Below are 72,089 nucleotides of genomic sequence, written 5' to 3'. Positions count from 1 at the left end.
CCACTTTTATGGCGATATCTCGAAAAGACGTCCACGTATAGAACTAAGGCCCACTCCCTTTTAAAATACTCATTGTAACCTTTAGTTTGATACCCATATTGTACCAACGCATTCTAGAGTCAACCCTGGTCCACCTTTATAACGATATCCCGAAAAGGCATCCACCTATAGAACTAAGGCCCAATTCCTTTTAAAATTCTCATTAACACCTTTCATTTCATACCCATATGGTACAAACAAATTCTAGAGTCACCCCTGGTCCACCTTTATGGCGATATCTCGAAAAGGCGTCCACCTATAGAACTAAGGCCCACTCCCTTTTAAAATACTCATTAACACCTTTCCTTTGATACCCATATTGTACAAACGCATTCTATAGTCACCCCTGGTCCACCTTAATGGCGATATCTCGAAAAGGCATCCACCCATAGAACTAAGGCCCGCTCCCTTTTACAATACTCATTAACAGCTTTCGTTTGATACCCATATTGTACAAACGCATTCTAGAGTCACCCCTGATCCACCTTTATGGCGATATCTCGAAAAGGCGTCCACCTATAGAACTAAGGCCCCCTCCCTTTTGAAATACTCATTGTAACCTTTAGTTTGATACCCATATTGTACCAACGCATTCTAGAGTCAACCCTGGTCCACCTTTATAACGATATCCCGAAAAGGCATCCACCTATAGAACTAAGGCCCACTCCCTTTTAAAATTCTCATTAACACCTTTCATTTGATACCCATATCGTACAAACAAATTCTAGAGTCACCCCTGGTCCACCTTTATGGCAATATCTCGAAAAGGCGTCCGCCTATAGAACTAAGGCCCACTCCCTTTTAAAATACTCATTAACACCTTTCATTTGATACCCATATTGTACAAACGCATTCTATAGTCACCCCTGGTCCACCGTAATGGCGATATCTCGAAAAGGCGTCCACCCATAGAACTAAGGCCCGCTCCATTTTACAATACTCATTAACACCTTTCGTTTGATACCCAAATTGTACAAGCGCATTCTAGAGTAACCACTGGTCCACCTTTATGGCGATATCTCGAAAAGGCGTCCACCTATAGAACTAAAGCCCACTCACTTTTAAAATACTCATTAACACCTTTCATTTGATACCCATATCGTACAAACAAATTCTAGAGTCAGCCCTGGTCCACCTTTATGGCGATATCCCTAAATGGCGTCTACCTATAGAACCGTGGCCCTCTTGAAATACTCTTTAATACCATCCATTTGATACACATGTCATACAAACACATTCCAGGGTTACCCTAGGTAAATTTTCCTACATGGTGATTTTCCCTTACTTTGTCTCCATAGCTCTCAACTGAGTATGTAATGTTCGATTACACCCGAACTTAGCCTTCCTTACTTGTTTTGTTTAATTTTTAAACAAATCTTGATACAACTACCATAAAATATAATATTTTTTTAGTATTAATAATTTTTCAGAAGTTTCAATTGGCTGACTGGTGTCCTGTTCAAATTTACCACACTATACCTATGCTCTAAAAACTTTGTCGGAAAAAGTTATAGTTTTTCTATATTTAATTAGCGAGACATACTCATATTGCTTTATGCAATTGTTTTTTGTTTTTGATATTAAAGAAAAATTATAATTAGAGTTTTTCTTTAGTTAAGGTTTAAAAATAAAAAAATAAAATGCTCCAGTAGCAATTTTTGTGAAGAGCGGGTGGAACATTATTACCTTCGCTGGGTACTTCAACGCTGCCTCTGTTTAAAGGGCTCCGGCGACTAACAACTAGATTGACTGAATTTTGTGTGTTAGTGCAGTCGGGTGGCTTCGTGACACACATATTTGTTGTCGGCTACGCGTTGATGAAAATCAAAAATTTTTTATTTTTTCATTTGACGCTTGCTTATTTGATCGTCGCGGGGTGTGATTGGCAAAACAGCAGTGTTGTATTTAGTTTGTGTTGACATTCAAAATTAACAAATGCGCGGAAAAACAGCAATTCATAAAAAAATTTAATTAAACTCAGTTCACGTAATTATCTGAACTCACTTTGTATTGGTATAAAAAATGGCGGAAATCCGACTATGACCACGCCCACTTTTTCGATATCGAAAATTACGAAAAATGAAAAAAAAATGCCATAATTCTATACCAAATACGAAAAAAGGGATAAAACATGGTAATTGGATTGGTTTATTGACGCAAAATACAACTTAAGAAAAAAGCTTTGTAAAATGGGTGTGGCACCTTCCATATTAAGTAAAATAAAATGAAAAGTTCTGCAGGGCGAGATCAAAGGCCCTTGGGATCTTGGCAGGAATACTGTTCGTGGTATTACATATATAAATAAATTAGCGGTACCCGACAGATGATGGTCTGGGTCACCCTGGTCCACATTTTCGTCGATATCTCGAAAACGCCTTCACATATACAACTACCACCACTCCCTTTTAAAACCCTCATTAATACCTTTAATTTGATACCCATTGGTACCCATATCGTACAAACACATTATAGAGTCACCCCGGGTCCACCTTTAAAACGATATCCCGAAAAGGCATCCACCTATAGAACTAAGGCCCACTCCCTTTTAAAATTCTCATTGACAACTTTCATTTGATACCCATATCGTACAAACAAATTCCAGAGTCACCCCTGGTCCACCTTTATGGCGATATCTCGAAAAGGCGTCCACGTATAGAACTAAGGCCCCCTCCCTTTTAAAATACTCATTAACACCTTTCGTTTGATACCCATATCGTACAAACAAATTCTAGAGTCACCCCTGGTCCACCTTTATGGCGATATTTCGAAAAGGCGTCTACCTATAGAACTAAGGCCCACGCCCTTTTAAAATACTCATTAACACCTTTCATTTGATACCCATATCGTACAAACAAATTCTAGAGTCACCTCTGGTCCACCTTTATGGCGATATCTCGAAAAGGCCAACACCTATAGAACTAAGGGCCACTCACTTTTAAAATACTCATTAGCACCTTTCATTTGATGCCCATATTGTACAAATGCATTCTAGAGTCACCCCTGGTCCACCTTTATGGCGATATCTCGAAAAGGCGTCCATCTATAGAACTAAGGCCCACTCCCTTTTAAAATACTCATTAACACCTTTCATTTGATACCCATATCGTACAAACAAATTCTAGAGTCAGCCCTGGTCCTCCTTTATGGCGATATCCCTAAATGGTGTCCACATACAGAACTATGGCCCTCTTAAAATACTCTTTAATACCATCCATTTGATACACATGTCATACAAACACATTCCAGGGTTACCCTAGGTTAATTTTCCTACATGGTAATTTTCCCTTACTTTGTCTCCATAGCTCTCAACTGAGTATGTAATGTTCGGTTACACCCGAACTTAGCCTTCCTTACTTGTTTTTATATGCGCTTATTGAATAACTTGCAATAAGAGTCAGGTTGATGAGTAACTGTAAATAACATTAAAAGTGCTATAACTTCTTAGTTTATTAACTTAGAGGAATGTTTTAAAAGCAACAATGTCATGAATTTGAAAATACATTCGTCTGGTAAAACAAGACGGATACTTTAGAGGGGATAAGACCATATTAAGTCACCTTATCAAGTGAAAAGGATCTTCATAGCTCGAATGGACATTTGAACCAAATATTTAGATTTTCAAGACAAAAAAATTATGTACATATCAATTTCCAAAATCGGATGTCAAATAGCCAAGCCATAATAAAAAAAAATTCGGCAGTATTTCAAAGGATCAAAAAAAGGATTTAAAAAATTCCGAAACCCTCTCAACATAAGCTTCAAATATAAGGGCGGACTTTAGCGACTTATTTTTGGGATCCGGTCTAGTGAACAGACGATTATATTCCAAGATCATTTAATGCGCAAAATTTGTTCATCAAATTTCAAAAAATTAAAAAGCCAATTTCGAAAGTGATGAAGTTTTTTCCACGGAAATATGTTTCCTTGCAAATGCAGAATACGACGTTTTTTTAATAGAATTTTAAATCCGAAAGAAAACATGTTTTTTTCAGCAAAAGTTTGTGGATAAAGCTGCACAAAGTATAATTTGGATGCAAGATACTCACAATAGATGCCAAATGCGCCACTAACAGGCAGTTATGACTCATGCCATATGTAAATTAGAATATCTTAGAACATGAGACTTGTTTTTAATAGTTTCCGTAGTATTGGCGCTTATTGACAGTAGATTAGAAGAATCTCACAGCAAATTTTTAAGCCAACTGTGATGAGCTCTCTAGTCCACTAACCATAATACACCAGGTTATGTCATCACAAATTGTCCTTTTTTATATATTTACGAGTGTATCTAACCATTCAGCAACACATAGACAACACAAAATTTAATTTCTATAACTCTAGCGGTACCAGATTTACAACTTTTATAATAGCCTTTTTAAAAATGAATGACCATTTGAGGTATGGGCGGTATTTATATAAAATTTTCTTATCTTCATTTCTAATTCACCCTACTGGATAACAAATGAATAAGACGTTTGTGTTGATTGAAGGTAGCAGAATAAGTATCTGAGATACTGGTTTTTTTGCTGTGAATTCTTATCGAAGCACGTGTTTGTATTTATGATTATATGTGTTGAGATTATATATATGCACGACCTACATAGGCATACCAATCCTGGGATTTCTTGCATTTTTATGGCTCAAAATATCGGGATTACAAGCTAAAACAGTAGTCCCGGCACTTGATATTTCCTTCCAATCATGTCAAAAATTCAGACAAAATTATCTTTAACAGCAAATAAGAATACACCCACAAAAAATTCAAGTACTTAAGTACTTTAAGTTTAATACAAAACAAGTAAGGACGGGACTGTCTTCGGCTGTGCCGAAGACTTCATACCTTTCATGAATGGGGCTGAACAATAATCTTATCCCGTTCGTAATCTTCAAATAATCGGATGTATAAGATAAGAAATATATAGTGAACAGATGTACATACCTAAACGATTTTTAAGATAAATATAAAATAAACAAGTAAAGGTGCTTAAGTTCGGTTGAAACCGAACATTATATACTCAGCGTATGTTTCAATTGTACATTTCATTTCAGATAAATTACTTTTCTACATAACACATGGCACCGCCCGTTTAAAATAAATGTCTCCCCATTTCCTCTTACAATAAAATTTGATAAGTGAAATATCATGATTCAAAACTACTTTTTGCTAAGTTATAGCTTATTATTCTAGTCTACGACCCTTTCAAACTTGTATTATATCTAAGTTGCCATGGTCTTTAACCGATCCCGTCCGTTTTTACTAGATATATTTTATGCTATAAGGAAAATATGTGTACACAATTTCATTACGATATGTTAATTTTTCTTCGAGTTATGGCTCCCGAAACATAGAAAATTGCTTAGTCATAAAAGGAGCGGTGCAACACCCATTTTCAAAATTCTTAGTGTTTTCCAATTAAATGTTATAATTCAATTTAGAAAGTAAAATTCTATTGATACAAAGCTCTTTTTCGCTAAGATATAGCTTATTATTTTCGTCTACGACCCTTTTAAAAATCTTTTATATAAAAGTGGGCGTGGTCTTTAACCAATTTCGTCCATTTTTTCCAGAAATATTTCCTGCTATAGGGAAAATTTGTGTACACAATTTTATTACGATCCGTTAATTTTTCTTCGAGTTATGGCTCCCGAAACATAGAAAATTGCTTAATCATAAAAGGGGCGGTGCCACGCCCGTTTTTTTAAATTTGAAGTTTTTCCTATTTATTGTTATAATTTTTTCAAATTTTTATTAAGAGTCTCAATATCAGTCCACGCATCAAATGTCAACATTCGAGGTGTATTATTTATTAAATAATCAGGTTTTTTGTGTTTTCCAAAATGTTATATATATAAAAAGTGGGCGTGGTTATCATCCGATTTTGCTCATTTTCAATACCAATCTATTCTGGGTCCAGGTAAGCTCGTGTACCAAATTTGGTGAATATATCTCAATATTTACTCAAATTATCGTGTTAGCGGACGGACGGACGGACAAGGCTCAATCACATTTTTTTTCGATACTGATGATTTTGATATATGGAAGTCTATATCTATCTCGAATCCTTTATAACTGTACAACCAACCGTTACCCAGTCAAAGTTAACATACTCTGTGTGTCACATTTTATGTGGTCTGCATGTAAAAACTATGACTACGAATCACGTATTTCAACAAAATATGACGTAAACGTAAGTATTTGATGAAATTTGAAGCTTCTAGCCGTAACAAAGTGGCAAAAATTACAGTTTATATGATATATACTATGTATACCACCGATATCTATTATTTTTTCAGACAACAATATATGCTATATACGTAGGCATTTGGTGAAGTTTGAAGCTTCTTGCTGTTAAAATGGGGCTGAAATTAAAAAAAATATATATATACTATATATATATTATATATATATACTATATATGTAGACCCCGCCAAACTTTGGTTTTTTTTGGAGAAAAAAAATTTTTTTGAAACATGGTATCACGTAAATATCTTTTTCATAGGAACATTGAGGGGCGAATTGGAGCTATAGTGCATCGCCATTACTCGTCTTACATAATGCCTCAAAAAGATATAGTCAAAAGATCGAGCAAAATATATATAAATTGAGGTCGCAATGTTAAATATACATTTATTCCAACACTGCTGTACCGATTTTATCGAAATTTTAACAAAATATGGAGATATATGCAGCTGTTAGCTATGTATAATTTTTTTCATACACGAGACCCGGTTTTGTAGTATCGGTAAAAATATAAAACCGAATAACGGCCAAATATTTTTTACTGCAAAGTTTGCAACACATTTATTTTAACACCTTTTTACCTATTCTTTTTGAACTTTAAAAACACATAGATATGTGAACGAAGTAGGTTTAGGTCAAAAAGTTTTAATACCCGAGATCCGGTTTTGGAGATATTGATAAAAATATAAACCCGGAAACCTCAATTTTTTTTACTTATTTAAACACTACTTAACCGATTGTGTCGAAATTTTATCAGGATGTACATATCTATGTGGGGTATATTTAGGTAAAATTTTGTTTATACCCGAAACCCGGTTTTAGAGATATCGGCAAAAATATGAAACCGGGTAACCGTCAAATATTTCATACCCGTTTGTTAATTTTTTCTCTACACCACAGTAGTATACCATCAATTGCCTCATCTGGGAATACTCACGCAAGGAAAGTTATTGATGTTTGTACATGGGGCAAATATACGAAATTTTCGCCAAAAATTGGCAATCGTTAAAAAGTGTAGACATTTTTTTTTTAATTATTGTACCAAATTTGTGTTCCTTTTCATTTACTTTTAAATAAAACCTGGTTAAAAAAAAAAAAATTCAACACTTTTTGACGATTGCCAGTTTTTGGCGAAAATTTCGTATATTTGCCCCATATAGAAACATCAATAACTTTCCTTGCGTGAATATTCCAAGATGAGGCAATTGATGGTATACCACTGTGGTGTAGAGAAAAAATTAACAAAAGGGTATGAAGTGATAAAAGTAAAATTGTAGCTGTGCGCACAAAAAAACATGCTCCTGAAAAAAATTTCGCAACCAAGCGCTTCCACTTTTCTGCCTCTATCTTCAAAACTGAAAGGGGCACATCGAATTTGAAGCCCAGGTATTTTTAGTCCCTGATTAGCTATTATCGTGCATAATCCAAATTTCAATACTCAGTTGCCTCAAAAAGCTATAAGCAAAAAACTGTCAATATTGCAAATGACAAAAAAAAAGTATCGCTAATTTGATTGATGATAGTTTTGAGTATTGGAGGGGCACATTAATTTTGCTCACAGTTCAAATTCCATAGCGTTTCAGCGATGCCTCAAAATTGTATCGAAAAAATTAAAAAAAACAAGGGTATTGCTTGAAAAAGTGTAAAAATCGACGTTTTTTACGTTTCGAAGTTCTGCAAAAACTTACTATCAACTTTCCTGATTTTTAAAATCATCAGATCGGATAGTCAAATGGTCAAACTTAATGTCCTTGTACTTTTTTCTGGCCTTAAGTTTTTTGCCCGTGTGTAAAACCCGAGTATCCAAAAAAGTTAAAGTTTTATATATCACCAATCTCTACGATTTTTTCACAAACAATATATATTATATACGTAAGGAATTGGTGAAATTTGAAGCTTATAGCTGTTAAAATGGGGTAGAAATTGCGAAAAGTTTCTTATCTGAACAACCGGTTGTATGAGATATATACTATATATACAACAACAGATATATACTATACAGACAACAATATATGCTATATACGTAAGCATTTGGTGAAATTTGAAGCTTCTAGCTGTTAAAATGGGGCTGAAATTGCGAAAATATATATATACTATATATACCACCATATATATACTATATATACCACCGACCTTTATGATTTTTTCAGACAACAATATATGCTATATACGTAAGCATTCGTTGAAATTTGAAGCATCTAGCGCTTAAAATAGGGCAGTAATAACGAAAAGTTTCTTATCTGAACAATCGGTTGTGGGGATATATACTATATATACGACCGATCTCTTCCATTTTTTCATACAACAATATGTGCAATATACGAAAGTATATGGTGAAGCTTGAAGCTTCAATCTGATAAATTGAGGATGATATGACAAAGATCCTCTTTTTCTGAAAAACCGGTTGTATGGAGGATATATGCTATAGCGATCCGATCCGGCCGGTTCCGACAAATGTCTAATCGGACACCCAAATACACCCGCTCAACAAATTTTATCAAGATATCGCAAAAATTGAGGGACTAGTTTGCATACAAACAGACAGACGGACAGACGGACGTGGCTAAATCAACTCAGCTCTTCAACCTGATTATTTCGGTATACTTTATGGTGGGTCTATCTATCTTTATTTAAGGACTTACAATTTTGAGATTCTTGCCAAAGTTAATATACCATTTAATTTTCATGAAAGGTATACAAATAGGTAGGTACTTTGTGTGAGGACGCAAAGCTTCACGTTTTTGTGGTCTGCATGTAAAAACCATGACTACGAATCACGTATTTCAATAATATATGACGTAAACGATGGAATTGACGTTTCTAGAATTATAATTTGACGTTCGGCATTTCTCAAGTGAAAACCAAGCGAAAAAAAGAAGTATTTGTTTTGTTTGGTTTTTTTTTTTTCATAAAAACTGCAAAAAAAAATAAATGAACTGGATTTAAGTAAATTCGGTATATGCTGTGCTTCAATTTGGTGAGTAATGTCCCACTAAATTTTTATACTCAGTTGAGCAGAGCTCACAGAGTATATTAACTTTGATTGGATAACGGTTGGTTGTATAGGTATAAAGGAATCGAGATAGATATAGACTTCCACATATCAAAATCATCAGGATCGAAAAAAAATTTGATTGAGCCATGTCCGTCCGTCCGCCCGTCCGTCCGTTAACACGATAACTTGAGTAAATTTTGAGGTATCTGGATGAAATTTGGTGTGTAGATTTCTGAGCACTCATCTCAGATCGCTATTTAAAATGAATGATATCGGACAATAACCACGCCCACTTTTCCGATATCGAAAATTTCGAAAAACCGAAAAAGTGCGATAATTCATTACCAAAGACCGATAAAGCGATGAAGCTTGGTAGGTGAGTTGACCTTATGATGCAGAATAGAAAATTAGTAAAATTTTGGACAATGGGCGTGGCACCGCCCACTTTTAAAAGAAGGTAATTTAAAAGTTTTGCAAGCTGTAATTTGGCAGTCGTTGAAGATATCATGATGAAATTTAGCAGGAACGTTACTCCTATTACTATATGTGTGCTTAATAAAAAGTAACAAAATCGGAGAACGACGACGCCCGCTTTAAAAAAAAATTTTTTTAAGTCAAATTTTAACAAAAAATTTAATATCTTTACAGTATATAAGTAAATTATGTCAAAATTAAACTCCAGTAATGATATGGTGCAACAAAATACAAAATAAAAGAAAATATGAAAATGGGTGTGGCTCCGCCCTTTTTCATTTAATTTGTCTAGGATACTTTTAATGCCATAAGTCGAACAAAAATTTACCAATCCTTGTGAAATTTGGTAGGGGCTTAGATTCTAGGACGATAACTTATTTCTGTGAAAAGGGCGAAATCGGTTGGAGCCACGCCGAGTTTTTATACACAGTCGACCGTCTGTCCTTCCGCTCGGCCGTTAACACGATAACCTGAGGAAAAATCAATATATCTTTACTAAACTCAGTTGATGTACTTATCTGAACTCACTTTGTATTGGTATAAAAAATGGCCGAAATCCGAATATGACCACGCCCACTTTTTCGATATCGAAATTTACGAAAAATAAATAAAATGCCATAATACTATACCAAATACGAAAAAAGGGATAAAACATGGTAATTGGATTGGTTTATTGCGCAAAATATAACTTTGACACCTACCATATTAAGTAGAAGAAAATGAAAAAGTTCTGCAGGGCGAAATAAAAAACCCTTGAAATCTTGGCAGGAATACTGTTCGTGGTATTAAATATATATAAATAAAGTAGCGGTATCCAACAAATGATGTTCTGTGTCACCCTGGTCCACATTTTGGTCGATATCTGGAAAACGCCTTCACATATACAACTACCACCACTCCCTTTTAAAACCCTCATTAATACCTTTAATTTGATACCCATATCGTACGAACACATTCTGGAGTCACCCCTTGTCCACCTTTATCTCGAAAAGGCGTCCACCTATAGAACTAAGCCCCATGCCCTTTTAAAATACTTATTAACACCTTTCGTTTGATACCCATATCGTACAAACACATTCTAGAGTCACCCCTGATCCACCTTTATCTCGAAAAGGCGTCCACCTATAGAACTAAGCCCCACGCCCTTTTAAAATATCAATTAACACCTTTCATTTGATACCCATATCGTACAAACATATTATAGAATCACCCCTGGTCCACCTTTATGGCGATATCTCGAAAAGGCATCCACCTATAGAACTAAGGCCTACTCCATTTTAAAATACTCATTAACCCCTTTCATTTGATACCCATATCGTACAAACAAATTCTAGGGTCACTCCTGGTCCACCTTTATAGTGATATCTCGAAAAGGCGTCCACCTATAGAACTAAGCCCCACGCCCTTTTAAAATACTCATTAACACCTTTCGTTTGATACACATATTGTACAAACACATTCTAGAGTCACCTGTGGTCCACCTTTATGGCGATATCTCGAAAAGGCGTCCACCTATAGAACCAAGGTCCACTCCATTTTAAAATACTCATTAACCCCTTTCTTTTGATACCCATATCGTATAAACAAATTGTAGGGCCACCCCTGGTCCACCTTTATGGCGATATCTCGAAACGACGTCCACCTATGGAGCTAAGGATCACTCCCTTTTAAAATACTCATTAACACCTTTCATTTGATACCCATATCGTACAAACAAATTCTAGAGTCAACCCTGATCCACCTTTATGGCGATATATCGAAAAGGCTTCCACCTATAGAACTAAGCCCACGCCTTTTAAAATTCTCATTAACATCTTTCACTTGATACCCATATCGAACAAGCAAATTCTAGAGTCAAGCCTGGTCCACCTTCATGGCGATATCCCTAAATGGCGTCCACCTATAAAACTATGGCCCACTCCCTCATAAAATGCTCTTTAATACCTTTCATTTGATACACATGTCATACAAACATATTCCAGGGTTACCCTCGGTTCATTTTCCTACATGGCTATTTTCCCTTATGCTGTCACCATAGCACTCAACTGAGTATGTAATGTTCGGTTAAACCCGAACTTAACCTTCCTTACTTGTTTATGTGTGATTTTGTTGTGTCAAAGAAACAACATTGTAATAGAATCGCGTTGCTTTTCTTCAGAAACAACCATGAACACAGTTGAAATAATCTTGGAAATTGCTGACCGACTGCATTCTGATGAAGATGTCATACATTTCGCATCGGCAAATTCATTTTTTGCTGGGATTTTGGCAACAAGAATTCAAGAGTGTCGAGTTCATCGCATTTTTTACGACGAAGCGCTGATGCATTATTTCGGTCAATATTTTAGATTTCTCGAAATTAAAACCCGACATTCCGCAAATTTCAACTGGTTCTTTTCAAATGGTTGCTTCCTTACTGAAAATTTACATTATCTCTTCATTACACAACTGTCCCAACAAACAACGGTTTGGCACAACGTGTTCAATCTTCTACCACGACGAGAAATCACTTATTCGGAAAACGAATATACAGAATCGTTCATTGTTGCCATTCAACTTGAAACTTTACGACTACTAAATCTGATAGCCATAATATTTACATATACAATGTTTCTTCGAAATACGGATCAAGTCAACATTAGAAACATTCGCCCACCTGTTTTCAAATCAATACCGCTACAACTATTTGGTAACCTAACTCATGGATCTCTCAATCATGGATCAACGAATATATTCACCAGCAGCCCGAAAATTGTTGTTCCTACACACTTACTAACTTTTTTACTCTGATGCCTTAAAATAAAAAGTTTAAAAAAAGTAATGAAGAAATGTATTTAAGATGTCTTGTACTGATTCATCTGCATCTGATCGAGTTTTCTTAAACAATAGTATGAACAATGAACATGGCTGCCTTTTTGGCAATAGGGATTTTTCAGATACAATGGAAAGAGATAAACCACAACACAACATATCTGTCACATCGTACTTTCGGTGTATATTGACATTAGGTCTTTTTGTTATGAACTATAGAGAATCAACACGTGTGTTCAATATTTATGTAGTTTTCGATTAATAATTGAGTATTTCTTCAATTGAATTCATATCAATATTTATAATACATTGGGAATGCGTTCTGTAAGTATGTCGTATCGTTGAACAAAATATTGTGGCGAATATTAGTGACACTAAGTGATACTCCCATCACTAATCTGATACTAAGTAAATAAAGCCACAACAACAATAAAGCAAGCTGCTACACTTGTATGTACGTAAAAAAATTAATCATTATGTCTGCACACATACGTGCGGGGCAACAGAGAGAGATACTCACAAGCGCATGTCATCATCAGCCGCTCACATATACACACGCATATGGATACAAATTGCAAATATACGTGTATATAGCGGGTAAACAAGCATCAGGTTCACGAAATTACTAGACCTTAGGAGAAATGGGTGAACGAGGAAACCGAAGAGTATAAAAGCGGCACAGGCTGAGGCATCAGGAATCAGTTTGAGTTAAGCAAGCTATCAGTAAGCGAAGTATGTTATTGTGAAGTACTTTAATAAAGGCCATTTTGCATTTTTGAAGAGTGGAGTTATTTATTCAACAGTTTAGTGACTCCAACTTAGCAGAAGGTTGCAAATAAGAGGAATTGCAGTAAATTCGTACAATTGGCGTCAGAAGAGGAATTGTTGAATAAATTCCGAAGACTTCGAATACAACTTGGACATGGCAAAGTTGAGTGAATTGACGATCCAGCAACTGAATGAGGAGCTGGAAGCCCCTGGATTGGCTACTTCTGGCGATAAATCCCAGCTAAGTGTAGCTATGGTATTTGAAGGAATCAATGCTGAGGAGTATGTCTTTCATTATGATAGCGACAAAACAACAACAAAAATGGAATAAAAAAACGAAATATCGCAGACAGTTACGAGCACAGACTTGAACAAAATTTTGGCTTCAATATCTACTCAAACATCGACAGTGTCATATCAACTGGAATCACAGGAGAACCGTATAATATCCAAGATGGAATAACAGAAGACACATATTGCAGAAATGTCGTCAGAAATAACATGGAAGACTGAAGCACAAGAAACGCAAATTTAAGAAATGTCGTCACAAATGTCATCTCAACTGGCAGAACAGAAGACAAGTATAGCATCCCAACTGGAATCGCAAGAGACACGTATAACATCCAAGACAGAAGAACAAGAGGAGCGCTTATCATTGCAGGTGGCACAAATGTCTTCGCAGTTAGAAGCACTGGAAGCAAGGGTAACATCAAAGCTGGAAGCGCAGGATGCAAAAATCGCTCAATTTCAGGCAGAAGTCGATGATTTAAAAGGTCGTATGGAGCAGTTGCAACTAAATCGGCCAGCAGTTTCAGCGAGTACTCCAAAGTTAAAAACACCATCCTTTGACGGTTCTGTTCCTTTCCAGGTCTTTAAGCTACAGTTTGCGAAGACCGCAGCAGTAAATAACTGGAATGCTGAAGATAAAGTTGAAGCTTTATTCGTAGCATTGAAGGGGCCAGCAGCCGAAATCCTACAGTCTATTCCCGAAGGAGGAGAGTGGAACAACTATGAAGCATAGATGGCCGCTGTCGAGAGACGTTATGGAAGCGAGCATAGAAAACAGATATACCCAATTGAGTTGCCAAATTGTTACCAAAAAGCTAATGAGACTTTGCAAGAGTTTGCTTCGGATATTGAAAGGTTGGCTCATTTAGCAAACGCGGACGCATCCGTGGAGTACGCCGAAAGGGTAAAAATTCAGAGTTTTATAAATGGCATACGGGACGTAGAAACGAAATGAGCTATATATGCGAATCCAAAGCCAACATTTGCTGAAACGGTATCCCATGCACTGACGCAGGAAACTGGCTTATTTTTGAGTAAGCCAGCATACAAAGCTCGTCGTGTGGAAGTGAAAAGACCAGATTGGGGAGACACAATTTTGAATAAAAAAATGCTGGAGTTATGAAGTGTTTCAAGTGCGGTAACCCAAGTCACATTGCACGTCATTGTAGCACCGGTCATGGTAGTTCCAAATTGGCTGGTCGTAAACGCAAAACTGGAGGAGATAAGCAAGAGCGAGTCAAATGTAAAGATCGAGAACTTGCCCCAGCTATTGAATGTCGTGTGATACCTATCTCGCAAATTGGAAGAAAATCGAGTAGTCTTAACGGCAGAGGAAATGTGAATGGCAAAGAACGTGTACTGACTGTCGATACGGGCGCATCTCATTCTTTGATCCGATCTGATTTGGTCAACAGGAGAGTAAGGCCATTACCTGGAGCAAGATTGCGTACGATTACTGGCGAGTGTAACAAAGTCCAGGGAGAAGTGGTATGTGAAATCTTAATTGGGAAGGCCATGGTTATAAACAAATTCGTTGTAGCAGAGATTATTGATGAAGTCATATTGGGAGTGGACATCTTAGTTGACCATGACATCAGGATCGACATATAGAGAAGGATTATGCGTTATAAGGAGCAGGACATACCACTTAACTTCAGTTTGGCGAAAGGGTTCAGTAGTAATTTAGTACTGGTGGAGAAGACTCGACAAAGACCCCGAAAGACAAAGGCAAAGGTTGATGGATCGAATGGGCCAAATAAAGCAAAATCGAGGGTACCTGCGAGAAAAACACTGACATTGACAAACCCTAATGGACGCACTAAAACGACTGAAAGAATTTTCCAGAAAGAATGCAAGGGTGGTTTAAAGTCAGCGCGCACTACTGTTGTGTAAAGTCAAGACGATATTGGTGATACAAAGTCAATCCGTCAAGATCAAGCTCTGCGAAGTAGTTCTTCATTGGCCAAAGAACAGAGTGTGAGGGAACGGCCCAGGGTAATGAGCACTAAGATGAATTACTGGCACGACAATAACTTCAATTCGGAAGGTTTCTTGGAGGGAGATTTCTTACTGCTATACAACCCTCACCGGTGGAAAGGTGTTCCATCCCAAGCGCATGTCATCATCAGTCGCTCACATATACACACGCATATGGATACAAATTGCAAATATACGTGTATGTAGCGGGTAAACAAGCATCAGGTTCACGAAATTAATAGACCTTAGGAGAAATGGGTGAACGAGGAAACCGAAGAGTATAAAAGCGGCACAGGCTGAGGCATCAGGAATCAGTTTGAGTTAAGTAAGCGAAGTATAAGTGTTATTGTGAAGTACTTTAATAAAGGCCATTTTGCATTATTGAAGAGTGGAGTTATATATTCAACAGTTTGGTGACTTGAACTTAGCAGAAGGTTGCAAATAAGAGAAATTGCAGTAAATTCGTTACAATATAGTAGAAAATTGTGGCAATGATGTATCATGTTTTTCTCTTCAAATTTATTTTTTCAAATGTTCTTTCTTCAATCATTTTACAGAATACGTTTAGTGATTTCAACTGTTTCTAATCGTGCGCACGTGTTTTATTGTGTTTTTCATCAAATTTTTTGCACGGATTGTATTTTCGTTTAGTCTTTTGGACATATGCGTGTGGGTGTATTTCGACCGCGCATTTTTTGTTTGCACATGTGCTTTTCTTAAATTAAATTTCATGCGTTGAACATGGAGTTTTAGTGAATTTTTTCCTTTCTCTTGAAGAAAATGCCTCGAGCCAGGCGTCAAAATATCGGTCGACGTACGCGCAGTGCTAATAGAATGTTACTTTAAAGAAGTGCGCAAAGTATTGATGACCTGTCACAACAAAATGAAATACGACGTAAACGATATGCACGAAATAGATCTGCAGAACCACAGCGGCAAAGAAATCCAGCACGACCAAGACAAATACGACGTCGTGTTCTAGAAAATATGTATCTTGCTGCTTTTAATTATCATCCACAAATTGATTACAGTATGCATGGGTATATTGGATTAATGAGTGCGATATGTCCACATTGTGAAGCAGCTAAGTTTCTGGGTGAAAAGGCTTCCATGTGTTGTGCTAATGCCAAAGTGAAGTTCCCGGCATTTGAAACTCCACCTGATCCATTGCACTCATTGATTTTTGGAGGATCACCAATGTCGAAGCATTTTATGAATCATATACAAGAATACAATTCATCATTTCAAATGACTTCTTTTGGTGCTACAAAAATTATAAGAGACAATTTTATGCCGACATTTAAGGTGATTACTTCATGTGGAATATCTAATTGTTCTGTAGATCTAAGTAACAGTTTCTACAATGTTTTTAAGGATTCTGATCCAACATCAAATTACATTGCATACATATTACAGATTCAAGGTCAGATTTATCATCGATCGGGTGCAATGTTACCATACATTTTTGCAAATATATTTTATCGAAGATGAAAATCGTGAGTTGGATGAACGTTGCATAATTGGCTCAGATACAAAACGAGTGATTATTTGCGATCTCCAAAGATTTTTTCATCAGATCAATGAATTGGTGACATTGTTCAAACCCGCTCTGGATCGTATGCTATCTGATAATAACAAAATCATAATCAGAGCGGATAAAACGCCTTTTGGTGAGCATGCCAGAAAATTTAATATACCGATGATTGATGAAGTGGTAATTGTAATTGTTGGCGATCAGTTTCAATCCCCCGATATTGTACTTCATCGTACAAATGAACAATTACAGCGTGTTTCGGAGCTTCATCGCAGTTACGACGCATTACAATATCCAATTCTACATTGAAAAGGTGATGACGGTTATCGAATTAATATACAATGATAGATCCAAGAACCGGTAAATAATATACTAATTATATTTAATCAGATATTAAATAAAAACTAAAATTTAAAATCGAATGAACATATTTTTTACAGGTCGAGATGTTCGAAAGAAAGTTAGTGCGATGAATTATTGTTCTTATCGATTGATGATTCGTGCACAAGAAAAAAATTACATTCTGAGATATGGTAAACGTGTTACCAATACATTGTAGACACGTATGCAAAAATTGTAACTGAACGTCTCAATTTCATCCGATTCAACCAAGCCAAATTGCGATCTGAAGAGTACATACATTTGCAAGATGCAATAGCGAATGATGCAAATGTGAATGATATCGGACGTCTGACGATATTACCAGCTTCTTATATTGGTAGTCCACGCCACATGCACGAATATGCACAAGATGCTATGTCATATGCTCGAAAATACGGCCGACCACATCTTTTCATCACTTTTACGTGTAATCCCATGTGGAACGATATAAAAAATAATTTGTTCGACTGTCAGTCACCAACAGATCGACACGATGTTACAGCACGTGTACTCCGGCAAAAATTGAAGGCACTGATGGATTTAATTGTGAAATTAGGCGTTTTTGGAAAGCTACAATATTGGATGTACTCGATTGAATGGCAAAAAAGAGGTTTGGTACGTAAAATAACACCGGACGAGAGTGATAGTGTCATACCAGCCGAAATACCAGATCAAACCATCGATCCAGAATTATTTGAAGTGGTAACAAAAAACATGATTCGCGGTCCATGACGTGAAATAAATATGAATTCATCATGTATAATCGATGGGAAATGTTCAAATATCTGAGAGCATTAATTTCCGATACCATAACAGGCAATGACGGATATCTATTGTATCGACGTCGATCATTTGAAAATAATGGTAAAACGGCGATAATAAGAGTGTGCAATCAAGACATCGAAGTTGACAATCGTTGGGTCGTGCCATATTCACCGATACTGTCAAAAGTTTTTCAAGCTCACATAAATGTTGAGTACTGTAACTCAGTAAAGTCTATCAAATACATTTGTAAATATGTGAGTAAAGGAAGTGATATGGCCATATATGTAATACTTCTATATTGCTACAAAAAGCTAAGTACATTCCCCAACATCAGAGTGCCGATATATTGCTGTTTACATGTTTTTGTTTTTGTATTCAATAATCGAATGTACCAAATTTATGTTTTTCTTGTCAAACTTATGCTGCTACAATCACAAAAATTGTATAGGCTGTCTTGCTTTGATTTCGCATCCAAAACACATTGCGAGCATTTTCTATTAGCAATATAGGAGTATTACATAGGGATATGGCTGTTTTTAGAGTAGATGGTGAAAATAGAAATAATGAAATCACTCAATATAAAATGGGACAATACATAGGCAGTAACGAAGCAGTTTGACGTATCTGTTCGTTTCCTTTGCACGAAAGAGATCCTGTTGTTGTCCATTTGGCAGTTGATCTGGAGAATGGTCAACGAGTTTATTTCAGTACTGAGAATGTACAGCAGAGATCAGCAACTACTTTAACTGCTTTTTTCAATTGTGTTCCATCGACCCATTTGCCAGAAATTTGATATATGTTGATATACCGCAATATTACACCTGGAATGCATCATCGAAAAAATTTCAACAGCGTAAACAAGGAACACCAGTTGATGGTCATCCAGGTATTTTCCAACCAGATGCCTTGGAGAGGATGTATACGCTACGTACCAACAATGCTGAATGTTTCTATTTGCGAATGTTGTTGGTAAACATTCGAGGACCAAAATCATTTCAGGATTTAAGAACAGTTCACTTTCATTTTTGTCAGACATATCGCGAAGCATGTCAGCTCTTGCATTTGTTAGAAGATGACACTCATTGGGACGCAACACTTCAAGATGCATCGATTTCATCTCATCCACAGCAAATACGAATGCTATTTTCGATTATAATATCAACATGCATGCCATCGAATCCAATTGAATTGTGGAATAAATATAAAAATTGCATGACTGAAGATATTTTAATTCGGATGCGTCGTAGAGCAATGGATCTTGATTTGCTGATTACATTGAAAATGTACAATGAGGCTTTGATAATAATTGAAGATATGTGTCTTGCGATTGCCAATAAAGCATTGGAGCAGTTAGCTTTGATTTCATCAAATCGTCCAATGCATGATTTATTTGGTCGAGAGTTTCAGCGTGAACAACAATTCGATTGTGACGATATACGTACATTTGTTCAATCCAACATCACCAAATTGAACAATCAACAAAGCAAATATCTGACAAAATCATGCAAGCTGTTTCTGATAACACTGATGGGTTATATTTTTTGGATGCACCTGGCGGCACCGGAAAAACATTTGTGATTCCACTGATTTTAGCATCTATTCGATCGCAACAGGTAATTGCTTTGGCGCTCGCTTCTTCTGGAATTGCTGCAACTTTATTGGATGGCGGACGAACAGCTCATTCAGCTTTAAAATTGCCATTGAATATACAGGTGATTAAACTCCAACCATCTGTCATTGAGGATGTAGAAGAACTCTGCTAACTTGGCAGCCAAATTACTAAAGATGCGGCGCAGAATCGGATGTATCTGCAAGGATCTGTAAGGCACGAACTGCATTCCAAAAGTTAGGCCGAGTACGACGCTCTCGCATATTGTCGATGAAAACAAAACTGAGGATTTTTAACACCAGCGTGAAATCAGTTCTGTTATACGGATCCGAAACCTGGCTTGTCTCTGACCGCATTAACCGACGACTGCAAACGTTTATAAACAAGTGTCTGAGAATAGTCTGCCGTATCTTCTGGCCAAGAATAATAAGCAACGCCGATCTACTGTCACTCACGAACAACCCCCCAATCTACACTGAAATTAAAAACGTAAGTGGGGTTGGATCGGTCACACTCTCCGCAGAGACGATGACAACGTTGCCAAAATGGCCTTCCAAGGAACCCACAAGGAAGCCGCTGCAGGGGACGTCCTCGACAAACTTGGATGCGTGCGGTTTTCAATGAGAGCTCTTCCACCGCCACCTGGAATGAAATAAGACGTTTAGCGACTGATATAAGTCGCTGGAGAGCGTTCGTCTCCGCCCTATGCTCCGACTAGGAACGATAAGTTGTGCTTCTGGATGGCTCTGGTATTAGTTTTAACTTTTGCGATTGTCAACTAGATGTTCAATTCTATCTAGGAATATAACTAACTAAACTCCAACCTGTAGCATATCCGAAAATTCAGCTTTGGCAAAAGTTTTGCAACAAGCAGCGGTCATTCTATGGGATGAGTGTACAATGGCAAACAAAAAATCATTGGAAACATTAAATCGAACGATCCAAGATTTACGTGGAAACCGAAGGCCTTTTGGTGGTGCTTTAATTTTATTGTCAGGTAACTTTCGACAAGCATTGCCCGTTATTCCACGATCAACACCTGCATAAGAGATCAATGCATGTTTGAAGTCTTCCCTTTTGTGGCGATACGTGAAAAAATTAACATTACACGTAAACGTGTGTGTTCAGTTGCACAATGATCAGTCTGCAGAGCAGTTTTCGAAGCAATTGTTAGAGATCGGAAATGGCAAAATTCCAATCGACAAAACAAATGGTTTGGTTACATTGCCAAACAATTTTTGTATAATTATCCAATCAAAAGAAGAATTAATTGAACGAGTGTTTCCAAATATTGTTCAAAATTACATGAGTCACGATTGGTTGAGAGAACGCGCAATACTGGCATCAAAAAATGTACATGTCAATGAAATCAATCATCACATTCAGAAAAAATTTCCAGGTGTGGTGACAACATACAACGCAATGGATGATAGCGCAATGAATCAAGATGACGCACTGAATTATACAGTTGAATTTTTGAATTCATTGGAACCGTCTGTTATGCCAACGCGTTGTTTACATTCGAAGGTCGGCTCATCAGTTATTTTATTACGGAATTTAAATGGACCAAAATTGTATAATGGAACAAGACTGAATTAAAAAAGTTGATCACGAATTTAATTGAATCAACAATACTGACCGGCAAAGCGAAAGGTGAAATTGTGCTTATACCGCGAATCCCACTGATACCAACAGACATGCCATCTGAATTCAAGCGTTTGCAATTTCCAGTGCGCCTGTCAATTGCTAGGCCAGTCAACAAGGCGCACCTGTGCAAATAAACAACGACAGCACCGTTACCTCGCATTTTTTTCTCATTGTTTGCATTCCCACTGTATTTGCATGCATTTTCTTTGTTATAATTTTGTTTTTTTTTTTCTTTCCAAAAACAAGGGCACCGTTTGGTGCTAAAAAAAAAAAACAAGAATGCTTGACGAAAACAACGATTATCCAGCCATACAATGGCAAAGCGTACCATTGGGTAAAAAACGACCACATGGAGGTTCACCTCTAAATTGGAAAAGACCAGCATTACTCGATACACCTGGAACATCTAATATTGCCAACCGCTTTGACCTGCTAAGAGATGACCACAATCTTGACAACGAAAATCATAAAAATGCAGCTGCAATGGAAGCTTCTAGTGCTGTTTTTAATGATAATGCCTATAACATTGAAGGTGAAATCATTGTTAAGCCGCCGCCAATATTTCTTTCTGATGTCAATGATATTAGTGGCATGATATCATATATTTGTAAGTGTATCCAAAAACACAGTTTCAGCTATAAATCTCAAAGAGATGGACACGTCAGGGTTCTAGTTAAGTCTGTGAATACCTATAGACAATTAGTAGATTGCTTAAGAAAATATAGCATTAAATTTCACACTTATCAGTTAAAGCAAGACAGGGAATTTAGAGTATTTGTTAAAAACTTGCACTACTCTACTCCAACTGAATTCATCAAGCAAAAAATTGAAAATCTAGGTTACCAGGTGAGAAGAGTTAATATAATTAAGAGTCGTATCACCAAGGAGCCTTTAAATATTTTCTTCATTGATCTTGAGCCAAACAACAAAAACTCTGATATATATCGAATCAAATATATTGGCAATGCTGTTGTCAAGGTGGAACAGCCAAGAAAAATGAAGGACATAGTCCAATGCTTTCGATGCCAGGAATTTGGGCACACCAAGTCCTATTGCACAAAAAGCTACAAATGTGTGAAATGCTCTTTAGACCATCCTACAAATGACTGCCCTAAAAGTAAAGAGTTACCTGCAAAGTGTGCTAATTGTTTTGAAAGTCATGCTGCTAGTTATAAAGGTTGCAGGGTGTATCAAGAACTGGTAGTACGTAAAGTAACCCGTTACGTAATAATACACAGCAAAGAAATACAAATTCTATCGAACCAACAAAGTTTCAAAACACAAACCAACATGAGAGCCAGCCCACATACGCACAAGCGCTTCAAGGCAAACATGGAGCCAAGGACGACAATCCATTAGAAAGAATTGAAACCTTACTTGCCAAGCAATTTGAATTAACAAACAATCTCTTAAATATGATAACTCTTTTAATTAACCAATTATGCAAATAGATTTACGTATTGTAATTAGGAATGCCAGTGGTCTTTCTAACCACAAAGATGTAATACAAGTATTTTTGAAGTCAAACAATATTGATATTATATTGTTACGAATATTGGCAGAACTAAGATAGCAGATCTCTAAGCCGATGCTAAGCAGTGACGTGAATTCACATCCATAGATCAATCATTATGTATCTACATAAACGAAACAATAATTGCGTCTACACATATGTACCATGTACGTATGCGAGCAGCGGAGGGTCAATGCGCAAACACATGCATATATCTGAGATACTCCTATAAGTATGCAATGAGAAAAACTATAAAATTGTGCAATTGTAGTTACAGCTGAGAAGTTTGAGAGCTGCTGGTCTAGTAGATTCTGGAAGCGCCTACAAGATGCGAAGGTTGAAATCAAAGAGTGTAAAAGGCGGCAATTGTAGAGGCGCTGGAATTCAGTTTGATTTGAGTTGTCAAGCAGTTTCGACTAAGACGCCATCTAGCGAGCAAGAACAGTATTATTTTGAATAGTAGAGTTTCATTTGAGCTATCAATCAGTTTGGTTATTAAGCAAGCTATTCGTTGCACAGTTTGAGTGTTATTTTGAAGTACGTTACTAAAGGCCATTTTGCGTTATTACAAATTGGAGTTATTTATTCAACAGTTTAGTGATTCCAAGCAGAGGATTGCAAATAAGAGGATTTGCAAGTAAAATTCGTTACAATTGGTGTCAAAAGAGGAATTGTTGAATAAATTCCGAAGATTGGGAATACAACTTGGACATGGCAAAGTTGAGTGAATTGACGATCCAGCAACTGAAGGAGGAGTAGGAAGTCCGTGAAGCTATGTGTAGCTATGGTATTTGAAGGAATCTACAATACTGAGGAGTATTTCTTTCATTATGATAGCGCCAAACAACAACAAAAATAGAAGAAAAAAACGAAACACCGCAGACAGTGAAGAGCACAATATCTGTACAAACATCGACAATGGCATCTCAGCTGGAGTCACAGGAGGCACGCATTTCAGAAATGGCGTCGCAAATTTCATCTCAATTGGAAGAACAGAACCCATATATGTCATCTTAACTGGAAGCACAAGAGGCACGTATATCCGGAATGTCGACAAAAATTTCGGAACAGGTATCATCGCAGCTCTTTGCGAAACTGGAAGAGCAGGATGCAAAAATTTTACAACTCGAGGACAAAATTGATGCCGAGATAGAAGCGTTGAAAGGTCTTATGCAACAGTTGCAACTATATCGCCCAGCTGTTCCAGCGAGCAATCCGAAGGTAAAAACTCCATCTTTTGACGGCTCTGTTCCTTTCGAGGTTTTCAAACTTCAATTTGAGAAGACGTCAGCAGTGAACAACTGGAATGCTGAAGATAAAGTTGCTGCTCTATTCGTAGCATTGAAGGGGCTAGTAGCCGAAATCCTACAGACGATTCCCGAGGGAGAGCGGAACAACTATGAAGCATTGATTGCCGCTGTCGAGAGACGTTATGGAAGCGAGCATAGAAAACAGATATACCAAATTGAGTTGCAAAACCGTTACCAAAAAGCAAATGAGACGTTACAGGAGTTTGCTTCAGATGTTGAAAGATTGGCTCATCTTGCAAATGCGGACGCACCCGTGGAATACACTGAAAGGGTAAAGATTCAGAGCTTTATTAACGGCATATGGGACGTCGAAACGATGCGAACCACATACGCGAACCCAAAGCCAACATTTGCTGAAACGGTATCCCATGCACTGACTCAGGAAACAGCGTCACTTTTGAGTAAGCCCGCATACAAAGCTCATCAGAAATGTTGCCATTAAAGACAACAATGGAGTTTGGTGCCGGTCAAATGAAGACAAAGTGGAGGGATTTGCACAACATCTCTATACAGTGTTCCAACCCAATCCCGATGGTGATAGAATAGACGAAGAAATTTCAAATTTCTTAGATGCCCCATGCCAAATGAGTCTTCCAATAAGCCGTATTAGCACAATAGAAGTAGATTGGAGATTAAAAACATTAATAGCAAAAAATCACCAGGATATGACAAAATAGATGGAAAACTATAAAAACCCTGCCCCAAAAGTGTATTCAACTATTAACGCGTATATACAACGCAATGCTAAGACTTTACCACTATCCAACGCAGTGGAAATGTGCAGAATTTATCATGATATAGAAGCCCAATAAACCTGAAAACATCACGTCTTCATACCGAACGATAAGTTTCCTGGTAACATTCTCCAAAGTATTTGAAACAATACTTTTGAGAAGAATGTTACCAGTACTGGACAAGAATAATATAATACCGGAACACCAGTTTGGGTTTAGAAGGGGTAATTGAACAGTAGAGCAATGCCACAGAGTTATAAACGATATTACAGAGGCACTGGAAAGCAAAAAGTACTTTACAGCAGTTTTCCTTGACATACAACAGGCTTTTGATCGCGTCTGGCATAAGGGAATTATATACAAAATAAAGAAAATACTACCGGCTCCGTACTATTTGTTACTTAAATCATATTTAACTAACCGCAAATTCTATGTTGTAAATCAAGGCATACCACCGTGGTGTGATGGTAGCGTGCTCCGCCTATCACACCGTATGCCCTGGGTTCGCATCCCGGGCAAAGCAACATCAAAATTTTAGAAATAAGGTTTTCAATTAGAAGAAAATTTTTCTAAGCGGGGTCGCCCCTCGGCGGTGTTTGGCAAGCGCTCCGGGTGCATTTCTGCCATGAAAAGCTCTCAGTGAAAACTCATCTGCCTTCCAGATGCCGTTCGGAGTCGGCATAAAACATGTAGGTCCCGTCCGGCCAATTTGTAGGGAAAATCAAACGGAGCACGACGTAAATTGGAAGAGAAGCTCGGCCTTAGATCTCTTCGGAGGTTATCGCGCCTTACATTTATTTTTTTATTTTATTAAATCAAGGCGTAACAAATCCTAATGTTCTTATACTCCATAAATGCTGGTGTGCCGCAGGGGAGCGTGCTGGGTCCGGTATTGTATACAATGTGTTGGCAGATGTAAACATTGCCACGTATGCTGACGATACAGCTATAATTGTAACATCCCTGACACCAGAAGACGCGTCACTGAGTATACATAAAGAGCTTAATAAAGTAGATAAATGGCTGCACAAATGGAAAACTAGAGTTAACCCCCAAAAATCTACGCATGTAACTTTCACTCTTAGAAGAGGAGACTGTCCTCCTGTTAATCTTTATGGGACTCAAATACCACAAAATACGACAGTGAAATATCTTGGCGTACATCTTGACAGGAGGTTGACCTGGAGACCGCATATAAATGCCAAAGTGAAGCAACTGAACCAAAAAACAAAAAAGATGTATTGGCTTCTTGGAAAAAAATCACAGCTAAGCCCGGAAAATAAAGTAAGAATCTATAAAGCAATCCTTCAACGGGTTTGGACTTATGCATTACAACTCTGGGGAACGGCAAGTAACTCAAACGTGGAAATAGTACAACGTTATCAGTCGAAAACTTTAAGACTCATAACAGGTTCTCCTTGGTTTGTGAAAAATGAGGAAATACACAAACACCTCAATATACCTTACGTTAAAGAAGAAATATTAAAATATAGCAAAAATTATGTTAATCGACTCGACAACCATTGTAATAATTTAGCCATAAATCTCCTAGATAATAGTCAAAGTACACGAAGACTAAAACGAGTCCATATATTAGATTTACCAAATGAATAGTATAAGAGATCCTAAAGTAAAAATGGTGTGTAAAGGTTAGTTTCAGTGGATACTAAACCATTTCTGTTAAGACCTAGGTTAAAATTACAAAATTATACCATTTGCTTATTGTCCCAGATGGAAAAACGAAAAATGTAGTGTATCCAAATGTTTTGGATTAAGAATTGAAATAAAGATTGAAAAAATTCTATGATATTTTATTCTTTTTCCAATATTTCTATTGGTGTAGCGAAGCACACCGGGATACCGCTAGTATACTAAATATACCACCATATATATATTATATAAACCACCGAGCTTTTTGATTTTTTCAGACAACAATATATGCTATATACGTAATCATTCGTTGATATTTGAAGCCTCTAGCTCTTAAAATAGGGCAGTAATTACGAAAAGTTTCTTATCTGAACAATTGGTTGTGGTCATATATACTATATATACGACCTATCTCTTCCATTTTTTTAGACAACAATAAGTGCAATATACGAAAGTATATGGTGAAGTTTGAACCTTCAATCTGATAAACGATATGACAAAATCGGTTGTATGGAGGATATATGCTATAGTGATCCGATCCGGCCGGTTCCGACAAATGTCTAATCGAACACCCAAGTATACCCGCTCACCAAATTTTATCAATATATCTCAAAAATTGAGGGACTAGTTTGCACACAAACAGACAGATGGACAGACGGACATGGCTAAATCAACTGAGCTCTTCATCCTGATTATTTCGGTATACTTAATGGTGAGTCTATCTATTTTTCTTTAAGGACTTACAATTTTGAAATTCGTGCCAAAGTTAATATACCATTTCATTTTCATGAAAAGAATAAAAATCGTGCAGACTAATATATTTATGTTATTAAAAGTTTCCTTGACTTATCTGATCTAAAAATGTATCATAAGATCGGTTTAGTGAAAGTTTTCAAGATGTTGCTTCGTTCTCTAAACAAATCCTAATGTTCTTAAACGTTTTTCGCAGTGAAGTCAATATTCAGCTTACAGCTGGAATAGAGTTGGCGCACAGTGGCATTTTGGCATGATTTAGACGGGAAAAATAATAAATCACTGAAAACTTATATATTTCATTCACACCAAGTATATATGTTTGTATGCCTATCCTCACTGAAGGGGGGAGTGAGGATAGGCGAAGCGGGTGGGAGGTTGGAGCCCCTCCCAAAATTTTGAGTTGACCCCAAACAAAAACTTTCTTATAGCCTTATCTCATGCTTTTGTTCACAACTGAACATACCTATATTTAAATTTCTTATCTGTATAAAATTTTCAAGAAATGTACAGGGGGTCGATTCCGGTTGAGCGTTATAGTGAAGTGAAAAAAAAAATTTATCACTTTGGTTATCACTTACTGTTTTAATTTTTTCACTTCACTGTGTTCGAAAATGCGATTCTTATAACTGCTGTGAAAACTGTTAGCTGGATAACATTTGAATTTACGATGAGTGAAGTTTTCTTTGCTGAATGATAAATTATGACAGATTTCTTTTGTTGGGTGAAACTAAATAAAAATACAAAAAATTAACAAAAAACAATTGTCTGCCGCAGTGTTTCCGCTAAATGCTTCTAGGAGAATACGACAACGGCGAAGGTAAAGATGATAATGATCTAATTTTCACTGTTGAAAATAAATCCGACAAGGACCTACACTTCGCCAGCAACGTAAACAATATTTGACGAGACACCTTTATTTTCTTGCGCCGTTTAAGTTGAAATCTCCGAGATTCAGAAAACCCTTTTACAAAAATAACTGAGGAGCACTTCATTGAAAAGATATATGAGTTGAAGCCACTTCTCAAAGTATCTTCCAGAGTTCACGCCATAACAAGCCACATTTTTTGTGCACCGCGGTTTTTTGCAACTGGTAGCTTCCAGCGTTCGGTGGGCCAAGATAAATTCTCTTCACTGTCGCAAACTTCAGTGAGTAGAAGTGTGTCTGAATTGGCTCACGCATTAAATTAATAGTGGAGAGCGGGATTTCTGGCTCTTGGGAGACAGCGGATATCCGTTACAGGTATGCACTTTTTGTAACAGTTTTCTCCGGATATTTTACCCTGCATATATGTTTTCCTACTAAGCCTTGGCTCATGACTCCAATAGCAGAACCTGCGCCCAACTACGAAGAATCATATAATATAGCGCATAAAAAAAGAGAGAGTTCATTGAAATATGCATTGGGGTACTGAAGAGCAGATTTCGATGCTTGTCGAAAGAGCGCGCACTCTTTTATAGTCCACAAAAATCAGGCATTCTTATATATGCCTTTCACCGATGTAATAGAAGAGTCTATACAATCTACCGACAATGAATCACGTCCAACATCTGACGCAATTTTACATCAAGCAAGAAGAATAAGAGCAAGAATTGCTGAAGCATTTATTTAAAAATATAGATATGAAAATAAATACATAATAAATTAAATAAGGATTCAATACTATCATTAACACTAATATTAGATTTTAATTCTAGTTTATAAAGTTTTCGTGTCACCGTGTTAGTCGTAAAACTCCTCCGAAACTGCTGGGCCGATTCTCCTGAAATTTTGTGAGCTATCGGTTAGGTTTGAGAATCGGTCGACGTCTACTTTTTGTCTCGCTAGGAAACTAGGGTCTTGAGATCAAAACGTGGACTTGAGGATATATTTGTACAATATGGGTATCAAATTAGGGGTTTAGGGGTGCATATATGCCGCCATGGCCGGTGGGAAGAAAGAGGAGCCGCAACAGCCTGCAAGACAGAAAGAAGGGACAGGTATAAACTCCAGCTTTCTCGAAGAAGTCAAAGGCAGGCAACGCTGTGACTCTGGCTTCTCCCGGTGGTAACTAATTAGGTGCTCCTTTTGGACCTCGCTTCCTCTTTTAGCACGATGCTGCAATTTTTTTTCCATTTTCCGATATAAAATTGTTTTTTTTTTTTTTTAGTTCAAACGTTAACACAAAATTTGTAGCGGCGTTAACTTTGTTTTCACTTAACTCTAAATCGAAGTTTTAACGCAAAACGAGAATCAATAATCATGGTGAGGTGATCTTAATTCTTTTCACTTTACGATAACGCACAACCGGAATCGACCCCCAGATTTTACTTGTGTGTAATCTAGAGACAACCTATTAATTTCGCAAAAAGAGAACTAATTTCGTATGAGTTATTGTTTGACTGACTGTGTGTGTGTGACATAGAGTGAGTTTGTTGCGTGAGTCTGAGTTCATGACTGACGAGGAAAACAGGGAGGAAAGAGTACTCGGTGGTTTGGGACTGTTTGCTAGAGACAGGCCGTTTACACGTGCTTTTACGCGTGCCCTTGAAAATCAGGTGGTTGGCTCACTGTTCAACAAAATAGACACAGGGATTGAACACAGGGTAGATTTCCTTCCCACGGACTATTTCAACCGGTGTACAACCAGGATCTTTAGCTCGCTAGAAGAGGAGGCCGGGCGCGAAGTTAGTGTGTCCAGGGTTAGCCGGGTAATAGCGGATCAAGCCGAAGCCAGTCTGAGTTTCTCTCACAAGCTCGACGAAATCCCCGCCGAGATGTCCGCCAACGAACAGCGTGGATCACAGGGGGGGGGGGGGGGCGTTGATCCGTTGAAGCAGCAGGCACCGGGAGCCATGGCAGCTGAGGTTCCGACGGTAGCAGGGGGCACAAAGACCACTGGGACTGACACCGAGCAACTGACACGTCTTATGGCAATGATAGAACAGCAAGGGGAGTTAATGGCCCAGTGAAATAACGAGCTAGGAATTATAAAAACTTGTGTAGTCAACCTCAGCGGCCGTGTCACCGACATGGAAACCTCTGCAGCTCAAGGGTTGGATCATCGATCCAATCAAGCGTCCACTCCGAACAATAGGGGGCCAGGTAGAGATGGAGCAGCGATGCAGGCCAACGGAGGAGATCCACGCAACGAAGGAGGATCCCAAAGCGTACAACAGCCACTACGTTGGAAGAAAATGGACTTAGAGAAATGGCATATAAAGTTTGACGGCACGGACTAGGGGATTTCGGCCGAGAGCTTCCTCTTTAGGATAGAGAAGATGAGGGAACAACATCAAATCTCTCATCATCAACTGCTTACCGATTTCCATTGCCTCGTGTCAGGAGCGGCTTTGAAATGGTACTGGCAGGTGTTGGAGGATCATGCCGAAGATCCGACCTTCGGGTATCTTGATCTGAAGGCAGAACTGCTAGCCAATTTCAAAACCGCAGAGACCGACTATGAGGTGATTCGGCAAATCATGGAGCGTAAACAGTTGGCGAATGAGGGATTTGATGAATTTTATGGGGACGTGCACAATTTGACGTTTAGGCTGAGGAAACGAATACCCGAGAAGGAACTGGTTGGGATAATTAAGGGAAACCTCAAACCATACCTGGCTAACCTGACCTTCTCGTCAAAAATGGACACACTAGCGGAGCTGAAAGCTGAATGTAGGCGAGCTGAAAAGGTCATTAAAGAAAATAAGAGTAGGCCCAAAGGGGGTGTAAGTGAGTTGGTTTACCCCGACGTTACGTTCCCAGAGGAAGGGGATAGTGCCAAGCCACTGGAAGCAATAGGGGCACAGTTTAAAAATAGGTCGAACAGTGGCCAACTTCCTGACAACAGGACACAAAATGTGGCATCACGTAATGCACCTGTCACCGCGCCTGCAGCCGGCTCCAAGCCAACCATCAACTCTTTCTGCCCCTCACCCTTCCACTTGATGTTGTGCTTCTCGTGTGGAATGCCGGTTGACCATTTTGCAAAGAATCCAGCGGAAGTTAGTAAGGACACGCGATGCAAGTCCAGCTTTCATAATATGGTCTACTTTTCGTGTGGGGGGGACAGCTCTTTTTCCATTTATAAGCCACCTAAGGGAAACGGCAACCTGGCGGAGATGACCGGGGCACTCAGTCAGGAGAAGGATCGCCCGGACAACAACCAGTAAAAATTTTAAAAAGGGAAGGAAGTATAAAAGTTGAGTGTGGGGATTTGTCTTTTGATGCAGTACAACATGTGTTGACCCCCGACCAAACAGTAGCCCTAGAGAGGGTAAAGGCACAATTCCCGTCGTTCGCTGTCTTAGGATTAGGTCGAATCGGATTAGAAGAGCATTTAATAGAAGTACGCGATGAGAACCTTCCTGTCAAACAACGCCATTACCCCATCTCACCAGCGATACAAAAACTAGTTTACGCAGAACTAGACCGAATGCTTAGCATGGGTGTAATAGAAGAATCAATAGTAAAAGGAACCAAAAATCGTCTTTGTCTTGATGCGCGTAAGGTTAATGGGCGCACAATCAAGGACGCCTATCCACTCCCTCATATCGACGGAATTCTTAGCCGGCTGCAAAATACGAGGTATATATCAGCCATAGACCTGAAGGACGCCTTCTGGCAGATTCCGTTGGAAAAAAGGTCCAGGGAGAAGACAGCGTTCACTGTGCCAGGGAGACCCCTCTATCAGTTTACAGTAATGCCCTTTGGACTGTGCAACGCGGCACAAAGAATGTGTCGATTAATGGACAAGGTTATACCCGCTGTGTTACGTGAATGTGTATTTGTATATCTTGATGACTTGTTAGTTTGTTCTGAAGATTTTTCGTCCCATATATGTTTGTTAGAAAAGGTCGCTCGGTGTCTGCGCGAGACAAACTTAACGATAAATGTCGAAAAAAGTAAATTCTGCTATAAAGAGGTCCGATACCTCGGATATGTTGTAGGGGATGGCTGTATCCGTACGGATGCCAACAAGGTAGTAGCTGTGAGGGACTTTCCTGAATCAAAAACCCCAAAGCAGTTGCGACGGTTCTTGGGCATGTCAGGATGGTACCGACGCTTCATACAAGATTACGCGACTATTGTAGCTCCGCTGCACGACTGCCTCACTAAGGAAAAGATTAAGAAATTTACAATGACTGACGACGCCAAAATTTCATTTGACAAACTCAAACAAAGTTTGATATCGGCACCAGTGCTTACTCATCCAGACTTTAACAGACGGTTTTATATTCAATGTGATGCATCGACCGATGGAGTGGGCGGGGTTCTTTTCCAACTAGACGAAGACAATAACGAGAGACCAATCGCCTACATGTCAGCAAAACTAAACAAGGCTCAGAGAAATTATAGCGTCACCGAGCTGGAGTGTTACGCAGCGGTTCTAAGCGTAAAAAGATTTCGACCTTACGTGGAGGGCTTGCCCTTCACCATAATAACAGACCATGCAAGTTTAAAATGGCTTATGAATCAAAAGGATCTTGCAGGACGACTCGCTAGATGGAGTTTAAAACTCCAAAGCTTCGACTTTGATATAGAGCATCGAAAAGGCTCGCAGAACGTTGTACCGGATACCCTTTCCCGAATGGATATGGAAGAAATAATACCCAGTGATAGAGTAATGGACGTATGTCTAGACTCGCCATATTTTGACTCCGACGAATACTGCGAATTGCGAAAAACAGTGGCAGATAACAAGGACAAGTTGCCAGACTTATGCGTATCTGACGGATACGTTTATAAACGGACTCAGTTTGACCGGGGAGACGCTCTTCAAGCGGACCATGCCTGGAAGCTTTGGGTTCCGTCGGAACTACGACAGGGGTTGGTCAGCTCACAGCTCTCCTTCAGCAGGACATGGGGGCATACATAAAACTTTGTCGCGGTTACGGGAAAGATATTACTGGCCAGGAATGGTCACAGAAGTATGTAGATATGTAAAGGAATGTGAAGTTTGCGCGGAAAGTAAAACGCAAAATGCTTTTCACAGACCGCTAATGGGAAAGCATCATGTAACCGAGCGGCCTTTTCAACGTTTGTTTGTAGATTTTATGGGTCCTTATCCTCGTACGTCTGATGGTAATGTCTTCGTGTTTGTATGTTTAGATCATTTTACAAAATTTGTGTTTTCGAAACCCTTGCGGAAAGCTACTTCAGCCGAGGTGGTGAAATTTCTGGAACGAGAAGTCTTCCATATATTCGGGGTACCCGAATACATCCATTCGGACAATGGAAGACAATTCGTTTCAGGAACTTTCGCTACACTCCTAGAAAAATATGGTACCACACATATCAAGACAGCGTTTTATTCACCGCAGGGAAACGCCGCAGAAAGAGTGAATCGGTCAGTACTGCAGATCATAAGATCATTTATCGATGAAAACCAAAAGAACTGGGACCGACACATTAGCGATGCGGCATTTGCTCTACGAAGTGCCGTCCACTCCGCAATCAACATGTCACCCTATCAGGCCACTTTCGGTATGCCAATGATGCTGCATGCAGCATCATATGAGCTATGCCGGAAGTTGGGCTCACTGAATGATGTTGACTGCGAAGTGGAGATAAACGGCGATAGGTTGCAATTGATTAGAGAAAAAATTAAGAAAGAGCTGAAGTTAGCACACGAGCGTAGTAGAAAGGTATATGATACAAGAGGTAGAGATGTTAGGTTTCAAATTGGACAAGTGGTATACCGCCGAAATTTTAAGCAGAGTTGTCAGATTGATCATTATAATGCCAAGCTTGCCCCCAAGCAAGTCAAATGTATAGTACTAAGGGCAATTGGAAATTCGATGTATGCGCTGGGTGATTCAAGTGGGAAAAAGATCGGGGTATACCATGCTAAAGACATTTTTGCGAAGTAGAGTAGTAGAGATATGTTAAATGTTATATGTTAAGTGTCGTTGTGTCTGAATAACTTTTGACTAACATTTGTTTATTTATACCTATTTATTAGCATGCCTGACGATGCAATTATTTATTGGCGTACCTGACAAAAATGTTCCTTATTAATTTAGTATTTATATTTTTTTTAGAGCCCAGTGATTTTATTTTATATGGATACACCTACCTGACCATGTAGTGATTATTATTTACGTATTTATACGTAGCCAACTGTGATATTTTTATTTCTTTCTCTGACCTTAACCCTATCTGTGATATTTACCCTAACAAATCTTGACCACTTATTTTTTTTAACACTGTGATATTTTATTAATTAGATGCTTAGGAGCAAAAGTGGATCTGTGATAGAGTAGAAGGTAGACACTTACATTACTTACATTATTTAAACGTTTTTACTTGCCCGGCATTGAGGCGTGGGTCGAGGCTACACATTGAGCTGTTAGAGAAGACAAAACGGAAAGGTGGCGTATGATACTTTTTTACGCACATGCTCCATGGAGCAGGCCCCATCGGCGGATGCGAGCCTGTTACGCCAGCCTTAAGGGCAAAACATCACCAGCAACCAAACCATATGCATTCTATGCAAAAGTATCTTAATCCCGGTAGCTAGACGTGTTGCGCAGTATTAGTGGAAGGATGATGCTATGCGCATGCGGGGGCGTGTTCAAGTTATGCAACGAAAGCGCATGCGTGGGTGTGTGCGTGTGGAAAAACGAAAGCAAAGTACATAGGTGTGTGTGGTGTGTTTGAGTGAAATTTAAGGAATTCCGTTTAGATACGGGTATGTGAAGAGTTAAACGAAACTCAGAAATTCATTAGAAAAGTTGTCTCAATAGTGCGTGGTCGTGCTGCGGAAAAGTCGCGTGTGAAAGTAGTCAAGTCGAAAAAAAAAAAATTTTTAATATATATATTTTTTTTATGTGAAAAAAAAAATACCGATACGGTCGTACCGTTTTAGCGGTTTTTTTAAACACGTTATTAAAGAAACCGCAAACCCAGGAAAGAAAAAAAAAAAACCCTTCAACATCCTGCCACAGGTAAGTGTGATACCGTTTTAAAAATTTTTTTGTTGTTTAAAAGTGTTAAATTTATTTTTGCTTGCTTCCTTTAACAAAAAAAAAAAAAAAAAAAAAAACCCTTCCTTGCATAAATTTCTTCAATCAAGTATAAAAATAAATCGTAAATTTCCTCTTTGGTGTCTTGATTTTTAAATAGTTTGACAATAAATTTAATTTGCACGTAAATTAAACTCACTTTTATATAAACCTTTTTCTTCATCTGTAAATTCCCTTTTTTTTAATAAAGCGGATATTTGTGCATAAAATAATGCATGTTGTAAATGGTGAATCAAAATTAATAAAAAAAAAAGTTGTGATCAAATGGAAATTTAATGAATTTTAATTGCAAATAAAATAAATTTTTGATGAAAAATTACGATTTAATTAAAATAATATATAAAAGCAAAAAAAACCTACGTAAGATAAAAATAAAATTAAATGATAAATAAAATAGAAGTGTTTAAAATAAAAATAAAATAAATAAAAATAGAAAAAAAAACTAAAAATAGCATTAAAAATAAGAAAAGAAAAAAACTCAAAAATAAACCACAAATAAAATTTATTTAAAAAAAAAATGCAAATTAAACTAAAAATAAAATTAATATAAAAAGAAAAAGAAAATTTATATGAAGTTAAATTTAGTGAAAGTAAAATCAAAATTAAATTAAATCAAAGTTATTTAAAATTATCGCAAAAAGAAATTAAATTAAATTTGCCTAAAATAAAATCTAAATTTAAATAAACCTAATGTGTTGAAAATTAAATCAAAAGGTAGCTTAAATTAAATTAGTTGGAAATAAAAGCAGTGGTAACCTAAAGTCCGTTATGTGAAATAAAATTCCAAAATTAAATTAAAATAAATTTATTGAAAATAAAAGAAAAATTAAACCGAATAAAAAGTATCTAAATAAAAAACGAAAAGTAAATGGAAATAAAGTTTCTTAAAATAAGATCCAAAATTAATTAGATTAAATTTATTTAAAGTAAAATCAAAAATTAAATTGAATTAAAATAAAATCAATATTAATTTAAAGTAAACTTGCTAAAAGTGAAATCAAAAGTAAATTACACAACACCGATTATAAAATTCGAAATTGAAATGAATAAAAGCTTTTTTTTTGAAATGAAATTGGAATTAAACTAAATTAAATTAATTTAAAATAAAACTAAAAATTAAGCCTAAATAAACTTATATTTCTAAATTACAAATTAAAGAATATTCAGTTAAAATTAAAAGGAAGAAGGTTTAGCCAATATGAAAGTTAACATTTTTTTTTTGCATTTGATATACATGTGTACATACCGACACATAGACATATAAGCCAAAGTTCGGTATCGAAGATACTCAACCGAACTTGAGAAAATATGGCTATGTGAGGTATATACATATGTACAAAGACACCAGCTGTAAATTTTGATTTTTGTCATTTTGGTTGTTTTTTCGTTTGCAGAATTCTCTGGCGGGACGAAGGAAACGGGCCAGAATACTTACCCGCATACATTACCCAGAGCGACCGCAGGAACGGCGGAATATTGGGACCGCCGATCAGTAGAGCTCGGAGAAGGGAGAGAGAGAGCGCAAGAGAGAGGATCGGCCAAAGTGACCGAAAGTGGCCGGTAGACAGCAGCAGCGACGACAGCGACGCCGCCAGCACCCACGCAGCGTCAAGAAGCGACAACAGCAGCAGCAACACAGCGACGTCACCATCGCCGACGGCATCAACATCGAACGCCCAAGGAGGGCATAAAACGGCATTTGGCACATGTTTCTGTTTATTGGAATTTCTTTTTTTTAATGGATTTTTGCACTATTTTGCCACACCTTACCTTTTTTAGATTGTTATTAGTAATATTAACTTTGGAATTTTCTTGTAATTTTTTATTAATTTTGGCAATAGTTTTTTTTTATATCACATATTCATTTATTTTGTTCACTTCGGCATTTCTTTTTACATTTAGTTGGTAGTAATTTTTCTTAAGTTTTCCTAATTAGGGTTATATTCAAAAATACACTAGCACTAGCATTTAAGTGCCGATTAGGAGCTTCTCGCCTCGATTTGTTTTTTTGTAATTCTCTCTTTCTCGTTTTAAACTTTCTATATTTTTTCGGTTTTTTTTTTATTTCTTTGTCACTTATAGCTTTCGCATTTTCCTCTTGTTTTTTTTTTTTATTTTTTTTATTTTGTTAAAATTGCGTAATTCACCCACTCGCCGCCCGCTATCGCGAGTGAGTGATCGCGGTGAAATTTAAAAACTCCATTGAACCTTTGCTCAGGCAGTAAAAGGTATTTTTTTTATGAGTAGGCAAAGACATATGTATGTAAATTTCCCTTCCTCACAGGTCCCCGCAGCTTGAAGGCGCCTACAATACTGATGTGCTGAGATCAGGTGAGTGAGAAAATTGACAATACTATTTGCGTTCCATTTCTTTACATATATGTCAATGACCGATATATCTAATGCCTTAGCCTAGGTCAGGGATTTACTTTTAATTTTTGCTTAACGTTTGAATTTTTGCCACATATATATGAATTCGTTTTTTTTTTTGTAATTTTAAAGATATCAAAAGACATAGTTAGATACGACAACCATTAGGGTGTGCCTGTTCACGTACACCAGATTATTTTTCTCGTTAACTTCTTTTTGATCAAATATATTTTTCTTGCCTTTTGGTATCAAATACTAAGTTAAAATAATATACGGGTTTTTGCTTGTATATCGGTGGTTAAAGCGATAGCTAACGTTGAATTTTTGATTAGCATATTGTTTTATTCAACTAATTTTCAAATTTTTTTATTTTTCTTTTATTTCCTTTCCTTTTTTTGTATATTTCATATTTTTGGAATTTTTATATTAAGGAATGGTTAGAATGTAAGCTTTTTTATATATTTCCTTTTTTTGTAAGAATATCTGAGGAATCACACTTAGTAGGAGATAGGTCTAACTTTAAATTTTATAAATAAAGATATGCTTATAACGATTTGGAATTTTACGAGTTGAGCTTTTTGTTGATCACTGTAATGGAGGGCTGATTTTAAGATCTTTGGTGTGGGGGTTGCTCTGGGCTTAAGAGGGGACTTAGGGGTGATGGCCTAATAGACTTGTAGACAGACAGACTTGAGACAGGTTTGGGGGCGCCGTAAAAGTAGAGGAGTCAGCACGGCGCCCATGGCTTCGTGTAAGATACGCGAAGAGGGTGGGTAGACTCCACCTGACTAGACAGGCCTCCACCTTTTTTCCCCCTTTTTTTTTTTTTTGATTTCCCCCTCCTTTATCTCTCTGCTCCCCTTACGTCTATTGTATCTCTTTCAGCTTCCCCTTTTCTTTTTAGAACTTGGCATGAACTCTACTTTTTTGTTAGTGTAGTTGTTGGTAAGGCTGGTGCGCAAAACCCACCCCGTCCGACGAGCTAGCAGGGCTTGCCACCATGCCACACGCCACCTCTGTCTTACCACTGAAAGCCAGCTACATAACAAGGCCGCACAACAGTTAACAACTTCTGCAACCTTCGACTTTATGCGGGGTATATAGAAGTTTTTCTCAACGCAATATTTAGTCTTGTTCACAGAGAAATGTCCTTGACGATGTGCCATTTCGATAAGCTCTTTCTCCATCTGCACTGGCATTACAATTAGCTGTCGATCTGAATCTTTGTAAAGAATGCCATTGTAAATGTAAAAATCTTCATATTGGTTCATCTCCAAAATATTACGCGCTGCCTTCGTCCACTCGTCTCTCATCTGTGCCTCTTTAAGTCTATGCCTCAACGAATCTTCTATAACCATACACTGCACTCTACTTAGTGCATCTCCATGCCTCATCTGTGTTCCTCGTCGGTGTTCGATTACGTAGTCATACTCTTGGAGGTACATAGCCCACCGCGCCACTCGCAATGGTCCCTCCGTTTTCTTCAATGTCATTGTAAACGCATTGCAATCGGTGACTAACTTAAAATTTAATCCTAATACATAGACGCGCCACTTTTTAATGCTTGGACTATGGCAAGTACCCCTGATTCGTAAGAGTGATACTTTTGTACGGCGGAGTTTCTGGTCTTGGGAGTTCTTTTGGGGAAGAATGGCTCCGTATCCGTACATAGAGATGTCGGTATGGATTTCGGTCATTGCTTTAGGATTAAATAGTGCGAGAACTGGTGCTTGCATAAGTGCTGTTTCCATCTTTTGAACGATTCCAAAGCTTTGTTGTCCATTCTAAATTCTGCCGTTTTCTTCAGCATATCTGACCGCGGTCTCGCAATCAAGGCATAATTTTCGATGAAACGTCGAAAGTAAGATATCAAGCCTAAGAACCTCTGTAGCCATTTTTTAGTCTGCGGTGGGAAATTTTCTATAGCTTTGGTTTTATCGTTACTTGGTCTAATAGTACCGATCTCGAAAAAGTACTCTAGGAACTATATTCTTTTTTGAAGAAACTGGCACTTTTCCCACTTAACCTTCAGACATTTCTCGCACGCTAGCTTTAATACATTTTTCAGTTTTTCTAGAGCTTCTTCTTCAGTCTTCGCCGAAATCACTAAATCATCTACTAATTAAATTTGTATTGACCACTGTGGGTAACAAATGCTGTATATTTACGGGAACTTTCCTCTACCGGTACATGGAAGAAGCCAATGGCCAAGTCCAAGGTCGTATATATACTCACTTCAATAAGCCTCTCCAGTGCATCATGAATTAGAGTCATGGGAAAGTTATCAGGTATGATCTTCAAATTCAGCTTACGATAATCACAACAGAGTCGCTTTGTGCCATCTTTTTTCGACACAAGCACAACAGGCGAGGCGTAGCTCGAACAGCTTGGGCTTATGATGCCCTCTACCAACCACTGTTCAATATGTTTGTCTATAACATTTTGCTCTTCGTATGAAACCTGTAACGTAGCGTTACAATAGTATGACCGCACTGTAACCCTTTTTCTCCTACGCCTGAGGCCCCCACTCTAACCCTTTTTCACCTACGCCTGAGAGTATACATACATAGTACATTAACAGGTAGCCAAAAGCAGCAGCTCCATACCAATGCATGCGAATAGAATTCGGCGATAACAATAATATGCACACAGTACGCCAACTCACAGTAAATGGCAAACTGAAGTACCCAATTAGCGGTTCATTTCTCACTCGCATCATAGCAGAAGCAGTATAAAAGAGAATGAATTTACTGTTGTCACTTCGTTCCTCGCAGGTTAGTCAGAGGAAGTTGTTGCTTTATTAAGCATCCTAGTCACTCCTCCTGACTAGCTGAGTTGAAGGGGTGCTGCCTTGGTACTGGTCACCCTTTGCTTGCGGGGACAACGGGTTGTCGCCTTTATGGGTTTCTCGCCCGTGTCCCAGCTAAGTAAGGGGGCCCGCCACCTTAGTGCTACCCCGCCCCTTCCGCTCAGCTAAGGCTCCAGCCGACCCGGTGCGGCAGCTGCGTAGCGTGGTGCCTTCTCAGTTTCTCCTCGCAGCCTACAAACCGGCAAGGACAGAGCTGGTGCACCGCCCCCCGGCACCGGGCGCTGTCAGGGTACGGGTCACTCCTGCTTGCGGGGACAACGGGTTGTCGCCTTTATGGTTTTCTCGCCCATGTCCCAGCTAAGGGGGGGGGGGGGGGTCTCGCCGCCTTGTGACCATCCGGCCCATTTCCCCTCCGCGCCGGCTCCGACCGTAGACCGGTCCAGCAGGCTACCGCTGTGTCGTAAGGTGCACTTACCCTCAGCCCACGGATCGGCCTACGGAGTTCCGGCTGGTACAACTCCGCGTCCAGCCCTGCCATCGTGCGGGCATGGAGGCGGTGTTGTCCAGCTGGCGGACCGGCACTAACCACAAGTCTTTTGTTTCCTCGCAGGTCCCTCCACCGCCGCCACTGAGACAGCGTCGTTATCGGCAGCCGCCCGCAACAGCCGCCCGCAACAGCCGCCACTGGAAACCTCCCCCCCCCCCCCCCCCCGAGAAGGTAATCACGTGGAACGGTTGCCCTGACACCTCGCCCTGACCGCACCACTAGTACGAGCTCCGTGGCCCTTTCGTTGTTGTCGCTATCCTACGCCGTTGCGCCGCTGCTACGACAACCTTCAGCCGCCCGCTATCCTACCGCCGTTGCGCCGCTGCTACGACAACCGTCAGCCGCTCGCTATCCTACCGCCGTTGCGCCGCTGCTACGACAACCGTCAGCCGCCCGCTATTCTATCGCCGTTGCGATGCTGCTACGACAACCGTTAGCCGCCCGCTAACCTACCGCCGTTGCGCCGCCGCTGCGACAACCGTCAGCCGCCCGCCATCCTACCGCCGTTGCGCCGCTGCTACCACGCCGCTACCTTATGACCGTCCATCCAGTTCGCTGGCGCCGTCACTGCGTCCATACCGCTACATCCATCCGTCCGCTAATACTGTCCGCCGTCCAGCCGCCGTGCTAATCCCGCCACTGCGCACATACCGCTGTGCCAATCCGTCCGCTAATACTGTCCGCCGTCCAGGCGCCGTGCTACTCCTGCCAATGCGCTCATACCACTGTACCAATCCGTCCGCTAATACTGTCCGCCTTCCGGCCGCCGCGCTGATCCCGCCGCTGCCCCCGGACCACCGTACCATCCGCCCGCTACTGCACCGCCGTTCAACCACCGTACCGACCCCTCCGCTATTACTATGCCTGTTAGCCGCCGCTCGCCACCCTCCCCTTGCCATCTTTGTACGGAAAGCTGCTACCCTCACTACTCTTCAAGCCGTGTGTGTGTATTCGTCATTAACACATAACTACTGTGTCCTTATCAAGTGGGGGTTTGTGGGACCGCTACTTGACCCTGGATTGACTGAGTGCTACCTCAGCCATCGACAAAACCCACTTCATAAATAGCGCCCGAGCAGGGACCCTCCTCCACAGAAGAACGTGGAAAACCAAATACAACAACCACCAACACTACCAGGGCGGGTTCGACGAACACACCATCAGAAACAACAAACCCACCGGTCCCTGAAGGTAGAACGCTGACCACCGACTCGCTCAATTGTATCTACTTGCTGAAAAGAGAGAGGCTGATAGAGGAGTGTAAGGAACACCGAATCCCCGTGGAAGGCCAAACCGTACCCGAGCTGCGCCGCGCACTGAGCATTTACGTACGAGCGAAACGCGCGAGAAAATCAAGTAAATACCTGCTAAAGGAGCTGGAAAGGGAAGTGAATGAAGATGAGGGGAAATCCGTTATGCTACCCCAGCCAACAACAAAGCCGAGCCCTTCGCTCCAGATTCATAGTCCCTAACCGCATGCGCATGACAGAGAATGCGCACCACCGAAGCGAGACGAAATGAGCGACGGTGAGCTAATGAATACCGTTCACCGCTGGGATTTGCATTTTTCGGGTGAAGTGCCGCTGCATAAATTTCTGGAGAGGATAGAGGAGCTTGCCGAATGTTACCGCATCCCCGTCGACCGGCTCCTCCCAACGCTGCCGGAACTTCTACTTGGTAAAGCACTCCAATGGTACCGGATCCGTAAACAACAAATCCACCAATGGAGCGATTTTCGAACGGAGGTGCAAAATTTTTTTCTGCCCAAGCGCCATCTTCGACATTTGGAAGAGGCCATCCGACAACGCAAGCAACACGGCCGTGAAAAAGCCAAAAACTACATCCCCGCATTAGAAACACTGATCCGCCAGCGCCCGACAATGTGTAAGGAAAACCACATCGAACGAATATACGACGGCATACGCGTTGAATACCGCCTCTTCGTCAAGCGGAGCGAGTTTAAGACGATCGATGAGCTCCTGGAAATAACGGAAGAATATGAGCTGCTAAAAATCGAGGAAGCGAAACAGGGACAAGTGGCGATCCACAGCCTGTATCACCTTCAAACGGGGTACGATAGCAAGGAGTGCTGCTGGCGCTACAAGGAACGCGGACACCGCCGCTTCCAATGCAGGGCCCGCTGGAGAATGTTCTGCTCCAAGTGTGGACAAGACAACATCCTCTCCAGGGACTGCCTATGCCCTTCGACCAATCAATCCACCGACAACAATACATCCAGGATGCCGTCAAATTATGTGAGAGGAAGCCGCCAAGCATTATTTGTGCGGCCACAGAAGAATATGGAACCACCAGCATGCAATCCCGCTGCCGAAATGCAAGTAGATGACCGTCTCTACATACCTATAACCATCGAGGGCATGAGCGTGTGCGTGCTAGTAGACACCGGCGCCACCCTCTCATACGTCTACGAGTCAATTCGAAACCACCTGGAGAGGAACAAATTCAAACCACATCTTCACAGGCGGAGCTTCCAATTGGCAGACCAGACGTATGTCTATAGCTCGAATTTGTACCCAGCAAGGATTACGTACCAAGGACGGACGACTAAAACAATGATGTCCGTCATCCCGAACCTGGCAGAACGGATGATCTTAGGAATGGACTTTCTACGGGAAAGGGGAATCACCCTCACGCTAGATGGTCAGCCGTTAGAAGTCTCCTTGACCAGGAGATCAGCCGAGCCAGACACACTATATGCAATGACCAGGCGGGATCACGTGAACAATGGTCAAAAACCGGAGCACCACCAGAAGCGACTGAGTAAAACCCGTAGCCCAATTACCGCAGCCGAACATTCGACCATCCGTAAACATAACCGACCGCTCAAGCAACGCTTCTACCCCCGTTACCTGGCTATACAAACATACAATGTCAATGAAGATTACCGAAAAAGAGCGCCGAACGCGTTATGCAATGCGCTCTCCCGCCGCCCGTTGCAAGACACCGAGCCAGACATATTTTACATGATAAAAAAAAATCGGCAAAGAAGAGCCCGGTGAGATTATTGGCAACCATGCAATATCCGCAGCCACGGCAAATAGTAACCGCCAACTTCGTGCCACTACTACCACCGTCCAATCAAAGAAGCACTTTCCTCCTCGCCATGATCTACAAATTCTACAAGTGTGTGGAGTTAATTCCGGCGCGCCTAGCAACAACGGCAAGCGTGCTCAAAGCGCTACAAGAAAAGGTCTTATACCGACTTGGTTGTCCGAAAACCTTCCCCACCGACAATGGGAAGCAGTTCGGCGGAAAAGCGTTATCACCGTTCCTGAGCAACCACCGTACATGGGAGTAGGAGACTCCACAAATGGCATTTGCAGTAAATGCAGTTAGCAAATAGGGTACAAAAGCATCTTCAGTAGACATAAACTTCGGCGAAATAAAGCGACGTTAGAGCGGGTGCACACGGAGGGAGCAGTACCAGTGGCCAGTCAACCGAGTCAAAATACAAAGGGTACCACATTTTTTCCGGCCCATATATTACCGAATACCGAACGGCCATAATGCAATCACAACACGAGGTAGATGAGAACAACGCAAATATGTCAAGGATGCAAGAAGACGAAGAAGGATTGCAACTTATTTTTAATATTCATGAATTTCGCATTATTTTAAAATTAAATATTCTGTTAGTCTTAAGAACAATGAAATTGTAATTAAACCTGATATGTAAACATATTTTTTTCTGAATCAACTTTGTTAGGTATAAGTGGAATGACTCTGTATATTTTATGGAAAAAATGTTAATAAAACGATGCACGCATACACACCGGCAAAGCCGATATAACGGCACACATACAACCGCTAAGCCGTCAAGGCGCACTTCCCCTCAGCCCACGGATCGACCTACAAAGTTCCGGCTGGTACAACTCCCCGTCCAGCCCTGCCATCGTGCAAGCATGCAGGCGGTGGTGTCCAGCTAACGAGCCAACACTAAAAGCGAATGAGCCAACCACACCACGGAGTGGAAAGGGGCGCTGTCAGGGAACGGGTAACCCCTGCTTGCGCGGACAACGGGTTGTCGCCTTTATGGTTTTCTCGCCCGTGTCCCAGCTAAGTGGGGGGTCTCGCCGCATTATGACCATCCGGCCCTTTTCCCCTCCGCCCCGGCTCCGGCCGTAGACCGGTCCAGCCGCTAAAGGGGCTACCGCTGTGTCGTAAGGTGCACTTCCCCTCAGCCAACGAATCGGCCTACGGAGTTCCGGCTGGTACAACTCCGCGTCCAGCCCTGCTATCGTGCAGGCATGGAGACGGTGGTGTCCAGCTGGCGGACCGGCACTAACCACAATTCTTTTGATTCCTCGCAGGTCCTTCCACCGCCGCCACTGAGCCAGCGTCGTTATCGGAAGCCGCACGCAACAGCCGCCACCGGAAACCCCCCCGCCCCCCCCCCCCCCCCCCCGAGAAGGTAATCACGTGGAACTGTTGCCCTGACACCTCGCCCTGACCGCACCACTGGTACGCGCTCCGTTGCCCTTTTGTTGTTGTCGCTATCCTACGGCCGTTGCGCCGCTGCTACGACGACCGTTAGCCGCCGCTACCTTATCGCCGTCCATCCAGTTCGCTGGTGCCGTCACTGCGTCCATACCGCTACATCCATCCGTCCGCTAATACCGTCCGCCGTCCAGCCGCCGTACTACCCCTGCCACTGCGCTCATACCACTGTACCAATCCGTCCGCTAATACTGTCCGCCGTCCGGCCGCCGCGCTGATCCCGCCGCTGCCCCGGACCACCGTACCATCCTGCCCGCTACTGCACCGCCGTTCAACCACCGTACCGACCCCTCCGCTATTACTACGCCTGTTAGCAGCCGCTCGCCACTCTCCCTTCCATCTTTGTACGGAAAGCTGCTACGCTCACTACCCTTCAAGCCGTGTGTATGTGTGTGTGTGTATCCGTCATTAACACATAACTACTGTGTCCTTATTAAGTGGGGGTTTGTGGGACCTCTACTTAACCCTGGATTGACTGAGTGCTACCTCAGCCTTCGACAAAACCCACCTCATACACCCTACGTGGTGGTTGGTAAAGAGGTATTTCATCAGTGAGGACTATTTTCGTACTCACTGGTGGGCTATTATCTTTCTTTGGTTTGTAATGCTCGATAAACTCTCTCACTGCGCTTGCCGAATCATTATTAAGGTCAGCTAAATCATACTCTGGTTCTTCCTCACACATATCGAAGCATGAATTTGAAAATATATTTACTATCGGATCAATATCCTTCAGTGCAATGGAATCTACGTTTACGTTGTCGTTGTTACTCGATGAATAATTCGATCTTTGAATTTAACCCTACCATCGCGAATCGGCATGTCAAAATGTATAAAAATAGGAGTACCCAGGATAATTTCATGACTAATGTCACCTGCTTCCACTACATGGAATGTCAAGTTAATTGCGCTTTTATGTATTAGCACCTTTGCCTCACAACTACCTATGGTTGATATTCGGGTTGCACCGATGCCAAACAGTTGCTTTTTGGAGCTAGGCTCTATGTATTTGTCAAGCCTGTTAAGTGTGTCACTTCTCATTAAGCATAGACTACAACGTGTATAGATTAAAGCCCATACGTCGATATTACAAACATTAATCTTTTTGAAATTTGAATTAGTCTTAGGCACTTCACCGATTGAATTAACCTGAATTTTTCTGTCTTTGCCATCACAGTCTTCTGCATTTTGTATTCGAATGACTTATGCCCCATTTTTTGGCATTTGAAGCACTTAATCGTAGTATGTTTGCAATCTTTAGCTATATGCGATGATTAACCACATCTATAGCACCTTTTTCCAATTTTTGTTGGCTGCGAAGAACTTGCATTTTCTTGCTTAGGCTTTTTAAATGTTTCCATTTTCTTGGAATTTTCGACCTTCGATTCCTGCCTAATCTTTTCGTAAACCACTATTTGTTTTCTAAGCTCATTTATGGTTTTCGCCTGATAAAGTATCGAGTTACTAAACTTAGAGCCAGGAATACCGTCTATAAAATATTCTAATAAACTCTCTTCGTCCAGTCCGATGGACTTGCCTATTTCCATCAACGCATATAAATATTCGCGGTACGATTCGTCTTGCCTCTTATATCTTTTACCCAATGCCTTATGAACATCAGCTGCTGACAGCTTGTTACCGAACTCTTTATTGACAGCCAATTTTAGAGAACGCCAATAACGCAACCCAGTTTGGCTACACACAAACAGTTTAGCAGCACCACGTAATAATTGTTTTGCATATATAAATTTGTGAATCTCATTCCAGTTTACAATTTCGGAATTCTCTTCTATGTGCTCAATCCACCTATTTATGTCGGACGTGTCAGTGCCATCAAAAGTTGACAAGCTTTCCTGAATATCTTTAAAAGTGAAATGGGCGGTGCTTACCGGTGCAGAAAATGGTCTAGACGCATATGCACTTATGGACAGGTTTGAATGGAATCATCATATTCATCTTCGTCGTCATCTCCGTCATCAATCAGGCCTATATGTTGGAGCAGTCTTTCCCTAAGTTCATATTTACGACCAACTACACCTAACCCTAATCCCCTTAATTTTTCTTCTAAAGCCACTACCGGCATTTTTAGGACTGAGTCTGCGTCAAGGGCATCTGTACTCATGTTTTTAAAACTTATAATATATACGTATAAATTATATATAAACAAATTGCATGTAATGATTAAAAAATATCTCTTATAGACGTATAACAGCAGTTTAATACTATTTAACTCAAAGTAATTTGTACGGTAGTACGAAGGTTGGTTTGAACATTTATATAAAACAATTTAAACAGCAGTGTACAATGTCTTCGCAAAATTTAGGTTTTTATTAAATGGTACATAAATAAACGTATATAAGTATTTCAATTCGACTTAATTTCACAAGCAAGCATTATAGCATCAACAAGTTCTAATCAGAAACTCAATTTTACATTGATTTTTCATTTATGTTTCTAATTGGTATGCATACATGCAAGTGTCTGTTAGCGCATTGCAATAAGATTTTTGCACGCTACGTACGTATTTATAAAATGTTTCACCTAAAAATTTTTCTCGGCACATACACATACATGTATGAATTTCCAATTAGGATTACACCACAATATTTCCGTTCTAGATTCTTTACTTCTTTATTTTGATTCTTTTTATTTATTGCGTAACTTCTATACCTTAACATCGCCTTGTTTTTAATTTGCATCACCTTATTTGTTTCAACTTCACCTTTCTTCTTAATTTGGTTATCTGCTTGCCTCTGCTCTCAGCTTCCGAACTGGTGTACGCTTTGCTGCCGCTGCTAAAGTACTTGTTTGGTGACGTCGTTGCTTCAGTCGTTTTGCCGACTTGCGTATATAAACCTTTGGAGGTTCGCTAGTTCTAAGTTCGTAACAACTTGTTTGACGACGTGTTGCTACAATGATTTCCCAACATATGTATGCGCTCGTTTCGCAACTAAAGTATTCGATTTCTCTATGTTCCTAACAACTTGTTTGATGACGTTGCTGATACGGAGCTGATATGTTATACTTAAGTATGCACTCGTCGTACCAAATTGCAGCTGCGTTCTTTTTCGACGTCGGTAAGTTCTGTTGACGTCGTTGATATATTGGCGTCGCAGTAGGTTTTTTTTCTGCTTATAACTGCACTTGCAATACTCCGTTCATTTGACACATATGAACTTACGTATATTTTCCATGTACATATGTATGTATCTAATGACTTAGATTTTCTGGTGATTAATTCGTGGCACCTTTGGTCACAATTACGTGTTGTTGTTGGCGCAGCAAACGAAAATGTGCAATTTTCTCCACTGTTTTCCAATTTAATTGCGGACGCAATTTCCCCTTCATCAGCTGAACTTTACTTGTGTAGAAGTTTGCTCACTGTTTCTTCCTACGGCTTATCGCGGTTGAGCCCCCAAATGTAGGACTGCATTTACTTGTTGGATTGCTAAAGTCGATTTACAATGTTTAATGACAATTGTATTTTATTTAGTCAAATTAAATGTTCGATATAAGAGTTACAAAATATGTGTGGTCTATTAATGGTTCATGCCAATTAGAGACTGACTTATAAACGCAGTCGTTCTTCTTTTCAAACTTCGTATGTCTTACGTTCGTACTCCTTTTCCAACTTCATATGTCTTACGTTTTATATTTGTCAGCTGGCTAGGTTGCATTTAGTTACGTTAATATATAAAAAAAACTTTTATTTAGATAGTACGCCTAAATGTATACTCTATTTTGTTGAATATTTTCAACAGGGTGAAAATTTTGAATTTGAAAACAATCAATGGGAAAACAATCAATATGTAAAGGGAAAATGGCTAAACTAATTTTAGCACCCATCATTCAATGTGCAATTAATATTGAAAATAATCAATAGGAAAACAGTCAATATGTAAAGGGAAAAATGGCTAAACCAATTTTAGCACCCACAATTCAGTGTAGATGGTGCTTTAGTATTCTACTTTACATACTTCGGCTTTGGTCGGTCGATGTCGCTAAGCTGGTGCTACATAATTTGTGGTGTGTTTTAGTTTTACCACAGGTGGCCTGCCAGCACACGGAACGGTTCGCAACTTGGCTGCTTGGGCAGTTGCATTTCCACCGTTCAACATTAGTTTCGACGTGTATTGCCGATAATGTTGCAATTCGTGGAATTAAGTATTTTAAATCTCGACCAAAATGAATGATTGATAGAGATATGCAGGGCAGTGGAGAGGGGGGGGGGCAGCCAGGGCAATGGCCCTGGGGCCGGTAGGATTTTGGGGGCCCGGCAAGACAAAGCAGTATTGACAGTACTCTAACTAGGATTTCATAGATACATACATATAGAAAGCGAGAGAAAGTCAGTCAAGTATTACACAGTAATAGTGGATGCAACCCCTGATTGGGCGCATATTGAGCAGACTGTTTTTATATTGCGTTCTGTTTTATTAGACAGGGACTCTGGAAAATGGAAAATCCAAGAACGCTTCTTAGAGTTTGTCGATTGTAACGCAAAAACAGGAGAAGCTATCGGTTAGCTAATTCGCAGCACTCTAAAAAAGCACAATATTCCACTGGATGACTGCCGTGGGCAAGGATATAATAATGGCAGTAATATGAGCGGTCATTACAAAGGAGCGCATAGTCATATCCTGAGAGACAACTCCATGGCAATATTTGCACCTTGTGCTTGTCATAGTTTAAATTTATGTGGAGTGCAAGCTACTGAATGTTGTGCAGAAGTCATCACATTTTTCGGTATTATGCAGAAATTGTATAATATTTTTAGCGCAAGCTCTCAGAGATGGGAAATTCTCAAGGAAAAAACTAATTGCTCCTTGCACAGCATGTCACAAACACGATGGTTTGCTCGTGTGGATAGTGTAAAACCTTTCGCAACTCACATTCCCCAAATTTCGAAAGCTATTGATGAAATCAAGCTTTTGAATCTGAGTTCAGAAACAGTAACGGATTTGAAAGGTATTGAAGCATATATGGGGAAATTTGAGTGTATCCTCTTAGCCTCCATTTGGCTCAAAGTGTTGACGGTAATCAACCATCGAAATCTGTTACTGTAAGCTAGAAGTGGCACACTGGACGTGGAAACAGAAAATATACGTAGCCTGATTGATGAGTTGAAGAAGTTCAGCGATCAATGGTCGATCATACTTCAAGAATGTAAGGTTCTGGCAGGGAGTATAGGAGTTGTGAATACCTTCGCAGACAAAAGAAGGAAGATAAGGAAGCGCCAGTTCAATGAATTGCCTGGCGAATCACCTGACAAGACGTTTCGAAGCCGCAAATAACATTGCGATTAAATTTAGTTTTTTGTGGAAGTATAAGGATCTGACGGAAGAAGAGCTCAGAGAAAAGGCAGCGGCATTCTGCTCAATTTATGGCATCGATATTTCTACGAATTTAATAGATGAAATCATTATTCTTAAAGCCATCCACTTAGCAAATTTAGGATGTGATTCGCTGCCACCATTTCAACTTCTGAACAAATTTCATGACTTGAAGATAGATGTATTATTTCCTAACATCTACATAGAATTAAGAATATTTTGCACACTTCCAGTCAGTGTGGCTGAAGGGGAGCGTTCTTTTAGTCTATTGTTTCGCGTGAAAAATTTTTTACGTTCTACTATGAGCCAAAATCGCTTGACAAGCCTTGGAACATTGGCGTTGGAGTCCAGCCTTACTCGCAGCATTAGTTTTGAATCGGTAATTTCCATATTCGCAGACCAAAAAGCACGGAAGGTTTTCCTTGGCAGATTCAGGCTTTTAAAATGTACATATTTAGAAAAAGTTAATGTAAGCAAATCAAACAATGAAATCTAACATTTCATTTATGTAAGAGCTCCAGTAAATCTTATTTTATATGTAATAAAACTGACAATGTGAATTGAAAAATTTATGTATATTATGTTATTTTTTTTTAATGGATTGGGTTTATTTTTAGGGGCGCCCGTAAACGCGAACTGTCCCAGGGGCCCGGCTCGGCTCTCTGCGGCCCTGGAGATATGTAATACGCGACATGCGACATGTATTGTGCAAAATGGTTAGCGCATGAGGCCTAACGTCTGTATTGCAATGCTCGACTGCTTCACTATCAGAACTGAAGTGTAGAAATTTTAACAAATGATACACTTTTCCACTTCCTGAATGGCAAAAAAGTCATTAATGGAAAAGCACGAGGTGGTGAGTGTACTTGTTGGTTTGGTGATAATTTTGTTAATTAATTTCCATTTTTCTTTTCAGGTGGCGTTACAAATATCCAAATTGTGTTACAAACTTTGATTGAAGTCGTTGTGCGGCAATCCGAACTGCGATAGAATTGACCGAAAAAGGGTAGCACGCAGCAGTAAAATTTGTGGTGCTCCAGAAAAATGTAGAATATTTAGTTATTTACTAATATTAACCACTAAAAAAAGAAGTTAAAACAACCAGTATCCAGTACAGGTAATGGTACACCTAAAATTCGAGATAGTAAACATGGATTTCGCACAGCAATTGGAAGCTAATTATACTCAGCAATAATTGGCACAGATACCATAACAGACTTACAAAATCCGAAACAATTTAAAGCTCTACTACAAAATTTATAATATAAAGTGGATATATACCCTCTACTGGTGTATGTACTTTTTATACAGGTGCATATAATCATATATATAGGTAACTATTTTTTTAACACATATAGAAACTTTAGTCGAACGACCACCATCCGCTTTTGATATTATAATGGAATCGCCATTGTGTGCTACAAATGGTACTGAGCGAAAAGGCAATCAGATAAGGCAGTCAACGGAGTTGCAGATATGATAAATTTGTAGATTTCAACATTCAACATTCCAAGCGTAGTAAATCCAAACCGGGCAGCAGTCGCGTACCGAACAAATGGAACTGGTACCACACAGACTTTTTATACGTAACAAAATTATTGTAATTCAACGGCGTAATTTGTGGTGGCTCACGTCTTATTGTAATAACGTATACCAATTGCCTCTGGATCTATTTTTTGCTGCACAAGTCGCTGTTAGCTCAATAACTCCTCCGAAACCAGCCAAAGAAAATTGCTGACATACATATGTTTTGTAATGGTAAATTTAATCCCGAAATGTACATGAACTCAATGTTGTCTGTTCATCTTTTGGTAATTGAGTGGCAAGAATTCGGAATTGATGTTCACATAATATTTTCCATAACGATATTATTTCACAAACATGTTTTACCAATTGATATGCGTTTATTGATTGTTTCTCTTCATTTTGTGCTTTTACTGCAGCATTGCGTGGTTCTTGAATTGTTAACTGATTGTGAGACGGCGCGTACATGATAACACCCATTTGATAAACTTGTTGTATGTGTGGAATAGGCAGTAGCGGGTGTCATACCAGAAAAATCATTTACAATGTAAGCATCAATGAAAAACAACTATTTTTGTTTTATCGGCCTATTGATAAAAGACTCAAGGTTCGAAACGAGCTCAAGGCCAGAACAATATTTTTTTGTTATGATATATGTATATGAATAGTAAGTAGAAAATTTTTCAGACTGTTATATATTTTGTAGTCAAGCAAAGACTGGTTTTATTGAGTTTGAGTAAAGCAAGATTACAAAGGTATTGTAGATAATTCAGGGTTACTTATTTTAGTAAGTAAATAGTAACTACATAGATATGTAAAGAGATTGCTATTATAACACAATATCTTTCCTGTTTTACAAAAATGAGTAATACATATCATATTTGTACATACATCTTAGAAGCAATATTTAATTTAATTCGAAGTTCAATTCTTATACTTTAGTTTATCTGGTGGAATGACTTTTCTCCCCTTTTGGGTTACACATATTTTATTGTTTTCTTCTGCACTTTCCATACCAGTTCCATACCAATTTTGGTCTTTTCAAAATATGTTCTCTATTTCTTCTATATAAGTTTCCATCTATGTCTTGTACCACGTAAGATCTGGGTTCTTTGCAATTTTTGATTACCACACCTTGAAACCACACAGATGTAGGTGATTTCTTGTACATTACTTTTTCGCCTGGTTGGACAGGCTTTAATTTTTTAGTTCTCCTGTTGTAAATACTGGCAGATTTTTCATTTTGTTTTTTAATAGCATTTCGATAAAGAGATGTATCAATCATTTTGCTTTGAAAACTTTGCGATACTGCTGGTATTTTTGTTCTCAATTTTCGCGACATTAGCAACTCACTGAGACTTGGTAAATTGTTTTTTGGAGTAGTCCTATAATGAAGAATTGCTGTGTATGGGTCAGTTTTTCTTCTTGACACTTATAAAGCATTTTTTTACAGTTTGTATTGATCTTTCTGCAAGACCATTTGAGCGTGGCGTATAAGGACTAGAGATTGTGTGATGAATATTCCACTCTGAGCAAAATATTTTAAACTCACTCGAGTTGAATGGTGGTCCATTATTTGAAATGAGAATAGCAGGTATTCCATGCCGTGCAAAAATGGCTTTTAGTTTTGTTACTACAAACTCAGTTGACGTAGCTGAGTTTAAGTTTTCTAACTCAATATATTTAGAGTAGTAATCAATTACTAGCAGGTACGATTTTTTGTTAAATCCAAACAAGTCGCAACCTAGCTTGTACCATGGAATATCCGCTATCTCGTGGCTCTTAAGTTCATTTTTTGGGTTTGCATTTTTATATTTCAAGCAAAGCTCGCAACTTGAAACTACGTTAAATATATCATTGTTAATATTAGGCCAGTAAACCCACTCTCGTGCTAGGCTTTGTCTTGCTTGACACCGCTTTCATTGAAAATATGGCCAATGAATTTTATTTCGTTTTTGTAAAGATTCGATTTTGCTTTGTTAAATTTGAGACCAACATTTCGCGCTCTCTCCAACACTCTATTTAAAATATCATCATGCCCACAGATGTTAGACACATATATTAAAAAGTCATCCATGTATATTATTAACCCATGAATATCGCCAAACAATCTAACCATTTCCGCGTGAAATATTTCAGGAGCAGCACTAATTCCAAATGGCAATCGCAAAAACCTATATCTACCGAAAGGCGTATGGAAGTGCAAAGCTTGGACGAGTTTTCATTTAAAGGCATCATCCAGAACCCAGAGTTTGCATCAAGAGTGCAGAAAAATTTTGAATCTTTTAATTTATACTTGCATTTATCAATGCTTGGAAATGCAAAATTCGGACGCAAAATAGCTTTATTTGGATTTCGTGGATCTAAACATAAGCGTATGTTACCATTAGGCTTTGTTACTAATACAATAGAACTCACCCACTCTGTAGGTTCTGTGACAGGTGTAATAACATTGAAATCTACCATTCTGCTTAACTCTTTTTTTAAAGGTTCTTATAGAGTAGAAGAAATTTTCCTGGGAGGATCGATGACGGGCTCTATATCTGAGTTGGTTTTCAAGGAACATTTATTTTTGAGAAGACCGAGACCTTCAAAGACATCTGCATACTTTTCAAACTTTTTATTACAAATCAAGTTATTGACATTAACATTTTGTATTAAATTCATTTTCCACCGCGGTTTTTAACCCAATAATTTTGTTACACTTCATGTTAAGTATGTACATAGGATTTCTTACCATTTTCTTTCATACAAAAACTTAACGCACTTTTGTTTTAACCAATTATTATTTAATTCATTTAATTATTAATAAATTATTATTTAATTTATTTAAGTTAGTTTGAAATTACAAAATTTAGCGACATAAATGCGATCTTATTTTATAAGCTTCTCGAATCGTACTAAATTCATTTATTCGGAAAAAAATATATTTCAAAAATCAAAAGTTGCTTCATAGGTTAAAAAAAAAAAAATAAATGTAAGGCGCGATAACCTCCGACGAGATCTAAGGCCGATCTTTTCTTCCAATTTTCGTCGTGCTCCTCTTGATTTTCCCTACAAATTGGTCGGACGGGACCTACATGTTTTATGCCGACTCCGAACGGCATCTGCAAGGCAGATGAGTTTTCACTGAGAGATTTTCATGGCAGAAATACTCGGAGCGCTTGCCAGTCACTGCCGATGGGCGACCTCGCTTAGAAAAATTGTCTTCTAATTGAAAAACCTTATTTCTAAAATTTTGATGTTGCTTTGCCCGGGAGTTGAACCCAGGGCATACGGTGTGATAGGCGAAGCCCGCTGCCATCACACCACGGTGGCCGCCGGTTCATAGGTTACAAAAATAATAAAGTTGTTTTAATACACAAGTGAATAGTTCATCACTCTACATCCAGCACTACATTTACGTATCTTTTCATACACTTTCAACTGCTCTTTCAAATCTTCAATATTCTTTGCTTGATATAACATAGATTTATTATATCTTGAATCTGGAATACCCTCAATGAAATAGTCTATGATACTTGCCTCATCTAAGTTTATTTGTTTAGCTATTTCCATAAGGCTATATAAGTATTCCCGAAAATTTTCACTAGCATGCTTGCGCCTATTCTTTAACAATTTATGAACATCTGACGAACAAAGTTTAGAACCAAATTCAGTTATCAAAACATTTTTGAACTCACCCAATTTAAAATATTACTTTAGCTTCTTACGAAAAGCTTAGCTGCTCCACCATTTTATTTGATTGTCGTCACTCAGTATCACCAATTTTGATTTCTTCTTCCCTTAATTGCCACGAACTTCACATTTGCTTTCAATTTTCTTGTATATTCTTTCAGCATTTATTTCGGTTATACATTCACTTCATATTACATCTTCTTAATTTCTTCAAAATTTTGCTCTTCTTTTACATCAATTTCGTATTTGCGTTCTACTTGATTCAATACTACTTCATTCAATACTTCCACTAAATTTGCATTTCTTTGTGTTTTGATTTATATTTCTTTGAACATTAATTTCTTTCTACATATATTCACTTGAAATTGATAGTTCAATGTTTTTTTTTTATATAGTTTTTTTTTTCGATTCCCACAGCTCCTTATTTGAATTTCTACTTTAAATTAGCATAAATTCATTTGCACAACCTTCTTTGTTTATCGATTCATTCAATTTTATTTTGTTCTGCTTTATCTTCTTTTTGTAAAACTTCTTTTCTTCTTTATTGGTATCAACCTTTTTTTTAATATAAACTTCTTACTTCATTTACTTCTTGTTTGATTATTCTCTTTCTTTCAACAAACTTCTTTTTTGTATCATCTTACACAAATTTGGATTTCACTTCGTATTTTATATTCGTTTTTGTGTTGTTTCTTCACTTTGATTTGGCTTCTTAGTTGTTTTCTTTTTTTTTTACTAAAACTTTTTTACATTTGCTCTACACGCATGTACATACATATGTACGTTTATACACACATTCTACTTACTATGCTTGAGTTCCGCTTTATTTAGCTGTACTTTTATTTTAACTGTTCAGCTACTTCCGCTGCTGACGTTCTGATTCGGCTATAGGCACTGCCGACAATCAGCTTCGGTTACCGCCGCTGCTGACGCTCTGTTTCGGCTACTGACACTCTGCGTCGACTGCGTTTTAAAAAAAAAAATTAAAAGTGATTGTTTCTGCCTGCGTCAGCTGCGCTGCTTTTTGGCGTCTCCTTCATATAAAAAACGTTTTCTTCGCGAAATTTACATAAAAATGTTCAAAATAATGCAGTTTTGGAACAAATATGAATATTTTTCATATATTAGAGTCTTGCAGCCGACACAAACACGCGACTTCGTACGATTCAACTTATCTGCTGCTGCTTTCATTGGCAGAAATCCTGGTTGAGCCCCCAATTTGTAGGATTTCTTACCATTTTCTTTCATACAAAAACTTAATGCACTTTTGTTTTAACCAATTATTATTTAATTCATTTAATTATTAACAAATTATTATTTAATTTATTTAAGTTAGTTTGAAATTATAACATTTAGGACATAAATGCGATCTTATTTTATAAGCTTCTCGAATGGTACTAAATTCATTTATTCGGAAAAAAATATATTTCAAAAATAATAAAGTTGTTTTAATACACAAGTGAATAGTTCATCACTCTGCATCCAGCACTACATGTATATAGAATTCTGTTACATACTTAGAGTTATTAAGTAATAGAGGCAATTGAAAAATACCTATAACAAGCAGTTTTTCACCACTAAATGTTAAAATGTTGTTCTTTACAGTTTTATCTAACTGACTCAAATTTTTAAGTTTAAATGTATGTACAGACATCACGTTTGCTTGTGTTCCCGTGTCAACTTGGCAACGTACAATTTTATTGTTCACTTTGACTTGTATATTCCACTCTCTCTCTGCACACGATGCGTTCTCCAGCACTCCAACAAACATATCGTCACTGTTCTCATCATCACTTTTGTCTTCTGTCTCCATCTTTTTGATAAATTTTGTTGCCTTTTGCTTCGACACGCATAGCTTGGCAAAGCCATTAAGTTTACCGCAAGCATGGCATTTAACTCCAAATGCAGGGCACTTACTTCTATGCTTTTGTCCGCACTTGTTGCATGTTATTGCTGTATGACTTTCATTTGACTGCTGCCAGTCTCTTCTAAATCCAGAGGTAGTTTTGCGTCATGTTAACGCTGCGACTGAATAATTTTCATGTTCGTTTGGTTGTCCAATTTTCTGTACACTTTGTTTTGCTAATTCGATGCTCTTAGCTATATTTATGTCTTTGTCCAGCTTAACATCTCCTTCACTCAAAAGCCTTTCTTTAATTTTTGAGAAGTTATCTGACAAACCACAAATGAAACTGTCACGCACGAGGTCTTCCCTGATTGCTTCAAAGGCGGACGTGGAGCTCAAATTGCTCAATGCCGCTGCATATTCGCTTATTGACTCGCCTACATTTTGTTTGCGCGGGCTCGTCACGTCACCGGGCACCTAGCAATCTAAACTACTTCACACGTACTCGCCGTGGGAGGATTCCAGCCTTCCTAAGCACTGTGAGCCACACCGGAATCATCGGGCTCGCCACGGGAATCAACACGATTCTCTAAACTTCGTGCTCTCGGGATGACGGAGATGGAAGAAGTGCATACCGGGGAACTGTCTGGGGAGAGGGGGAACCGTTAACCAGGCTCTCGTTCACCCCGAACGTGGCCAGCAAACCGTTAACCCAGCTCTCGTTCACCCCGAACGAGGCCAACAGAAACCTACCGCAGATTCACTGTCTGCCATAGAATACAATTAGACTCCCCCCCCCCCCCAAATGGCAATGAGATCAACTCTACGTACAAAATTTAGGGAGGGGGGGGGGGGGGGGGACACACAGCTCACTTCATTCTTTATGGTATCCTCCCTCCGCTAAACTAAAAAGCATGTACCTTCAGCTAGTTAAGATAGGTGCTTTCAGACAAACCATTTTTGATGAATATACGTAGGGCACAATGCTTCTTTTGTTGTTTTAAATAAATGAATAACACCCCCCCCCCCCCCCCCCCCCCCTGGTAATGAACCAATGATCAAGTAGAAGAGGAATAATGGAAGAACGCGAACGAAATTGAAGTCATCACTGCACCAATGGAAAATAATTGGGTATTGCGAATCATCAATTACACCACAAAGTAAAGTTAGGTCGACAAAAAATTACAAATTTTCTAATAGTGGTATTTCAAACACTTTGGTTGAATATGTTTTGTTTAATTATATATATATGTATTTAAGTAAATATGTATTGTTTAATTATGTTTGTTATAAAACGAAATTTAGTCTTCGCTCCTTAACACTCAATCTCTCAATAATTTCTTCCGGTGTTATTGGTACATCGCGATGAATCGCCAACATTGTCAAACCATTCAGCCGCTCCTTACATGGAAATGAAAAAAAGCTAAAATAATTACATATCTATATAAAGCAATGTAGTGATATTTCAAATACCTGTCCAGTAGAATTGCGAAGATAAGTATTTAATCTTTTAAGGGTTGAAAATGAACGCTCTGATGTGGAAGTGGAAACGGGAAGTGTTGCAAAAAATTTAAGCAATTGAAACAAGTTATTAAATGACGTTTTGTTGCAGCTTTGAAGTGCGTCCAGCGCAGTTTGCGGTGAAAGATTTTGTCGCTTTAAAAACGTCCTCCATATATTGGTTACTGCTACAATATTTTTACTTTCAATATACGGCTCATAGAACTGACCTAGTTTCAATAAGTTCGCGTCATTAACATCAGTACGGTTAGCCGAAAAAATTTAAGCAAATCCTTTGAAGATTGTTTTATGTTCATTGAATCGAGTATCAATTTCCATTATTATATGGTCAATAAATGGGTAAAAGACCGATGCCTTGAAATAATCAGCTAGATCTTGCGGAACTTCGTTAGATTTCAATCGTTTCTTTTTGATTTCTATTCCTATGTCATTTGCACACTTTTCACAATTTTTGAAAAAGTTTTTAAAGTGATACTTGTCGGAGCGAATACGTTGCAGCTCTGCCACTAAGACATCTGCCAAATCTACAACACATGCCAAATCTATGTTTATTTGTTGAAGTTTATTACATAAAGGCTGAATGTAGGAGAACATTTCCCCTATTATATGAATAGTTACAACAAATTCGAAGTCCATACATCGTTGGTATATTATTGCGTCAGTTGAGAATGCATCGTCCCATTCACTTATGTCAGACAACTCCGCATGTACAAATGGAAATAATGAAATGAAGTCAGCTACAGCCTTATATTTTGAAGTCCATCTAGTAACGCTTAATCACTTAAGGGTTTTGACGCTTGGTGCTATATCTGCGGCTTCTATGCAATTTAAAATAGATGAATTTCTCTTTGGCGTATTAACAAATGCGTACAACTTTTCCACGATGCCTAAAGTATGTCTTATTGGTGGTATTAAGCTGGCTTTTGATATGGCTAAATTAAGCACATGTGCTGAGCAATGCATATAACAAGCAAAAGGACATTCCTCCTGAACAAATTTTTGAACACCGCTGAATTGACCTGACATATTCTTTGCGCCATCATATCCTTGACCAAAAAGATATTGACAATCAATATTGCATTCTTTAAGGGTGTTTAGAATGAGCATTGCTAAATCCTTTCCACGGAGGGATTTCGCTTCAACAAAACGCAAGAAATCTTCTCTTAATCTGATTTCTCCATCATCATCTTCATCAACATATCGGACACAGATCGAAACCTTAAATTTTAAAATTGTATTACTACGACTATCAAAAAAATTAGATTCAGAAAAAAATGAAGCTTGTAGCGTTGGAGCGCAATAAGTGAATGCGAATTTCTCACATCTAACCGCTTGTGTGAGTAGGTATGCTTTTATGTGCACTAAGCTGGGTCGATTTATTAACCTATATCGCGTCATCGATTTTTCGATAGGTTTTGGGCTCAGGAAACAAAAGTTCCACTAAGCATACCCAAACAAATTATTTTCGAGCCTGCAAAATTTGAGTTTTTTGACTTTTTTTGTTTGATTTTTAAGGTTTTTTTCATGCCCTACTTAAAAAATTTTCATTTAATTTTAAAATTTTCATGTATACCCTGTCCGACTTTAAATTGTCCGCTAAAAACTTTGGCGATAAAAGTTTTTTGAAAAAGAAATTATTTTTCGGGTTTTGAGGAGTGTTTTGGTGAAAAAATTTATTTTTTTCGTAATTTTTTTTAAGGGCTTCTTCAGAAACGTGCAAAAGTGTTACCGATGAAAACGAATTTGTCTCATAGTTCCTATCCCACTTCAAATTATGCGGTAAAAATGTTGGCATTAACAGTTTAAATGATGATTTTTTCAGACAACAATCTATGCCCAATACGTAAGCTTGTGGTAAAATTTAATGTTGCTAGCTGTTAAAATGAGGCAGAAATGGGGCAGAAATGCGAAAATCATCTTTTACTGAAAAATCGGTTGTATGGAGGATATCTGCTATAGTGGTCCGATATGGTCGATTCCGACAAATGCCAAATCCCCCATCAAAATATGCCCGCTTACCAAATTTCATCAAGATATCTCGAAAATTGAGGGACTAGTTTGCGTTCAAACAAACGTACAGACGGAAAGACGGACGGACGGACATGGCTTAATCAACTCAGCTCGTCCCCTGATCATTTGGTATACTTATTGGTGGGTCTAACAGAAACATATACATAAAAAATGATTTGGAGCCTTGAAAATGAAAAAAAATCGATTTCGACCAAAACAAGTCCCAAAAACCCAAAAATTTTTTTTTTAAAAACTGTTAATGCCAACGTTTTTATCGCATAATTTTAAGTGGGATAGGAACTATGAGACAAATTCATTTTCATCGGCAACACTTTTGCACGTTTCTGAAGAAGCCCTTAAAAAAAATGGCGAAAAAATAATTTTTTTCACAAATACACTCCTCAAAACCCGAAAAATATTTTCTTTTTCAAAAAACTGTTATCGCCAAAGTTTTTAGCGGACAATTTTGAGTCGGACATGGTATACATGAAAATTTTAAAATCAAATGAAAATTTTAAAAAGTAGGCCATGAAAAAAACTTTAAAAATCAAACAAAAAAGGTCAAAAAACTCAAATTTGGCAGGCTCGAAAATTATTTTTTTGGGTATGCTTAGTGGAACTTTTTTTTCCTGAGCACAAAACCTATCGAAAAATCGATGACGCGATATGGGTTAACTTTCGTTCATGCAAATCAGCCCAGCTTAATGTGCACACGCAATTTAACCAATATTGTTACTATTGGGTATGCGCTTATAAACAGCTGTTTTCATTAACAGCTGTTTTCGTTTCTGTTACCAATTAAGCATATTTTGAAAATATAAAAGCTGTATAATATGAATTACCTGCTCGATTGTTGATATATCCGTTGTTTCATCTGCCAAAACTGAGAAGCAGTGAGCTTTGTTAACACGATTTACAATCTTTTTCGAAATAATTTCATTGCAACATTTAATTATTTCGTTTTGTATATTACCAGATGTATATTTGGCATTTCCTATTGCATTATCTAAAACTTCTCGAAGCGCTTCATCTCCTAAAGCTCTGTAAGCCAACATCATTTTAAAGTTCCCTTTATTAAATTATGAAAATAATAAATTTATGATTTTGAAAGCTTATTACAACTCCAAAGTCACCTTTGTTCTCGGTCGCGGATGTTACATTTATGTCGCCACTGTCACGATGACCTATTAAAGGCACTTCTGCCCGCCCCAAGCAAATTATGGCCTCTATCATGGGTATTATCCTGAGCCGATTTTCCACTATTTGTTGTTTTCTAGACAAATCGATTTTGTTCATAATAGAATTGGAAGGATGTGACGTTTGCACTCTGAATAAATTTGCATCGATTATTGCATTTTGTTGGTATTATTTTCCCTCATGCTCTTTAAATGCCTAATATCACTTGACATTTAGTATTTTACGTTTGGTATATCAACTCCACTTACCTCCTGGGCTTTTTTCCAATTATCAAATTTTGATACAACAAACTGTCCGTACTTACTGCCGTGACTACCATCAGACTTTGCAAAAGTCACACATATTTTGCAGAAAACATATTTTTCCACTCCTGAGTAAGCAAGCCAACGATATTGATTTAACCAGTTGAACTGAAACTTTAAGCCACGTTGGGCACGCTTTTCCAAAATTGGGAACACTGTTCAATGATCGGGACTCCATAAATTGTCCAATACTTCCAATTTTTCCATAGTCGACAGATAAGACCGTTTAACAGCAAACTCACTGACTCACTTGACATCAGTGGCATATCCCCATTCCGCCCCCCCCCCCCCCTGGATACGCCACTGATGCCAAGGTGCCATTATGGTGGGGGCTGTCATATTGCCCATGGGATTGTATATGCAAGATAGGAAGTGGGAGTGCTAGTATTGCCTTCAATCATTGGGGCTTCATCTATTTCAATGGCTATTTTATTTAAACCAATTGGTTCATACTTTCAGGTGGCCAAACTGCCGATTTTGCTGTACCAATCCAGTATCCAGTATGAAGGAGGGGTGCCAGGGGCCCATCATGGACACGATGATTGCCGTAACAGCAATAGTAGACTCTGACAGAGACACATCTGGTTGAATTAAACACTCGTATATGAAAGTGATGATCTTGGCGCGCCTTGTGTAGGCACTAGGAAAAATTCGGCTGCATTGTTTTATGTGGCCTGCAGTGGTCCTTATTTCACCATAGATACAAACGCCCAATCACTTCACAAATGCATATTTCTGCATCACTAGATATGCATTCCTTAAGCATCGATTCCAACCGTTTGCCGCTCTCAAATGTGCCGAGCTCATTACATAAATCATATAAACACAAGGTAGAGCCTGTCACGTGAGGAGATTTCTGTATTCTACCCGTACACCGTTTACTGCATCCGCTATTATAAGTACCTATATTTAAATACAATTTTTCAAGTAATAATTCGTATTGATTTGCCTCGACGTTCAGCGTATATTTCTGCCCAAGCAATTTGGAAAAGAAATCTAAAATTTGTTGCTAGAAGTTATTTATTAACTATCCCTAACTGTATGACATTAGATAATATTCGTTCTTCTAGTTTGTTGGACACTGTGAATCTTTTTGCGGATTTTTTCAAATCCAACTTTGTCGGCGATGCGGTTAATACGCATACTTCATATTACGATGATGTTAACTCGACATCTATCCATTTTGGTGAACTGTTTGTTACAGAGTCAGATATCTGTTTTCGTATTTCTGCCTTAAAAATGTCACACAAAACTGATCTTGATGGCCTGTCTTCTTTCTTTCTTAAGAAGTGCAGTTCATCTCTTGCCGACTTTTTATCCCACATAATTATCCTCTCCTCTGGTGTTTTCATTGATAAGTGGAAGGTGGCCTCAATTACGCCTATTCACAAATCTGGTAATCTAATTGTATTCTGTGGCAGACAGTGAATCTGCCGTAGGTTTCTGTTGGCCTCGTTCGGGGTGAACGAGAGCTTGGTTAACGGTTCTCCCTCTCCCCAGACAGTTCCCCGGTATGCACTTTTTCCATCTCCGTCAGCCCAAGAGTACGAAGTTTAGAGAATCGTGTTGATTCCCGTGGCGGGCCCGATGATTCCGGTGTGGCTCACAGTGCTTTGGAAGGCTGGAATCTTCACACGGCGAGTACGTGTGAAGTAGTTTAGATTGCTAGGTGCTTGGTGACGTGACGAGCCCGAGGATTCCGAAGTTGGCATTGAGTGTCTAGGGTGGTTTGGAATCCTCAATGGTAGCCTCCCACGTGGAGTTGGAATTTTTAGTTGTTCCTAGGTTGCGCCCTTAGGGTGACGCGATGCGTTGGTGGGAGTTCCCACCTGGAAGTCTGGGGGGGGGGGGGCAGTTATGAATTGGTGGGAGTTACAAATCTCCCTCACCCTCACTTGAGGTTGGTAGTGGGACCAATTTCGTGATTGGTATGGTGGTTTGACCCCTTGCTGTATCCAGTTCGACGACTCGAACTCGGTTATCGGGGCCATAGTGAAGGTTGGCTATCCGACCTTGTCTCCATTCGTTTGCGGATTGATTGTGTATGCTTCCACTTAACGCGTTTCTGCAACTCGGTGAGATACTCAGTTTTCCATCGTTTGCAGAAGGTTTGATGCATCTCCTTAAGTTTTTCGCATCGATTGACGAGTGAACCGCCATTCTCGCTGACATCAATTTCGGGTGGCGCTAGCAGATGGCCCCCGAATAGGAAGTGTCCGGGGTAAATGGCTCCAAGTTGGACTGGTCATTCGAAGATGGGCTTAGGGGTCGGGAGTTTAGACATGCTTCAACCCTACACAGGAGGGTGCTAAACTCTGCGATAGTAAATTTATGATAAGATGCGATCTCTTGAAATGAGTTTTAAAAGTCTTGACTCCCGCTACCCACAGCCCGCCCATATGAGAAGCAGCTGCTGGGTTTGCCACGTTAGGGTTTGGTGGCCATATTTAGAGAGGGTTTGGTCGTGCGCATCAGCGAGGAATGCATTGAACTCTGAGCGGAGAGCCCTCGACGCTCCGTCAAAATTCAACCCGTTGTCGGAGTAGAGATTTTTCGGGCATCCTCGTCTGGCGACAAACCGGCCAAACGCTGCTAGAAACGCGGCGGTACTGAGGTCACTAATAGCCTCTAAATGGATCGCCTTAGTCGCAAAGCAGACAAATAGGCATACGGAACCCTTTGACATGCGGTATCCTCGTCCGCTGTAGGATTTAATATCAAATGGTCCGGCAAAATCCACCCCGGGATTTGTAAAGGCCGGGAAAAAGTAGTGCGTTCCGCAGGGAGAATTCCCATGAGTTGTGTCGGGGAACGTTTGCGGAATAGCGTGCACGTCCTGCAATTATGAATGGTGGATCGGATAATGTCTTTGACCCGCGGTATCCAATACTGCGTGCGTAGGAGCCGCAGCATTAGTTGGTTTCCGCCAGGAAGGGAATAGGTGTGGACAAACTGGACTAGCAGACGGGTGAATCGGCAGGCGTAAGAGAGGATTATGGGGTCACGATCGCTGAAGGGAAGGTTCCTGGATGCGTTAAGACGACTCCCCACTCGTAGGATATTATTTTCATCGATAAAGGGGTCTATAGAAAGTATTTCGCTTCCGGATGCTATAGGTTTCCTGGCTCTCAGAGAGTTATCTCCTCGGCATAGTGATTTGTTTGGTATACCGTTATGAGATGGCTAGTCGCAGCCTTGATTTCGTCGGGCGTAATCTGATGACACTCCGCTTTAAAGGATGTTTTTGTTTTCGGATGGGTTCTTTTCGAAAATCTCATTACGCCAAGCTTTAGTTCCTACCTTCTCCACGATTTTTGTCACCCTGTGAGCTACAAATGTTGACCAGGAACAAGGGGGTTCTCGAATCCATGCTAAGACGATGCTCGAATCTGTCCTTAGGTGAATGCTGACTGTGCCTAAGTTCAGGTTCTCCATCACTGTTTCCATGGTTTCGGCCAGCTAGACGGCACCGCATAACTCTAATCTTGGTAGTGAAATGGTCTTTACTGGCGCTACTCTTGTTTTCGCCATGAGTAGACTAACGTAGATCTGATCGTATATCTTAGCTCGTTTGTAGACCGTAGCCGCGTAGACTTTTTCGGATGCGTCACAGAAGCCGTGAATTTCGATGTCGTTGGTTGGGGTAAAGTGCACCCACCGATGTATCCGAATCTGGTTAATCGCGGGGTACTCCTTCATAAATGTTTGCCACGGATCTAGTGTGATTATGGATGCCGTTTCGTTCCAATCCGTCCCCTCCAGCCAAATGTTCTGCATGATGATCTAGGCTACGATGATCTGGGGCGAGCCAGCCTAGAGAGTCAAAGAGTTTGCGATGGCAGATAGTATCCCCCTTTTTGTTAAAATGTCCTAGTTTTCGATTGGTTTCGCGGTAAAATAGAAGAAATCGGAATGCGCGCTCCTGCGAATGCCTAGGGTTTTTACCATACTCGCTTCCTCGAGCTCCAGAAAATCCTCCGTAAGTCTGTGAGGTTTGGGTATTCCCTGTCGTATCCTGCTGCAGTTGGAGGTCCACTTTCGCAGAGGGAATCCTGCTGATTTTAATCCAGCTATGATTTCGTAGCGAGCCTTGATTTCTGACTCGATACTATGCCCCTGCAAGGACGTCATCGACGTACATACAGTTTAGCAAGATGTGCAATGCGATTGGCAGCGACGCACAGTGACGCCTCTGCCGTTAAAGCATGGCAAAAATCAAAAAATCATGAAAGCGTTCGCTAAATCTAATACATGTTTCTAATAGATAATTTTCCAGGGATCAAGAATATACAACTGTTTTTTACCAGGTAGAGCCGCTCAAAATTGACCAATTTTCAACATTGAGAAAAATTTGAAATTGTTCTTCTTTTTCGTTGTATTTAAAATGGTTTTGTGAGTAAATAAGGCGGCCGGTTGTCGTTTACATGTATAGCAATTAAAGATAATTTAATTTAGGATTGAAACTGTTATATATTACATACTGCATTTCAATACTATTTTAAGTAACCTATTTTAGTCCAATGAATTACGACTCTGTGTATATATGGATTTACATACATGAACTTGTACATACATTAACTCGTAATAAATCACTTCAGTTTTAGCTCTGAATCGCGGCGGTCATTTTCCGGTAATTGTATGTAAGCCTGAAGTAAGTAATCATCACCTTGCATAAACCCAACGGTTCCTAATAAACAGTGAAACCCTAAATTGTTACATCTGGTGACGAGGTCAATTCGGAAAAATCGCGTTCACTCGCTATCCGTAAAATAGTATTATTGTGCCCGTGAATAGTGCAAAACAATACTAGTTTTCAAATAATTTATTATTAAATACATGCAAAATTATGCAGGAAGACAGTAAATTGGTGGAAAAATTGCTAAAAGGGCAACAAGAATTCGCAAAAAAGTTAATTCTACAACAACAAGAATGATGCAGTCGATTCTCAGCAGCGGTTTGCCTACACAAACCTCCGATGGCAGTGTGCCATCATTTCACAATTTCAATAAAGACATACAAACATGGGAATCTTACTTAGAACAGCTAAACCAACATTTTTTAGCATACAGTGTAACATCAGTGGAAAAGCAAAAATCTTTTTTGTTGTCGTGGATAGGCATAGAAAATTACGAGCTGATAAAAAATATTTTCGGTAGCCAGAAAATTCAAGAACAATCATTTCAGTCGTTGACCACAAAGTTAACGGAACATTTCCAATCAAAAAGGCATGTATTAGCATCGCGTTTCGAATTCCGCAAGGCAGAAATGAAGACAGGCCAAACATACAGAGAGTGGATTGCTGATCTACGGGGATTAGCAAGAGAGTGTAATTTTGTTTGCTCTGCTGAGAATTGTTCTCATAGTTTTGTTGACGACATGATTCGCGACCAAGTAATTACATACAACCCACACGACACAGGGTGCTCCGCTGCTCTGCAAAAATTACAGCCTTCACTTGCCGACGTCTTGCTTATAGCAGAGTCGTACGAAGCTACAATTAAAACAGTAGCAACAATAAAAGAAAAAGCTCAAACGCAAAAGGCACTCAGTGATACTGCCGAAAATAATACCATCACAAGGGAACAACAAAGATAATACTCAAACTTCCAAATGGAAGTCGTGCTCAGGCTGTGGAGTTTCTCATCAACGTGACAAATGCAAATTTAGAACTTATTTATGCCGAAAGTGTGGCAAAAAGGGACACATAGCGCCCGTATGTATGGCAAAGCAAAACAAAAAAGAAAAAGTTTCCACTCAAAATAAAGGTACAAATAGAAATAAAGAAGTACAGAATAAAAGTCAAAATATTGGCATGATTGAGTCAATATACAGTGTTACGGGTGTTGTGAAAACAAAAGATAATAAATATTACATAGATTTACAAATTCTTGGCAAAACTATCGCTTTTCAAATGGACTCTGGTGCGTCTATTTCAATTATGAACAAAAACACTTATAAACAATTATATTCTCCAAAATTACAAAAGTGTACACGTACTTTATCCGGATTCGGTCAAAAACGAATTCCAGTGATTGGAGAATTATATGTAGACGAAAAGTGTGGCGAAAAAGAGAAAAAAGTAACAATTGTAGTTGTTGATGTCGAGAATAGCAATAATCTTTTTGGTTTTGATTTGTTCAAAGAGTTTGCATATGAAATTCAACAAATTTTAAAAATTAGTGCAGTTCAGGCTGACGAAATTAACGATTTATTAACAAAATATAGTGAAGTTTTTGAACCAGCAATCGGGACCATCCGAAATTTCAAAGCCAGTGTTTATTTAAAAGAAAGCGCACACCCTAAATTTTTTAAAAGCCGCCAGATTCCCTTTTCGCAAATTCCACATTTTAAAAAAGAGGCCGAACGACTCACAAGCGCCGGTATTTGGAAGCCAGTTAAATTTTCGCAATGGGCTTCACCTATCGTTTTAGCACCGAAACCAGACGGTTCAATTGGAATTTTCGGTGATTTTAAATTAGCTATAAGTTCGCAAATCGACATAGAACAATACCCATTTCCTACACGAGAAACGTTATTAAAATGATAAGCTGCGGTCAACAATTTACAAAAATCGACCTTAAAGATGCTTACCTACAAATGGAACTCGATGACGACGCAAAAACGATAATGGTAGTTAATACACCGCTTGGACTATTCCAGTACCAACGCCTTCCGTATGGAATAGCCAGTGCTCCAGCAATATTCCAAAAATATCTCGAACAACTTTTACAAGAGGTAGAAGTGTGCGGAAACTACCTTGATGACATTATCATCACTGCACCTACTGTTTCTGAACATTTAAAACGCCTTGAACAAGTTCTACAAATTCTACAAGCAAATGGCATCAAATGCAAACGGCAAAAGTCTTCTTTCCTCGAAGATAAAATAGAGTATCTTGGGCGTCAAATAAGCGCAGAAGGTGTTTTGCCTGATGAAGCCGGTCTGAAAGCGGTCAAAGATCTGCAACCGCCAAAGAACCTGAAGCAACTTGAAGCATTTATGGGTAAGGTAAACTACTATTATAATTTTATACCTAACTATTCCCAGTTATCAGCCCCACTTAATTTATTGCGCCGTAAAAATGTTAAGTTCAATTGGGGGCCTGAACAAAACAGATCATTTAATTTATTAAAAAAGCATATTCTGAACGCTACACAGTTGGCACATTATGATGAAAAGTTACCCTTGATTTTAGCAACTGATGCTTCATCATATGGTATTGGTGCTGTAATTTCACATACATATGCGGACGGAACTGAGCGTCCTATAGCCTTTGCATCAAAAACTCTTGACAAACATCAAATTCGTTATAGTCAGATAGAAAAAGAGGCACTGTCAATTGTTTTTGGAATCAAGCGATTCCATCAATATCTCTATGGAAGAAAATTTACTTTGCTTACCGATCATAAGCCGCTTGTCAGTATTTTCAACCCAAATAGCCAATTGCCTTCGATGACGTCACATCGCCTACAACGCTGGGCCATAACGCTCATGGGGTACCAGTATGAGGTAAAATATCGTAAAACTACTGATCATAGTAATGCTGATGCTTTATCACGGTTACCTATTGGGACCGACAAAAATTTCGACAGCGAAGAAGCATGCTATACAATAGAAGCGTTAAACACGCCAATCGATGCCACAATAATTTTATCCCATGCCAGAAAGGACACTGTTTTAAAAAGAGTTCAAAATTTTGTACAAAAGGGCTGGCCGGAAAAGCTTAGATCCCAAAATGAAGACTTGCGTTCATTTTTTAACCATCGCTACGCCTTAGTTGTTCAAAACATCTTATTATGCCTTCAAACCGAGTATACCCGTGTCGTCATACCGCTTTCCTTGAGATCTAAGATCTTAAACATTTTGCATGACGGACACTGGGGGGTTTCTAAGATGAAGCAGCTGGCTAGACAGCACGTCTGGTGGGCCAACATAGACAAAGACATCGTAAAGCTTACGGAGAATTGTGATGTGTGCAAACTCGCAAACCCCGCACCTGTAAGAGAATATAACAGTTGGCCTGAGGTAAAAAAATCCTTGGGAACGCATCCACATTGATTTTGCTGGTCCTGTTTTTAATTCAATGTGGCTAATTTGCGTTGACGCGTACTCGCAATTCCCCTTCATCATACAATTATCGTCCACTACAACAGCTGATACCTTATCGGCCTTGAATTCAATTTTCGCAATCGAAGGTATCCCGCACACGCTTGTCAGCGATAATGGTCCGCAGCTTACAGCAGATTTGTTTGAGTGTTATTGCAAACAACATTGCATCAAACACGTAACTACAGCACCGTTTCACCCCGCATCAAATGGGTTAGCTGAACGTTTTGTTAGAACCTTCAAAACAGCTGTAAAAAAGAACATCGATGACGGTTTACAAATCAAAGCAGCCGTAACCAAATATCTTTCAACATATCGTTTTATGCCCAACACTGAAGGTAAAACGCCCGCTGAGCTACTACATGGTAGACCTGTTCGTACGTTACTAACCCAACTGTTAGAGCCAACCTTATGCCACGACAAACCACGCCATAAACTTAAGTTCCAAGTACACCAGCCAGTTTTTGCTCGAAACTACGCAAGAGGGGAGAAGTGGATCAAAGGTTCAATCATAAGACCACTTGGTAAAATGGTCTACATCGTCAAAACGCAACGTGGCAATATCAAACGCCATGCTAACCAGCTAAAGGCTAGATCCACAACCAATAACAACAAAATAACATCGATACCTATAGCACCTGAGTTCATACAAACTCAGCCAACCAACGAGATGTCTGCACAGGCACATGAAGAACAAGAAACATTGGAAGAACCAAATGATATTAAGCATCCAAATCTTACACCAACCGAAGAGGCGAAACAACGCAAAAGTTCGCGTGTTCGTCAGGAATTTCGCCGATATAATGCTCCGGATTTTCGAAACTAATTCGTA

Source organism: Eurosta solidaginis, chromosome X, assembly GCF_040869045.1.
Source record: "Eurosta solidaginis isolate ZX-2024a chromosome X, ASM4086904v1, whole genome shotgun sequence".
Taxonomy (NCBI): domain Eukaryota; kingdom Metazoa; phylum Arthropoda; class Insecta; order Diptera; family Tephritidae; genus Eurosta; species Eurosta solidaginis.
This window is presented reverse-complemented; position numbering follows the sequence as displayed.